Below are 72,089 nucleotides of genomic sequence, written 5' to 3'. Positions count from 1 at the left end.
GCTGCCTAATTGCCAACCCTACAGATTTAGGCAGTAGGCTACTGCTTTTTACAGTGGCAGGTAATGTATGTGACTCTAAGGCAGGCTGCAGGACAAAGCATGCAAAACATTAGTCGGTCTGTCTGTACAGTGGGCTGCTAGGTAATTACTTTCATTGGGCTCAGACCAATCCACTGACCTGACAGCTACTTGACTGTGTCTTGCACTCTTGCCGAGACAGCCCTTAGATGAACCACCAGTGAAGGCAAGTGGCAGAGTGTAAAGCCATCACACAGCATCTGTCTATCACACAGAGTTGAGGGGGTGTCAGCCGCCATGTTATTCAGTGTTCAACTTGCAATAAGTATGTACCGCCTGGGCTGCCGCTACACAGCAGTGGCAAACGTTGCCTACCAGTTCTGTATGATTACCTTCTGTGAACTTAGGTAATTGTTCAGAATTATACATTTTTAAAATGTCAACATTTTTCCATGTTGTGCTGTTTGACGGGTTGTGTAATTTAGAATGGTTCAATGGTGCCAACAATGTATGTTTCAATGTAGGATGTATTTTCTGTGGCCAGCCGATTTTCGTTTTCGTTTGACGCACACATCTGTCCGCTTCTCATATGGCCTAAGGCAACCATTCTTCATGTTGAAACAGGGATTACACATTGCTGCTTTTAAGCAAAAAACAAAGGTATTCATTAAAAATTTACCTACTGTGCGCCGGCGTTCAAAGCACTTAATAGGCTCTGTGAAATCAAGAGGTGAGGTCGGAAACAATACCTTGGCTCGTTCTCCTATGTCATCAATGTGAAGTGTTCGACAAGTTGCCAGGCCTCTCAAAAAACCCTGTTCAAATGCTCTTTTGTTTTAACATATAAATTGCAGTTTCTGTAAACCAAAAAGCGTTCATTTAACAAGAGAAACGCTTTAAACAAATGTCACAAAATGATCTTCTCAGTCAGTGGTTCCAGATATATGAAACATTAGTTGCTTCAGAAAGAGAAAAATAACATCACAAGAATTACAATCTGTACCTTTAGAAGCATTATATTTACATAAAATTAGCATAATATTTAACTCCAAAAAGCACAAAGGCATTCTTAGCGGTATCAGTTAGTAATGTCCCCAAACACACTGCCCCCAAACATAATGATCCCGGGAAAAGCCATTGCCGACATTATATATGGTGACATTATGTATGGGGACGGTTTGCAGGGATGTCTCCTCCACCGATAACATGCATGTGTGCAGAAGACTCTTTAGCATACTCCTAGAAAATATATGTATGGATAAGAAGGTTCAATGTAATAAGGTCTCTGCAAAAAACTGTAACATTTTTGTCAGGAGACATTTTTGCGGGGACATTCCCTGCCACCTCCGAGCACGCCCGACGCGGATCCACAACTTCAGGCCAGAAGGTGTTGTCTGACTTCAACAAAGACAGCATCCTGCTTTTTGCATATGTCTGGTGAGGCTTTATCACCTATATCTTGCCCACCTGATGCCTGCAGCACTCTTAGTTTAGTTTAGTTTTTTATTTGATAATGCGCTCCAAACCCTGGGGTAGCCGGGCGCAGCGGTAGCAAGAATAATTAAGCTTGGTTACATACAGAGGATGCATTACATGTTATTACAGTATATACTGTACAAATAAACAAAATGTGGGTACATCACATCACAAAGGAGGAGGAGAGATAGTTTATAGTACAGGTTTCAGGAAAATCATGATAGTTACATGCAGAAATCCAGGATCTAATGCAGGGGAACAGTTTGATGGACGTCATTTGTCCAGAGCCAACTCTTATTTGGTAATTCAATGTATGGTCACTGCATTCCGATTTTTGTATCCCTACCTGTGACAGATACTGCCATTTTCGTTGTCCCCACGAATGCCTGCAGCGTAGCTGCATACCGTGCCATCTGATCGGCACCATCTTGTCATGCACCGCAGCCTGACGCCAAAATGGCGGGTGCATCGCAGCGCGAGAATGAGGCTGATACTAGTTGCTAAGCAACTAGACCGCCCTTCAGCCAATCAACATTCCCGCAGGCGGAAGCCGTCTCTGCGTAAAAGGCCTGAGGAAAAAGGCCCTGTTCTACCCCTGTTCGGCCCGGGTCGCTGCGGCATTACCGCCACCCACACTCTCCGTTCGAACCATTTCCTACATTTACTTGGCCCCATATTGACTGCTCTCCCCCATGGACTGAACTCCCACTCTTCACTGTCCAACGATCCCGAAACGCTGGTAAGCGGTATATATTATTTTACGGTCTAACATCCACGCGGAAGCATAAGAGATGCCCTCTGCCAGGCCATGCGTACAAACTCCATAAGACTACCAGTGTGCATATACATCCCCAAGAGCACTGCATTTGCCATTATATGACCAGTCACTCACAGTTAGTTAATAATAACTGCACAGATATTCAGTGTTTACTACTATTGACAAATGCACTATATTATTCTAATGTACTCACTGTACTTGCATGCCATAGCATTTTTCACGCATGAAACTGCAAAGATTTGTTTCTGCTTCTATTGCCTACTAGCCTACATCTGAAATCGCCTCTAAAATGCAAATGCCCACATTATTGGGACAAAGCCAACAGTGTTGTATAGCATACTAGACCTAGTTGCTTTCTCCAAAACACAACGACATAGCCTTTCGATGTGCATGTGAACACCTATGCTATCCCATAGTAACTAGACCCTTATCTAGATCAGTAGCAAAGGCCAGCGCCCACCCATATCACCCAACTGCAGTCTACGCTAAGACCTCATCACTATTATCAAGCAACTATACCCCATAGAGCTTGCCTTTATTAAGACATTATGCAGTTACAATCCTACTTAGCCTACTTAGGTATTACTCTCATGCTAATGGCACTATATACAATGTCAACACCAACCAGGATAGCAGCTATGTTGGGCAACTATACTGTGCCTCCTAAACTACCTATCCACAAGTCCAATATACCCCTCCTCACGACCCCTTGCAACAATATGCTCAGAAACTCTAGACTCCGAGCACGATTACCCAGAATATTTGACCCACTCATCAAATATGAGGTCACCTCTAACCGACAGAGCAAAGCACCCCACAAACACCTCTCTAAGTCTAGCTACATTACTAAGCTCTACCCTCAAAAAACTAAGTCCCATGTTAGACTAGCCGCCCCAGACAGCACTATACACATAACACCAGAAAAAACTACCCCTAACCTTAAAGGAGCTTTTATAAACGCTATATCGTTAGTCGCTCATGCCCTAGACATAGCTGTAGTCATCCTAACTGAAGACTATGACTTCATTGCAATCACAGAAACTTGGCTGCACGAGGCAGGAGGCCCCGCTTTATCCCTAGCTGTACCATGGAATTACACCATCCTCAGAGCTGACAGAGGGAAAGCCCGAGGCGGGGGTCTAGCTATTATCACCAAAGATAATCTCTCCATGGGAATTTCACCCTCGCCTAACATCAACTCTTGTGAACTGATGTCAATCAAAATCCCTACTGCTAACTTGAAAGCGTTCAACATCCGCCTTATATACAGACCCCCTGGCCCTATTAATACTTTTATGGAAGACCTCTCCACAATTCTATCTGAAAATCTAAAGCATACATCCCAAACGCTCCTGCTAGGAGACTTGAATGTAGGCTTTAATGATGCTATTGACCAATATGCTGCTGCAGCGGCAGCTTGGATTCACCCAGAGAGTGAATGAACACACCCATAACAAAGGGAGAAGCCTCGACTGGGTTGCCGATCATAACTGCAATGTTTCTATCACCTCTATCACACCCCAAATTTGGACTGACCACCACCTTATATCGTTTAGAATAGAAACTAAAAGACCTACCTTACAGGCACCAGCTGCCCTTCCCACACTAACGAGAAATAAGAAAAACATTACTACAGAAAAAATACTCCCTCATATCCTTCCAGCCCTCAATTCCTTACCGGACAATACAGACCCTAGTATCCTAGTTGAAGAATTCAACAAATCTATGAACATCACTCTTGACAATATCGCCCCTCTATAACTTAGAAGTAGTAAGCCTAAAAACCATCTCAATAATTGGTTTACTCCCCATCTGAAAAACCTAAGACTAGACAAAAGAAAATGCGAAACAGCATGGAAACTTCACCCCACTCTAGAAAACAAACTAAAGCTAACTAAAATGTCCAATTTGCAACCCACAGCCAGTTTCTTCAGGGATGGGTTCCACCACATAGATGGTAAAAAGATTAAAAAAACAAATAATAAACAATAAACAAAAATGACATTGTCTAGCTCTCCTCATCCCATTAGCTCTTCTAATCTCATCAGCTCTTATTCAATCTATCACTTGCACAATTCTCTTTTTAGGCAATATGTGTTTGTAAACGTATATATGCATGTATTTGCGTTTCTTATTGTCTGCTAAATGTCCTTTAGAAAACAATGCCACCAGTGCTTCTCCTATAGTCTGTTTAATCCCTTCATGTAAGCTAATGTCATTCCATTGTATTTACAATAAAACATTTCTACTTATATATTTAATGTTCTTCTTTTCAAGTCATGTTCATTGCTTTTTAATCTTCTAACAATAAGTGTGCAATCTTGTGTGCTCTGTCAAATAACTTAGCAGATATTTACATATAATTATGCTTCTATACTGACAGAGGCTACTATTTTGCAGTTATTTATTTCTTTATTCAAACACACTAAACCCTTGTATCGCTTTCAAACACTGAGGGGGTTATACATCAATCTATTTAGCTCTACCAACCATTGGAGCCACCCTCTAAATCCTAGTACCACGCTCACAAATTGGAGACACTGGGCCTCATTACAAGTATGGCGGTAAGGCAGTAACAGTGCTGGTAGCACTACCGACACTGTTGCTACCGTACCGCCATACTACGAGTTCTGCTTGCTGGTGCTGGCACCCGCGAGCAGAACAGGACTGTAGCACCGGTATCATTATTAACGGTACCAGTGCTACCACCTTCCCCATTCCTATTGAGCCCTGTGGGGCTCAATGGGAATGGGGATATACCGGGCCCGGCACCCACCAAAGGGCAATTACTGGGTCCAGATGAGCCAGAATAGCCCGGTAATTGCCCATTCGCGGTTGCCGGACCCGGATGCTAGGTTGGAGGTAGCCTCGTAATGAGGCCCACTGTCTTAATTAATTTGGATCTAAAATACAAGGAAGCCACTCCCTAAATCGTAGCACCACGCTCACAAACAATAGGTTCTGCATCAATCTATTTGGGTGCACTAACCAGAAGAGCCACTAACTATATTTAATACCACACTCACAAACTGAAGCTCTGGCTCAATCTATGTGGCTCTCTCATCCAAAGGAGAAATTATCTTTGTCCTAGTACCACACTCACAAACTGGAGGTTCTGCCTCCATTTATGTGGCTCTACCCACAAATGGAGCTACTCTTTTAGGTCTTCAAACTCAAAAACGGAAGGTTCTTTCTCAATGTATGTGGCTCAGACTACCAGCAGATCCATTTCTGCATTTTATCTGGACTCCCACAGTTTCTATGGCTCTCTTTTTACTACATTTTTGCCCATTCCCTTATAAGAGGGTAGGGGTGAGCTGGAGGATGTGTTCTTCCATGGCATCCACTACTCGCATAGGATCCTGTTTGTTAGGTTACTGTTCTGCAAAGGTTGAGAAGCATTAAAGAGGACTGCAAAATCCTAGCCTTCGCGTACTCAATAAAATAAAAATGTTCTAGCAATGTCAGGGGAGAACATGAATCGTAAAGAATAAGGCTTTAACAAGTCATCAAGGATTTCCATGCCTGAATTCCATACCTGGAAAATCGCTATCCAATGGTCGTAGTACCTTTTTATGGGCCTAGAACGTTGAGGGCACAAATAATATCCCTAAATGTATTTGATGGGGGTCTTTTATTTTACATAATGCCAAAAAGGCTGCAGATATTATCCATGTGATGTTCTCAGTAGGTTCCTCGTAGTTTTAAAATTGTGGTAGTTTGGGAAGGCTATGTTTTGTTGGCAAATGCAGTTGTTTGCAAATTAATGCACCTGATCTACTCTTCCTGAAAGTGGAAAATGGTTATGGAGGGCTTGTGAGAAACCTGGGGTATTCTCACTCCTACTCCCCTTGGATCCCCTTCTCAGGTGGCCAGGGAAAAGCCATCGCTCTTGGATCGTGACCCTGGGGATGGAGAAGTGAGGGAGGATCACCTGGGTGCAGGATCCTTGTGGATTGGGCGTGTGGTGCCCAAAGGAGCGACATGGTATCCCCCTGTTCCTGTTACGTACCAACCTTACCCTACCCAACCTTTATGTGGTACTATAAAGCTGTTCCCCTAATTTCCTCACATCTGACACTTGACAGTACTGGGACGAGGAAGCGGAAACTAAGAGTGGTGAGCACTACACCATTTTACCACTCTAGTACTGGGATGAAGAATATGCTTATAAAGTGCTGTGAGGGTCAGGCATATCCCTTTGGTTATGGTCAGGCAAGTCTCATTAGGGATCCACACCTGCAGCCTGTCAAGGGGTGCAGATGTATAAAGAGTGGCCAATGGAGCAGAGCACGGAGCAACAGGGAGGCCTGTTTGGGAGAGACCAGCAGGGAACCCTTGTGAAGAGGAGGCAGCCATGGTGGGACCAGAGAAGGAGCCAGGACACCGGCAGATATCCCAGAGGATTTGCGGGACCCAAAACAAGTGGTCCGTTTCCTTGCTTCAGGGCAGGGAACTTCTGTGACAGAGAGCAGGCAGTAGCAGCTGCGAGAAAGCCAGATAAAGAAAGGATGTGGTCCACGTCCATGAGGAAGCATTCAGAGTGCCGGCGTGCAGAGGGAAACACATGCCAATCGAGCAGAACTCACATCGGTGGACTTCCAGGCTTCAGAAACGCAGAGGAAGCAGCGGGAGCCGCCAGGAGGAGACACAGGAAGCCAGTGAGTCTCGTGGAGGGCACTCGAATACCGGAGTGCTCCTATCAGACCACAAATAAGTAACAGTCCTTGAAAATCAATTAAAACAAATGTCTATTGAATACCGAACTGAATATTGAATACCGTACTGAATGGGAACTTAAAATTAAGCAACATGAATGTATATTGCATAACAAATTGACTGAAACCTTGAAATCAAGCATATTAAACACTGAATGGCAAGTTCCCATGTGAAAATGAATTACAGAAAAGGGTGCAAGAGTAACAGAGTGACAAGCCGGTGAAGTGGCACAGGTAGTAGAGCGCTCGCTAGCTTGCTAACGCAGGTTCAAATCCCGGTAGGGCCAAACTCAGCCTTTCATCCTTCCAAGGTCGATAAATGAGCACCACACACCGTGGGTAATAATAAGCAGCACTCAGATACCTGAGGGTTCGTAGCGCTATATAAATGTGATTTTATTTTTTTATACAATGGTGGGGAATGAACAAAAAAAAACAACAAAGTGAACTTTTAATAGTGAATACAGTGTGGCAAGGCCAAAGACTGGCAAGAGGTGTGTGACACGTGATGGCAGAGCCACAAGGCTTACAAAGAGAAGCCAGGGAGTGTAAATCAGCACATAAAAGCCAAGAGACCGATAAAGACAAACCAAGTGAAGGTGATTTTGTGCACAGGAGCAAGTACCAAAGAACCTGTGTGAGCTGAAGAGCCCAGGGTTCCAGGTTGCACAACCTGTGATGGGTGGACAGGTGGACCGTGTGGTCTGACAACTGCGCCTAGACCAGTGATCCCTGAATGATGAAAACCAAGGACATTGTGGTGGTGAAGATAAAGTCTTGGGGAAGGGAATCCTGAGACTTGTTGAACTACATGTGTGGTCTTCAGAACAGAGCCTCAAGACCTTTTGTTTTTGAACTATGTTGCTTGGAGATTTTGGAAAGGGAATCACGAGGATAGTTTTTAATTGTATTCCCTTGAACTTGAGAAAGGTAATTTTGAGACTTTTGTGAAACTTTCTTACACTTGGGGAAGGGGTCTGAGAGAGAGCTGGGAGCTGGAAGAAGCTCAGAACTTGGAGTTAAACACTATTTCCTTTATTATTTACATCCCTACACATTGGGGCTCATTCTGAGCCTGCCGGTCCGGAAACAGCGGTGCCAGTACCAGGAAGTCAGGTGCTGGTAATTCATTACAGGTCCGGACCCGTAATGAGGCCCATTGTTCAGTTTTATTTGTGAGGGTAAGTATAGGTTTTGGACACAGACTCTTTGAGTCAGACTTTCCTTGGTTTCATTCAGGTAGGGAACTCGCACCTTAGCATAGGGCAAGTTAGGCCTTCTACCTACCATCTTGACATTTTATTTAATAAAGTATTTTATTTTGAAAGTTGCCTGTTGTCTGTGTCTTGCTTCATGATGTCTTCAAAGGCTGTAGCCATTTCCCATGAGCGTTGCTTCCTGTCAGTCAGTGTTCCCTGAAATCCCAATTTGCTGGTTATAAAATACCTAATTAGATGTAACATGAAAATTGAAGGGTGAGGTAGACATTAACTGCAGGAAATTGAATTTATAGTATTCCTGTATGGGTATTATAAAATAATTATCATATGCCTAATCTGAACGAATAACCTATTTGTAGATAGTGTATATTTGCTAACAAGTTACCACTGCTTCCACTTTATTTTTATTATTCTATAGATAAAGTATGATGCTGATGATGGCACAGTGCTATATTTCATGTCTTTATTTTAGTGCTGATTTGAATTTTTAATGTATTTTTGTTGTGTCATTTGAACTAAAATTACACAAATAACCAAGGGCTTTGCCCTGAATAGGCGATGACTCAATACATGTATTCTTCACCCAAATTTCTTAAATGCTGATAACTGTCTATTCTAAAGTAGTGAATTCCAACATGTCCATGAACTCCCAATTTATGGCTGTTTCATGTTATTGTGGTGTGTTACTCACGATTCATACTATAAGCAGGGATCTAAATATGGATTTGATGAGCAGGAGTTAAAGGCAGCTCCTTGGTATCAGGCATCAGCCAGTAAGCAAGAGCTCCCTCATGGGAATGAGGAGCTAGTAGCTAGTCTGTCACAAATACAACTTCAACATGAGATCCAAGGCATAACCTTATGTTCATTACATATTACCGATTATCTTATTAATGTAGTCTGCATATGTTGCATTATAAACATTTCCAAAACACAAAGTTAATGTTGCACAGCTATTTGTCTATAACACCAGATGACCCAGGAGTCAAAAGTAGCTCCTAGTAGATGTTGGTGTCAAGCCAATCGAGCCCTTCTATGCTATATCCAGCAGCTAAATAACTTGCAGCTCCCATCAATTTCAAACCATATGTAAGTCTACAATTAAATGGCTCACTATTGTACCCACCTCTGCAATATTGATCAAGTTAGTAACCAACTCCGATTGTTGTCTGTAAACAATGTATTAAACCATTATCAAAGAAATGGAAAATACATCATACATTGATTCAGGTGCTCTTGCCAAATCTACCACTTCATCTCAACATTATTTGTAATACCCTGGCGTTAGAGTATGATTTTATCCATGAAATATAATGTACCAAGTTCTTTTACCCATTTGACCAAACTAGGGTCGTTGTAAATGTGCTAACGATTTCTGACCAGTCCATCAAAGGTGATTGAAATAAAGGCTCTATCTGAAGTAGATTCAACATGGATCCAAAACCAGAGATGATACCCAGGCAGGTCGATTTCAAATCCTTCCATGTAATAGGAGAGATTATAGTCAAATAGTACAATCAAAAATTGGATATTAAACAAGCAAGGGTCTAATGTGCATACTCATACTATTGATTGAGCCGCTGATGAGTATGGCATTTCTTGTGATGGAGTTTTCTTTTTTTTACTTTTATTAGTATATGGTTACAATGAACCTTTACAAAAAGAAATATCAAACAACATTTTAAGAAGAAACATATAAAATTTATCACAACACATTAGTTAACAACTAAAAACATATCCCACAGTTAGATCGAATATCATTTCAGTGAACTCACCAATGACTTAAATCAAACACCAATTACATTGAGGACCCACACTTACACAAAACACTCCAATGCTAACAAGGAAGTTCAATATTAACTCTAGACAAAGATACTGACCCTTTCTAGCACCTGAATTAGTTTTATTGTCAAGCTTGGTTCTAGTCCTGATATCAATCTTTCCCAAAACATATCTGTGAGGATGTCCTCTGGTTTGTACACACATTATTGAAATAGGGCTTCTCTTATAAACATGTTACCCTCATATTCCATTAAAAGATGTTTTACATTTTGCTTCTCAGGATTTATACATACTGTGCACAGTTTTTGGGCAGGGTCCCACTTTCCCCTTTTGGAGAGGACTTCCCCTGTATGCGCCAGATTCAATTTCAATCTTAGGACGTTTTCTCTACTTTTTCCATCAGGGAACTTCTCGAGATATCTTGGAACGCAGCCCAGTTTCTTCTCTCTCAATGTGCATGTCTTCAATTGTAGCGATCCAGTCCATTCGCTCCATCTCTTTCTTTGATTTCAGTTGCTTTACATCTAGAGTTTTAAAATCTGTGTCTACGATCTCACAAACACTTCATTGAGCCTTAAATAAAAATTTGACAACATAAATGACCTATGGAGTACAGGATGTTCTTTAATGTCTGCATACAGAGTATGGGGTTTAGCTCTTTTAATTGAACAAAGCAAGGATATCAACTTCCAGTCTTCTAACAAACCCAAAGATTTTAAACTTAGTTCATATCTAGACATATAATCGAAACACTATTTGGAGGGCCGAGAGCTCTTTTCAATATTACACCCTCCCATTTATGGCAGTTTGTTTTCCACAAATGGGGCTTTTCCTCAAGTCTGTTACAAAACTACAGGAACAACTTTAGCTACACAGAATTTAATTAGAGGGGTTATTGAAAAAGTATAATATTTCAAATAAACTTTTTTCATTTGGGGTATCAATAGCATAATCATCTCCTCCATTTCTGAATTAACCCTATCTAGCACTGGTACTGCATACAAAACGTACCCCAAATAAACTACTTCCTCCACCCTTGGGATTATTTGCTTGTCTCAAGACCATTTTGGGATATGTACCTTTTTCCTTGCCAATCTGAAGACCAGTATTTTTGATTTCACTGCATTGATAGAATGTCCATTGAGTTTTGCATATTCCCCCATTCTGTCTAGCAGGCATTACAGTCCCACTGCAGTCTTGTCCAGTATGACAATGTCGTCAGCATAGGCCAGCGAGCAAATTTTGCTGTCATTGATTTTAGGGCTGGCCAATGCCGACAGTTCCAGTGCTCTGCCCAACTCTGCCAGATACAGATTGAAGAATAAATGGGCCCCCATGCCCACCTGTCTAATGCCTATTTCTACTTTAATGCATTCCAACAAATGACCTTGCTCGTCGAGCCTTACTCCCATTAGAGTATCTTTATGTAGTTCTATCATTATTGCCAGCAGATGCTCTGGAATATCCCAACTTCTGAGCTTACTCCACAGGCAATCTCTGTTAACGTGGTCAAATGCCTTCAAGAGATCGATCCATGCCCCACATAGTGGTAAATCATCCTTACCTCTAGTTTGCTCGCTGATAATATTGAGCGGTAGAGAGTTCCTTCCTAAAACCCATTTAGATAAAATATGTTTCTATTCCACCAATTATTCCAGCTCTTTCAATAACAGCTTCATAAATAATTTACTCTCCATATCAAGGAGGGCGATGGGGCGGTAGTTTGCTGGATTTAACCAATCGCCCCCCTTGAAGAAAGGCACAGCTATAGCTGTTTTCCATGAAACAGGAAAGATATTATTTTTTAGGATATCCATAAACAGGCAGTTAAGTAATCTGGACCAAAGTTGAAAATTATTTTTTAAGACCTGAAAAGTCAGGCCATTTGGTCCGGCTGCCTTAGATGAGGATGATTTATGAGCACTGCAATATCATTCTCATCGAAAATCAATGACCACGAGCCTTCAATGTAACTATTTATGGTTTTACTATAAGGGTTCTCAAAGTGCTGTGACAGGTAGTCTATCCATCTGGATTCTGTGACTAGGTTGCACTGGATATAACTATGCTTTACCACTAGTTGATTAATAATTGCCCAGAAGTTACCCAGATTTTTTTAAAGACTGCGCTTAACATCATCTCACCGTCCCTCTGAAGGCGCAGTAACTTTCACCCTTTCGACCAGTGCTTGAATTAGTTTCTGAGTTGTTTCCTCAGATTCTTCAGTGTTTCTCCATTCTTTGTGGTCTTCCCCGACTTTCCAAGTGCCTGTCTTAAGGATCTCTTTTTCTCCCAGTTTTCCTCGTCGACAACATGATGATGAGGAAGTGGTTTCCCAGTTTTCGCGAAGCTGGTCAGTTAGTAGAACACATGAACTCCATAAATTTGCCTGGTTTGCAATTTTTCTCAAGTACCGTTCCAGACATAGAGGAAAGATTTTCATTTAAACAGAGCCCTTCTTTTCTATATTTTATCAATCAGATTTTCCCTTTTCTGCATATCAAATCTTGCCTTTGTCTATCCATAGATATGGAGATTAAATCCTTGAGGACCAATTCCAATCGGGCATGATCACTGGCTCCCCCCTGCTTGATCTTTAACGAAGAGCAACACAGCAAGAGGGCCGATGATAGAAAAATATAGTCGATAGTGGAGGATGACCCACCTCGCTGACAAATTTTTGCCAGCAGAACATCTTCCACTACCGACCTGTTTGTCATTTCAAAACCCCATTCTTTCAAAAATTCCCACTATCTACGTCCTCTATAAGAGAACTTTTCCACTTTCTTCCCTTCCTCCCTAATTGCATTCCCAATGCAAAAAGGTATTTAAAGCTCCTGCTAAAATTACATGAACTTCTCCATATTCCAGTTTGGGGCCTGATTCATGGATGCATTCTATAATAGTGCAGTCCCATAGGAAAACGCTCCATGAATCGGGCCATTAATCTTTTCCAACAAAGAAGGCAGGGTCATTAAAAAGGCATGGAGCTGGACACAAGATGGGTTCCAATATATATTAATGACTATAATGTTAAGGGCTGGCTCACTTGATCGTAATAACATTTTGAAGACCTGAATGCCCGTTTTATTATTTCAAAATGAGATCTAAGTCTTTACATATGGTGTTTTTAAAGGCCGTCATTAGCCCTCCTGACGGCCTCCCTTTTGCTTTTTGTCGCGCTGCTTGATGAAATATAATAAACCCGTCAATTTCGATTGGGGTTAACCAGCCACGTTTCTTAAAAAAGTATGATATAATTATTACAAAATATCTGTTCCTTCATCTCTCTAGCTCTTAAAGAGCAGGAACCCCACATGTTCCAGCTCACCAGCCTACATTCTCTTTGCTTAAAGAGGTTGAATAACTATTTCTGAAGTACCTGGGACAAAATCTCAAGCAGAAGGGAAATAGCATTTTGCTGAACTTCACCCAGAGTCACTGATTTTCTTGAGACCACCTGAGGTTCTTCCAAGGCCCCTCAGATGTATTGAGTTCCCCCGGCCTCCAAACTTTTCTTGCCATTGAATGTTCTTTAGATCCCACCTCGGTAGAGAGGTGAACGTTTCACGGCCTTGTTTCTCCAATTCTCTTGAGGCTGCCAGAATAGCCAGACTAGCTCATTTTGATTTAAGCCCCACTTCCGCAGGGTACACATTTTTGTCAACAGGCAAACAAACATATTCCATGTCCTCAGATGCAAGGAGGTAAAGATTCAGAACCCTTATAAAGATTTCCAGTATCGCACCTCTATTCAGGGAATTATGTTTTAAGGTTCCTGCTGAGGTCTTAAGCCAGACCCGCAGGATAAAATTTATATTCTGCCGCAATAAAAACACTAGAAGAAATCCTGAAACTATCGTAATTATTGCAATAATTATTGAAACTGCTCCAAATGATATATCACAAGTTAATTCCACCAGCTACTCAGTCTGGGATTCCCCTACCTAATAATAAAGCCTGGAGGAGATTTGTAATATCTAAAAAGGTTTTAATTCCTTGAGCATTCGCAAGATGTTAGTATTACTGTCATTCAAAATTATAAGCCCCACTGTCTAATTTGTGCACTGTTTCAGAGTCAAATGTTAGCACTACTGTCATGCAAAATGTCACTTCTGCCCCACAATCTAATTTGAGCACTGTTTTAGAGTCAAATCTTAGTACAACTACCATGCCAAAAGCTAGCACTGCCCATCATCTAATCTGAGCACGGCCCCAATGCCAAATATCAACACAGTATCCTTGACTGACAGTAGTATTGTGCCAAAAGCCAACAATTTAAGCCTTGCTTGTCCCAGAAACATATCCACACCGGCACATAGTTCACCTTCCACCCTAGCTCACGGCCTTAATCTAGCCCTAATCAACACCCGTTCTCTGACTACGCATGCACTAGACATCCACAACCTCTTAATTATGAACAACCTAGATGCCCTTGCCATCAATGAAACCTGGCTACACGCAACTTCGGGCACTATGCAATCGCTCGTCCTCCCCACAGGCTATACCATTTATAGAAGTAACAGACAAAATTCAAGAGGAGGTGGTGTGGCCTTTATTGCCAAGGACCACCCGATCGTCAGACACGTACCCTGGGCTCTTCATAACCACTGCAACATCTTCTCTCTCAAATGGACCACCTCCCCCACTAACACAATCTCTATTCACCTCGTCTATCACCCACAAGGTCCTACCCTTACCTGTGAAGACTTGCTCCTTCTTCTAATCTTCAGCCTCAAGCCTACATCACAAGTACTCCTTCTAGGGGACATCAACCAGGCCTCAATGACCCCTTTAATTTACCAGCCACCTCACTAGCCACTGCCCTTGCTTCTCTTGGCTTAGACCAAGGCGTTCACAATCCCACTCACAACAAAGGACGCATACTAGACTGGCTGGCTGACACAAACTGTTGCATCGCCATTAAAACGAACTCACCATTCCCTTGGTCTCACCATCATATCATCACCTTCCCACTTCCACAGACCCATCTGCCAAACCCTCCATCAGCCCCACCCCTCCACCTTTGCCCGCAGCTCACCAAAGAAAACCTCACCCCGTACCTTAATGACCTCAATCCCGACAGCCTAGAGACCAGCGACCCACTGTTCCTAGCGCAACACTACTCCACTACCATCACCAACTCCATCAACACCATTGTGCCCTTAGTTGCTAAAAAAGCCAAACCACTGATCCACACTAACGCTTGGTACACCCAAGAACTCGCCACCCTCAGAGTTGAAAAAAGGCTTGCGAAGCGAAGCTGGAAAAACCCTCCCTTAGAATCATACAAATGTGCTTTCTCTTCCCTCGCAAATAAATACAAAAAAGGCACTCTACTTGCCAAGGCCTCCTCCTTCCACACAAGGATGGCCAATGCCAACTCTGATGCCAAGGAATTATTCACCATCCTTAAACAACTGCAAACTCTGGTCCCCCAAGTCTCCATGAACCTACATGGACTCTGCTTGGTGGAACACCATCAAGAACGCCCTTCTAACAAAAATCGACACACTAAAAGAAAAAACAAATCCAGGCCAAAACACACATGTATCATGAAACAATCCCTGTCCACCCATATGCCATTATCCCACTTTCTTGATGCCCCATTGTTCAGCTTCAATAAGGACACCATTCAGCAAACATCTCGTATCCTACGAAGTTGAAAGAACTCAAGATGTAAAGGTGATATCTGCCCAGCTCCACTAATTAAAGACTGTGCCCTCAAACTATCCCCTTCATCAAAGCCTTTATCAACACCTCCTTCAACACGGGTGTAGTACCTTCATGCCTCAAAGAAGCCTGGGACCTCACCTACTAAAGAAACCCATGCTCGACCCCACCATTGCCAACAACTATCAGCCCATTACCACCATCCCGTTCCTCCTCAAAATCCTAGACAGAGCAGGCTACTTACAAATTCAATGCCATCTAGAAGCCAACAAAATTCTAGGCAGCCGCCAATCGGGTTACCGCCCCAGCCACAGCACTGAGTCTGCTCTCCTGGATCTGAAAATCCAGCTAGACACCATCAGAGACAAAGGAAAGCTAGCCATGCTTCTTCTCCTTGATTTGTCTGGGGCCTTCAATCTAGTCGATCACAACCTCCTATGTCACCATCTCATCTCCTTGCAGCCTTCTTGCAGGAAGCTGTCGCTTGGATAGCATCCTTCCTTGAAGGGAGAGTAATTAAAGTCTTTGCTGACAATGCCTGTGCCATGCCACCCCAATCAGTTGTGGGGTCCCACAAGCATCATGTGCCTCGCCCACTCTCCATAACATTTTCACGAAGCCCCTCTTTGTCCACCTGGACTTGCTCGGCATTGCCTACATCAGTGTTCCCCAACGTGTAGCTCGCGAGCAACATGTTGCTCTCCTGATCCTAAAATGTTGCTCGCCCGTTGCTCTGGGTCATTGTGTGAAGGCTAAGAAGAAGGACATTCAGATATGAGACAACAATGGCAGTGTAGGGGGCGTGGCCAGCATGCGAGCAGCAAAGACGTGAGTCCCGTGAGCTCCCTCTGGCCACCCTTGATATCCTGTTTAAATATCCTTTGGACTGACCGAATCCGCCTGGAAAGACACCCAAGCTGACCTAAAGCGGTATAGCACGCCTGGAAGAAATCCTGACTCCCGGACGAAATCCGCTCGCCATCTACTTCGACAAACCCGGAGGCCCCCTGGGCGCGAGGAAATGCCCGCCAAAATGGCCACCGTGGATAACGACTGAGGAAGACACGGTCTGCCGAAGCACTACAAAGAGAGGAGGAGGGACCCAGAGCCAGCTCCTTCGTGCGGGCCTGCGGAACATAAGCGTGACTGACCCGGCGGGACCCTAGATTGCCAGCTGGACCTACGTAGTGCCGGAGACATACGCACGACTGGGTCGAGGGGAGAGACAAGCGCTGGTGCCCCGGACACATCCTGCTGTACCACGGCCTTGTAAGGTGCTTCCCCACCGTGCGAGACGAGCAGGGGGCACCATGGGCAAAGATAAAACAAAACGGGGTACCACGCAAAGCACCATGGACCAATACGCAACTAGCACCCCCACCACTGCAATGTAGGTGGATCCACCGACGGCCTCCCCGTCTGAGCCTGGAGACCTGACATTAAAGGACGTGATGGCTGCCATCGCTACGTCTCGCTCCTCAATGGAGAAAAAAATGGACGGCATCTCAGCAGAGGTCTCATTCCTCCGACACGACCTCCAAAAGCTGTCCTCTCGCACATGGGAAGTAGAACAGAGAGGCTCGAACGTGGAGGATGATCTCGGTGGGGTCCACCTGCAGCTATCACAGGCAATCACATGTCTAAAATCTCTCGAGGCACGAGTGGAGGAGGGAGAGGGCCGATCACGCTGTAACAATATTCGCATTTTGGGACTTCCGGAAGGAGCAGAAGGTCCCAGTATGGAGCTCTTCCTCGAACAATTGCTGGCGGTCCTAGCAGCACCAAAATCCTTCTCCAATTTCTTTTCAACAGAGAGAGCCCACCGAGTACCATCAGGGCGTCCAATACCTGGGACTCCTCCGAGGACCGTCATCACAAAGCTATTGAACTATCGAGACAGAGAGGCGATACTGCAGATGGCCGATCCGGAGGCCCGACTACATACAACGGCTCCAAAATCGCGTTCTTCCCTGACTACACCCGGGAAGTGCAAAGAGCCAGGCAATCCTTTGAACATCGAATGAGGAAACTGCACTCTATGAACGTCAAATATGGGCTGCTTTTCCCGGCACAACTCAAGATCCAGCACAACTGCACCACGGTGCACTTTACGGACCCAAAAGAGGCCTAGAAATGGGCCGAGACACACATCCCCGGGAATTGGGACTCGCGGATCCCAGACCCTGGGGGCAGGCCCAGACTCCCGGGAGACAGAGGGCGACGAGGGCGGCTCCCCCCTCAACTGGAACCGAATGATCCGGCTCAAGAAATAGAAAATTGACGCATTAAACCAGGTATGACAACTGATGTACACCCAGCGAGACTACAACAGGGCACGCACCAGACTCTGATGCAAGGGTACTGTGAAACCCTGTTAACACTTTGCCGTAAATCTGTCAAAGGAACATGATGTAAGCAGCGGGCCCCTAAGAGCCACTACCTACAATCCCGAGCTCCGTGAGAATTGTGAACAATTTGGGTGGTGTGGCAGAACGAGTAGAGAAAAGAACATTAGGTAATAGTTATTAGTTAATGAGTTGACTGTCCTTTTGACAGTGTGTTGAATTTGTTATATTGGGCGACAGATGCTTCAAGTTGGGTGGAGTATGGGGTGGGGGTGGGGAGATCAAAGTTGTAATGTTAAGCACCGCACCAGTTCCAACACACGCATGGCAACAGCTTCCTTACTAAGAAGCCACGCAAAACACAGGAGTACATATGTCTCGACAGATAGCCACCCTACGCACGACCATGACCAATCCCTGAACAGGCTGCTGTATCACGCAGCATCTCTAGATACCCAACACAGCGCCACTATAGTCACACAGCTCAAATGGCAGGGACCTCCAACATGAACAGAAATAGAACCATCCGGCTGATGACATGGAATGTAAACGGGCTTGGTAATAGCATCAAAAGGCGACTGGTCCTGCAGGCATTGAACCGAAACTCCCCAGACATAGCTTTCCTAACGGAGACGGATCTCGCTGGTACAAAGTGCACACTATTTAAACGCTCGAACTATAGATTGGCATTACACGCCGGTTTCACAATGGGATCGCGGGGGGGTATTAATCCTAGTACATAAAAGACTTCCATATATACCCATCACCGTTACACAGGACACGGGAGGCAGATTCGTACATACAACAGGAACTATCTGGGAACGCACTATATCCATGACTGCTGTATATGCACCACCCAATCTGCTAACCTCGCTGACCAATGACATTACCCCCCTACTTGCTACCAACTCTGCAGATCTTACACTAATTGGGGGAGACTTCAATGAAGTAATGAACGTAGACATTGATAGAACACATGTAAGGTCCAGAAACCCAGAAGCACGCACTAAACTCGCCACATTCACTAATGCTCTGGGGCTGCAAGACGTATGGAGATCATTGCATCCCAACGAAAGAGAATACTTGTATCACTCTGGAGCACATGCCTCACTGTCCCAGTTAGATTATTTTTTCCTACCATTAAGCAATATACATGAAGCATGTGAGGCACACCTACTCCCCAGGGGCATATCGGATCACTCTCCACTCACAATAACGATTAAGACCAACAGATCAACTCCCCCACCCAGTTGGAGGTTAAATGGTTACTACCTAGGATTCCCAGAACTGGTAGAACATATTCAAAAGGTCACTGAATCGTACTTTGAATTGAATATTGGCTCTGTAGACAGCCCGATAATACTATGGGAGGCTCTAAAGACGGTATTAAGAGGTGAGATCATTGCCTGGACCTCAGCCCACAAAAAGACACATCTAGAAGCAATACGCAAAGCCGAAATAAAGGTACAGAATGCAGAAGTTGAACATATAACCCACGACCAACCCGCGACGCACCGTACTCTACAATTAGCGCAAAAACAGCTGCAACACATAACTTTAGATGCCGCTAAACAAGCACACGCAGCGATGCGAGCAAGGGTATACGAGACAGGGGACAAGGCCGGGAAAATACTAGCATGGCCAGAACGTAGGGAGCTGGGCCTTACCCAAGTCAGGAAACTGATGACGGAAGGACCAGATCCACTGGTAACAGACCAGGTTGTAGCGGAGGGTTTCGCAAAGTACTACACAGAACTGTACAGAGCACCATCCTCACCGCTATCGATTGACATACTGGACGAAATCACTCTCCCTACTTTAAGTGTGCAACAGCGCAACATATTAGAACAAAAAATCACAGAGGAAGAAATAACCCAGGCAATGTCAGAACTCCAATCAGGGAAAACCCCAGGTCCAAACGGCTTCCCAGTCGAAATATGGAAGAAAATTGGCGCGAATGTAATCTCCCTGCACCTGCTACGCCTTTTTCAACACTCACATTCACTGGGTTGCCTCCCCCCAGACCTTAGAAAAGCCACGATAATAGTTTTACCAAAAGCGGAATAACCACCTGACAAGTGCAGCTCTTACAGACCCATCTCCCTAATAAACTGTGAGGCCAAGATACTTGTAAAGGTACTGGCCAACCAGCTACAGCAAGTTATACACACACTGGTACACTCAGACCAGTGTGGGTTCATGCCGGAGAGATCCACTAGACAAAATATATATAGATTACATACAGCACTGGAAAAATTACCTGGGCTGTAGGGCCCCCTGGCCTTGCTGGCCATAGACTTTGAAAAGGCTTTTGACTCTGTTTATTGGGATGCAATATGGGCGATTGTGCAACGAATGGGCAAAGGACCGTACTTCATGAGCTGGGTCAAGCTGCTATATCACCTTCCTGAAGCGGTAACCAGGGTAAACGGGCATGTCTCAAATCCTTTCCGACTGGGTAAGGGCACAAGACAGGGTTGCCCCCTGTCAGCTTTGATATTCGCATTGGCGATCAAACCTTTAGCAATCCTACTAAGATCCACACAAACATGGAGTGGATTCAGATGGGCAGAAGACTGGGAGGACAAGGTGTCCTTATACACAGATGACCTACTAATATATCTACAGGACCAACGTGACTCTTGCCCTATCGTGACGCAATTGCTAAAAAGATACGGCAGGTTCAGCGGCCTTCGAGTCAACTGGTCTAAATCCATACTGTTCCCAGTGAGGCAGATAGACAACGCAGTACCAGACGAATGCCCACACCGCATTGAAAGGGAGCAATTTAGATACTTAAGCATACAAATTACACATAAACTAACAGATTATGTGGCCAAGAACTTACTCCCTATAACGTTAAGGTTCGAAGAAGACGTCCAACATTGGATGTCCTTACCACACTTTTCAAAATGATGGCTCTCCCCCGCTTTCTTTATACATTGCAAAATGCTCCACTGCCTGTTGCGCTCAGTGAGTTTCATAGAATAGATCAAACACTCAGGAAATTGCAATGGAAAGGGGGACGCCCACGTCTGGCACTCACGACCCTACAAAGATCCATATGGGAAGGCGGAATCAGACTCCCCCGGCTGCAAACATATTACTGGGCCAGTCAAATGGCAGTAATAAATGATAAACTACACAGGGACACCACACTACCACACAATAGAATGCCGTATTCCAACCCACAAGAAAGACCCATCATGAAATACCTCTACTGCCAAAAAGACCGGGCTGCAGCCCCATCCATGCAGACACATATAACTCTAATATGGTCAGATACTCATAAATTCTTAGGCTGGGATGGAAAGCTAACCCCAGCACAACCACTGTGGAATAATAAACACCTCCCGGAAGTGAACAAACTCCCTAAATGGCGCTCCTGGTCCCAACAAGGCATTACGGAAATTGGGGACGTAGTGAGAGAAAACGAAATAATACCATTCGAAGTTTTAGCCACCACTTTTACGCTTCCCCCCAATGAACAGTACCACTATGTGCAACTTAAGCATGCGCTACAGGTCCATCTCCCCGATATGATAGACATGCCAGACTACTCCCCGCTGGAACGCAACCTGTTCCCAGAAATGGTTAGACACAAAGTCACGTCTACTTTATATAGTGCCATAACTTCCTTCGCCACGAAAGAGCTGTCAGGTTTGAAGGCCAAATGGGAAAGGGATGTGGGTGCCATACTTCCTGAGGACTGGGTGGCTGCACTAATGTTCCCCAGAGAGGTGGCTATCTCCTCCAGGTTCAGGTTAATACAACTGAAGATACTGCACGGAATGTATTACCCGAGGGTAGCACTGTTCAACTGGGGGAAAACCACTGAGCCGCACTGCCTGAGATGTAAAAGGGAGGAAGGTTCCTACTATCACATACTGTAGGAATGTGCCGTCATCCAACAATACTGGCAGCAATGCTGCAGCAAACTGTCAAGGGTAATGGGCAAAAGAATTCACATGAGCCACAAACAACTACTGCTGGGAATAGAAGAGGATATTGAGCTAACACGTTATGAAAAAGCGTTTTTATCTACCACCTGTGCAATACTGAAAAGGAATATAGCGCAACTCTGGGGCTCTGCAACAGCACCGACTTATGAGCAATGGATGACAGATGTGGACATTTGTATTACAATGGAAAAAAGAGTGTATACAGCCCGGGGATGTCCTGAGAAAGCTCAGAAAATATGGCAAAAATGGCAAGATGCACACTGAACAGTAACCTGTATGGACAGACTGTGCTAAAACTCAAGGACTCGTAAAGGAACCAGTTTGCGCAATATTAATGTGGTTAAATGTCCGGTTGTACTAAACTCCTCTGTATGTGGAACAAGGTGTCGAACTACGAATGGGCGGGAAAGGGAAGTATTGGTTACCCTGTTGTTCGGGGCTGTATGTTTTCTTTGTGTTAACAAAAAACAATAAAAATGTTATATTAAAAAAATAAAAAAACAATGACAGTGTACCCTGAGCCAGAACTGTGCAGGAAGGCTAGCCAATCAGCCTACTCTATTTGACAGGCATGACATACTGTTAGGTATTGACGCTTTAGCTGTGGAGGCATCAGTAGAGTGGTCTGAGTGGTGGGGCAGGCCAGGTGGGTGCAGGGAGCAAGGGGGATGGTTACAGAAATTAATCTCTTGGGGCTTCAGATGAGACAGTCCCCAGTGATTGAAGAGAACCTGAAGCACAGAAACTAAGCTGGCCTGGCCACCCATGTGAATACCCATGGTACTGCTCTGTAATCAGAAGTAAAAAGGACTCCCCACTGAATCCACCCTTATTCAGACAATTTCTGTCTTAGCACTCTAAAATGTCTATGCCACTTAAACTCTGGTACACTATGAGGTGCATCGCTGGCTGGATCAAGAATACAATCTACGAAGATAATGTTGCCGCCAACTGAGCCTTCCCCCGCTGCACTCAGGTAGACAGCAAAGGGGTTAGTCGTCGAATAGTACGAAAAGAAGTAGGAAAATAAGTGACTTGGATGCCCAACTGTCAAGGAAGTTCCAATAAGATTCTTTTGTACATGTATGATTTGCGTTTGTTTCCAAAATGTAATTTTCTGGTCCGAAATGTTCCACAATAATTGCATAATCTTTGTGAAGACATTTTCATCTTCTGATTCTTCTTTCTAGTACGGAAGTGCATTAATGGGAAAAATAATTGAACCAAATGCCTGTGTTTGTGTTCTGGTGACGATTGCCAGCTTATGTGCCTTTATACAGCTGGTGCCCACATATTGGGCAAATAAGTGTCATGCATGCTCAAACTTTCCTTCTTAAACAATTTGCTTATGCCAGTTTCTTTACATGTGAAGTTTGTGTTTGCGGGCCCTATGCGTCATAATTGGCACAAATGTTACATACTACTTGTATTGCAGTGCCTGGTGGGAACTTTCACATTGTGTGATGCTTTGCTTATCTGGCATTTGACTCATGGATTTCTAAGGGGAATGAGCTCCAAATTGTGCACACTTAATTAGTGTAGCTACCAATTGCAATTCACTTATGTTACTGAATATAATTTCTTAGTGACATAGAAATTATTTTTACTTTAGTATAGTGTTTCTTGCTAGATTCTTCCTGCTTCTAAATTCTTTAAGAACGGATATTACCCAATGTAATGTAATGAATTTATCAACCTCGAGCAATGAATGGCTAAGTCGACCCTGCCACAGGTATGAACATGCGAAGTGCCAGCTGACCCCATGTCAAGGGAGTGCACTTGAGGTATACAACCATAAACATATAATGTGTACAATATGAAGGAAGAATGCCACCCCTTCTGTAAAGTGGTCTTCAAAAGTTCCAGTTTGTGTACAATGTTACTGGCCCACTAGCATGTCTAAGAATGCACCACTTACAACTATATTTCCCAGGGGATTGCTTGGGGAAAGAGTACCCAAATCCATCAGAAATTGTTTTTTTTTATTCCTAATCACTTGTCATCAATGTAGCAGACCTTGAGTGCTTTAAAAAGCACTATTTTTCGCTAGATTTCTTAGGTGGATAACCCTCCCCTCACACAAAGCCTGGTTGAAATGATCTTTAAATTCTACCATATTCTGTCTAGTTTTACTCATCCTGTTCTCCTAAAAATGCCCAATTTGCCCCTAACGATCCTGACAATCCCTTTGGAGGGATAGATGGGGCAGCACCAAAATAAGCCTTTATATTTAGGAGTAAATGCTACTGTTAAAACGTGCTTAAAAAACATTTACCATTAAATCGCTTGAACATTTCCTGGGAGAGAACTCCAAGCACTCAAATATTTTCATACATCCTGCAATGTTTTTGAATAATTTTGCTGGCCCAGTGCCTAGAAATGCATTGTTTATCACTTAATTTACTAAAGATTGTATTTCTATACCAATTTAATGTCAAATGATGTTATGATTTGTTCCAATCATTTTACCACTGAATGCCGATAAATTGCATCAAAGTGCTGAAGTTGATCACCATTTCATCTGACGCTCAAATGTTGCTCATTGCTAACAAAAGGTTGGGGACCCTTGGCCTACACTAACTATGCTGACGACACACAGATTATTCTCCCGCTCTCAAGGTCCTACCATGAAGACTCCTCCACCCTCAGTTCTACCTACGCCACTGTCCAAGTTTGGATAGTGACCCATGGCCTCGTTCTCAGCAATGAGAAGACCGAACTTCTCATTATTGGTCAGGCAGCTGCCTTGAAAACCCTTGATTCTCAATACTCTTTCCTTCAACATTGATGGATCGGTGATTGGTCCATCTCAATGCTACTCTCTCCCTGACTCGGCAAGTAAATGCCATCTCCTCTGCAGCAGCCTATTCAACGAAACTGCTTAATGACACCAGGCCATTCCTATCCAGGGCCAACTGTCTATCAATCAATCGCCCGGGCAGTGATCGGTGATATGGTAGACTACTGCAATGTCCTTTTCATTGGCACATCCACACGTAACATAACAAAACTCCAAACTATCCAGAATAATGCCTTACGCACTGCTCTCAATATCCCACAAACTGGCCGCCCCCGCGGAGCTGTTCACTGGCTACCCATTCATGAAAGAATCTTATTCAAGATGCTATCTATCACCCACAAGTGCATCTCCAATACCGCTCCACCTTACCTATTTCAGAACATTGCCAAAGTACAATCCAGTAGGCCCACTAGAGTCCCATTCTCCCAGAGGCTGGTCCAACCCAAGTTCAAACGGATCAAAACTGGAGGGTGCAGTTTCCCAGTCCTTGCTGCGAAATACTGGAACTCCCTACCACCTGCACTTCGAGCGGAAGAATCCTACTAGATCTTCTGCAAAGCCTCAAAGCCTGGCTGTTTGCTTAACAGTGTCGTTCTAACCGTCTTACCCCTATGAACCATGAATGCTGTATGTCGAGAATTACACTTTGTATATGTTTTGCCATACCTGAAATAATGCCTCTGTACTGATGACTATGCCCAATCCTAGGCCCCAGGTAACTTGTAAAAGCGCCCTGATGCCCACGGGTTTGTGCACAGTCTACAAATGAAAAAAGACAATACATAAATAAGATGAGAAATTCAAACAAATGACAGCCATTTGTTAGTTTTTCCAATAAAGACTTAAAACTGCTAAAACATTGAAAAGTGTAAAACTATTTACTTTTTTTTTCATCATAAAAGCTGCATAATGCTTTCCTGGCAGGAGGACGACAGAGCACATTGGGGCATGGGGAGCCAATGCCTCCCCTAGTTAAGTCACAAAATTGATGAGACAGAAAAAGATTTTCAAAACCAACTGTGTGTTAAAGTTGCACTTATATGCAATCATGTTGTGCTCTGTATTGTTCTGATGAAATCCCCAAAACATGCCCCACCACACTGGATTTTGAATAACACTGATAGTGCAAGTTCTTTCGCACCACTTAATACCTGAACAGAATTTTAATGCTTAAGCAATCAAAATCACATACAATGATAAATATATGACAACCCAATTAGCTAGCAGAAAAGGTCTGTCATATCATAGAAGATTTCTATGAAATTCTAATAAATGTACCTTATTATTAGTAATATAATGTAAATTGGGTTTATATAACACATATCTGCCAATGTTGTGGCCTTGCTGCATGTGCCACTGTCATAACAGAGGACATGGGGTTTTAGTGAGATAGAGCTGAACGAAGATGATGCGTGCTGACCAGAAATACTTGAGATGTCGATGTTGGAATGATTCTGTGAAATCAAAATGAACACAACTGCCAATAGCAACAAACCAACCGTCTGGGTGGCTCGTAGCTTTTGTTTCCACCAATGAGAAAACAACCATTGATGACTAAGAGAGGCCAAGAAGTAGGATTAGACAGGGCCTCTGCTAAAGAGCTGCAGAATCATAAATCTTGCCCAGCCAAGCTAGATTGGCAGACTCAACCTGATCCACCATAGCAGAGATTATAACAATGGCTAGCGATAAGATATTTGGAAACATCTACCGTAATGGTGTGATATGATATGATATGGCATTTGTAACACGCCTATATACATGTGTTTTTCAAGGCGCGAGAATGGAGATCATTGATGACCACCAGGATTATCAGATCCATGCACCCCTGAATGAGGGAGATATGAATGCACACTACGGCAGTCATCGGTTTTAGCAGATTTCAGCCCTTGCAGGGCATGATTCAATACAGGGATATTGCAGACAGGCTGATATAAAAATCAGAAGCGCAAAATGCAGGATAAATTGAAGAATAACTATAAAAACATAAATATCTAGAAATTCAAATACAAACTCCAAAGGAATGGTGCTCATCAAAACCAATCTAAATAATAGTGGTGGGCATGGAATATTAATCATCCCTAGGTATGATTGTCCAATTTTTATACGGATTAAAAGACTTGGAAAATGCTCCGAGATGTACCCTTACAGAGTTTAAATATGTCCAATCTGATTTTGGTTTTCCTGGTATTGCAGCATAAATTATTAACAATCATCCAGTCCTAAATAGATTGCATGCATTTGGTGATGATGATGCACTGGCATTGCTATTCAGGATGAATTTCATTTGGGAATCATCTTCTGGAAATTGGAAAGTGAGTGACGCTAGAGATGCGAGTGAAGATCCATGGGAAAGGATGGAACCTTGTCAACCCCCCATTTTAACTGAAAGGCAGGATGAAAAATCTCTAAATTTAACGTGGAGTGATCGTTCTTTTAGGAATGGCATATACTATTCAAAGGCTAACTACAAATTCTTCATTGTAGATTTGAGTCTTTTTAGCAGGATGCGGTCATCGACCATGTCATGTGCTGTGAAAATGTCTAGCAGGTTTAATACTGCTAAAGTATTAGTATGAACTCCACATGATTCTATTGTTTTGGGTAGATGCAGGCATATCCAGATTAGAGGCTGTCTAAATTAAGAATCATCTTAAATTCTATACCCAATTCTGACATTTAAATATTATGAGCCATGGTGAAGCGCTGTGTTAGCAAAACAAATGTGGGTTGATTCTATTTGTTCCAGAAACACACTGCAAATAAATGTCACTTTTGAAAAGTGACTATTCCTCGTGTCCCAATGACATTAATTAATGTGAGAGTGAAACTGGATCACAATAGCTGGACTTACTTTATCATATCAGTTTATATCAGGAGCAGAGGCAGATGTTCTAAGATCCAGCACCAGTTCAGTCACCAATAAACAGTATACAATCTTTTATTTAAACTCCAGGGTTGTGCAGCATCGCTCATCTACCAGGCACCTGTGACTTTTGATATCCAATAAGTGTCCATCTTTGTGAGTTGTGTTTGTTATCAGTTCTCTATGCCACACTTCTTCAAGTTATTTTTACTCTTTGATGTTTACCCAGAGCTTAAAATCTCCTAAAATCCTAAAATTAAAATTCTACTTGAGATATTAAAACGGTTTGATATGAAATCAGACCATTCTTGCAGTATGTTTTTACTGTAGCCTAGAAGTCTGTAATTTACAGCACATATGATTGGAGTGTTTAGGTCAAGCATGCATTTACAAATGTTTTAAGGTTTTGGTGTGCACTCTTGGTATGGGTGGTGATTTGGTATTGATTGGAGAAGACAGTGGCAACTCCATCCCAGTATTACCTATTCAGTTGTTGGTTGGAATGTTAAAACCATGGGGTCACCAGGGTATGGATGGTGGTGGCTTAGTTGCCACTAATCAAAGTCTCAGCTATGACTAGAAGCTTTGTGTACAATTCTTTGATGGCGTGCTGGGTGTTTGTTGCATGTTTAATAGTCGATCCTGCATTCTAGGTTCCTACTATAATGCACAGTGATTGCGTATTTTGGAGGCAATAATTGTGTTAAGTTTATGTTTGGGTATGGGTCTATGGTCGGTGCAATGGCTGGTTCATTTGTTTTTTCAGCTGTAGTGTTGTTTAGAATATGTCCCAAAGAAGTAAGCCTTAGGTCATGAGATCCCATCAGTGTTCTGGTTAGATTTAGCCAGTGGTCCTGGATTCATTTTGATGTAAGTAGAGCAGGTGGTGTGTGACTTGTTACTGAGCAGTGTATGAGGAGGATTTGTAATGGTATTAATGACAGATGGGGACACAAGGAGAGCAGAAGTGGGAAGCTGAGTTAGTTTTAGATTGAGAGCAGGAAGGGCGGATTGTTTGGATTAAAATATTATGACTCCATTTTGGAAAATGTTTATGGTTAACTTTTTGATGATGGACTAGGATATACAACTGTTGACCTAAGTCCTCTGTTAATCTTGTGTTCTTGCACTATTTTAAAGAATGGCTTCAGGGCAATTCTCCAACTATGTATGCAAGTAGAGAAGGTGAGAATATCAGTAATCCATTCATGGCCATTTCCTGCCCAGTAACTGTCAGTGAAAGGCATTTTAAAATTAGTGGTAAGTGTGAATTATTATTATTAATAATGTTGTTATTAGGGTATTTATTGAGCGTGGACCTAGCTTCTGGAAGCAACCGAGGGCTTTACAAATCATAGCTGGAAGCACAAGCTAATGGAATCCGTTAAAAATGTGAGCAGGGAGCTAACAGCTGGGGATCGGCAATTTGGCAGCAAGTATTCCAAAAGCACATGGGGAGGGAACAGGGAGCACAATCACCTAGTCTTATGTTAGGTGAGTAGTGGAGGGTGTGTGGACCTAGGTAATAGGGAGGATCCATTCCTTGAATTGGAGGGTCTGAGCTCCTTCCTGAAAAGTAAAAGTGAGGGGATGAGTAGGTGTTGACCGGGAGGAGGTTCCAGAGTCTGGCGGTGTAAACAGAGAAGGTCTGTCTTCTGTTTTTTTCCTTCCTGCACTAACAGAGTTCCAGTCTGCACATATCTTTATTTCTGGTGGATGTAGGCCTCAAGAGATACTGACTTTCTCAAGGAGGTAGCTTGGGAACTTGAGGACAACAGTGTTGTAGATGAAGCAGCAGGATTCGAAGATGAGTACGTGCTTGCAGAGGGTGCCAGTGCAGTTCGATAAGGGTCGGGGTAATGTGGTCGAACTTGCAGAGTCCATTGATGAGTCGTACTGAGGTATGTAGGACACATCTCAAGGAGTTATTATAAAAAGCTAAGCAGCCAGGACAAAACATACTTCCTGTATTACCTGACACTATACAACCATGAATTACAGTAATAAACAGGAAGACATCATTACTCACATTCCCATAATATAATTAAATTCTCTTTAATATCATAATACAAAAATGCAAACCATTTGGACATTCATTAACAATCCCACATATCTAGATCCCTTCTATCACAGTGAACCTTCAAGTAAAAATGTAATTATATAGATTATATGGTTCTATGTGATAATTTTGCTTTTTGTAGGTCGCCCAAAAACCCACATTGAAAAAATCAATACAAACAATTAAGTAGTGAAGAGAGCCAGTATAATCAGTTGATTGAACCGTACCAATTCCATATCTGGTTTTTGAAAAAAATCTAACTCGTGAATAGATTCAAGATTACATATATGTCAACATATCAATAGATTAGATCCTGATCAGTAGGATAACAATTTGTACACATTTTAGGGTCCATACAATAACATAACATAACATAACACAACATAACATAACATAACATAACAACAAAGGCAACATCCTAGACTTAGTCTTCACATCATCCCTCTGCATCACCTGTGCAGACCGTATCCAACTTGACTGGTCTGACCATGCCTCCATCCATTATCAGTCACCCACTCGACTATGGCTCAAAAATATCAGGCTAAACGGCAGTCCCTCAACACCGTTCATCCAAAACATTCCCAGACAATGTGTTAGAAGCAAACTTTGCAGACTTCCAAACCACAGGGAATGCCTTAGGCCTCCTGGAATTATTCAGCAACTGTGCTTTGAAACTAGTGGACACTCATGCCCCCTAGTATCCAGTCAGGCTAAGACAACACCATCCGCCTCATGGTACAACAAAGAGCTCGCCTCCAACAAACTCTCAATCAGAGTCCTAGAGAAACTATTGTGCAAAAACCATAATTCGGGAGACCTTACCAACCTCAAATCTCTGCATGCAAAAAGTAAGATTCTGATTACTGAGGCCAAAGCTGCTTACTGCTCCACCACCATTGCGGCAGCCTCTAACAGGAGCAAACCCATCTTTGAAGTAGTAAAACATTGTGCCAAACCCTCACCTGACCCTGAGGTACCAGCAACTCAGGAAAAATTACTCAGAATCAACACATTTTTTGTTGAGAAAATAGACTAAATCCGAGAGACCATCAAATCAAACTCTAACAGTATTAGCATCCCCTGCACACTGGCATGCACACTGCCCCTCTGAACCAAATTCCCACCTCTCTTTCCCCTGGATCTCCTAAAAATGATTGCCTTCCTCAAACGTACTTCTTACTCTGATGATATAATTCCTTCCTCCATAATTAAACAGCTGACAGGCCGGTGCTCAAAGTGCTCCTCAGCATCATCAATGCCTCCCTTTCAGAAGGATCATTCCTGCAAACCCTGAAGAATGATACAATCGCTTTTGAAAAAAACAACCCTACATCCATACCAACTACAGGCCCATTACGAACCTCACGTTTATTGGCAAAATCCTGGAAAAAGTACTTGCTACATAAGTACTCACCAGAATCAAGCAAATCCACCTCCCAAATGACTATCAGTCAGGGTTCCGCCCAAAGTGTAGCACCGAGACTGCCACAATCCAGGTGGTGGACGATGCTTTCCAAATCATGGATAAGGGTGACTCATGCCTCCTTGTCCTCCTTGACTTCTCGGCAGAATTCTACACCGACAACCTCCACATCCTTCTCTCCCTTGACAGGATAGGATTCTCTGGCACTGTCCTGAATTGGTTCACCTCCTACCTCTCAGGCAGACACCAGGATGTCCAGATGAAAGTGTTGCGTTCTAACCGACTCCATGTCTCCTGCAGAGTCCCCCAAGGATCCATCCTCTCACCAATTCTTTTTCACTTTTACATGGAGCCTCTGGGCACTCTCCTCAAGGATCCCAATATAGCCATCCAGCAATACGCAGATGAAACTCAGTTGTACATGAGCGTAAATAGCGTGCAGGACATAATTTGTCTCCATGATTACCTGCCATCATTCAGTCCTCAATGTCGATTGCCTACCATAACCTGAAATTAAACCCATCCAAGACCGAATTCGTCCTCATCAGTCTGCCCACTAAAAAACAACTTTTCCAACAATGGCTCAAAGACAAGCACCTAGAAGGATTTGATCCACAACTCTCAGACTCAGCAAAATCCTTAGGCTTCACCATTGAGAGCAATCTGTCCTTCCAGAAACACATAGCCAAGAAGGCCCAAATAGCCTGACTCAGAATCTCTACCATTCGAAAAATAAAACCCTTCATCCCGCCACAGGACTTCCGGATCATCTGGACCTTAGTGCAGGCCTTTGGGGGTTCATATGTCAGGGCTCTCAACTGCTCACTTGGCTTCCATAAAAGCAGCCCACCACACTGCAGCACATCTTATTACGTGAGCATGGACATTTGGCTGAATTACACCCATCCTATGCAAACTACATTGGCTTCCACTCCAAACCAGGATACTGTTCAAGACTGCATGTGTGATCTACAAAGCAGTCATGAGTAGCAGATTAGCTAAGCTCCAAATATCTGGTGGCGCGCGCTTCTCGTGCAGCAAATGAACCAAGTAGCTTGAACAGCAAGAGAGGACCAGCAAATAATCCATTTGTTGTCATGTACCCACCCTCTAGAACTCAATCCTGTGTCGGCTCAGAATGCCACCACAATTCTCCAATTTCGTAAAATCTTTCAAAACATGGCTCTTTCAGCAATGCCTGACCAAGGTCTAATTCCAATGGATGCACATACCAACGCACAGACCTCACAGTACTGCGCTACTGTCAAAGGTTGCCAGCCCAAATTCCAGCTACCCACACTCTGTACAGCGCTCCGCTGCTCTAGAGCTAGGTCCGTGCTTTAAGCAATAAAATAAAATAAAATAGTGTTTTCATGGTCTGGATTGTGATTGTGTTTCTTGTGTGGGCTCTGGGGCTGTTGTGATATCTGAATCCCCCTATGCTTGCGCAGCTGATGGGGACTCATCTTGATTTAATCTCTACCCTTATGGCGCATACCCTGCGTGTCAGTTTGGCTTCTCTTTGGTTCACTGGAGTAGTCAGTCCTCCTCTGGGGGGCCCTATTTGGTTTTGTGAGTCTCTATGTTGTAGTCTGATGAATCGCTTGGCTGCATACCTTAAGTGGTAATAAGGAAAATGTTATCAGCTTGTGGCTGGAATAGAGGTATATGTTGGATTTCCTTTTAATGAGTTTAGGGCTTCTGGAAGGGGGAAGAGGGAAATGGTAACAAGGGGGGATAAAATAGTACAGCAGACCAATATTTCATACTGGATTTCTTTTGAAGGTCGAAATGTGTAATAGTGAGCCTGTCTGTGTGGATTAAAAAAGTACAATGAATAAATCAAAAAGAAAAACAATAAACGGGACCCAAATATGGTTCTGTTTATGGTTTGATTATAGTTTTATTTATTTTATTTATTTATGCACAGGGAAGAAGAATGCTGCCCCCCTCTAAATTAGGAGGGGGGGTAGCTATAATCTTCAAAAATACCCTACATTTTAGGCCTACACCCGGCCTTTGAGAGGATAATGCAGACATCCTATCAGCCAAATTGTCACTCTCACCTAAAAGCACCATTAACATCCATCTTATTTACCTGCCCCTGGGACTCCCAGCTGATTCCAAGGACACATCACCCACTTACTCAGTGAACATTTTAAAATAACAACTAAAACCCTACTCCTTGGCGACCTCAACCTGGGATTCAACAACCCCAATGATAAAGCCGCCATCTTATTCACCAAGGACCTCACTGACATGGGCTTCTTTCAGAATATTATGGCCGCTACCCACTCCAAAGGCCGAAATTTGGACACCTGCTACTCAGCCAGAACTTCTAAAAAGTTGTAAAAAGTTAACTGCGGTCGACATCCAACCTTATCTTGATATACCATGCCTAGCACCTCCGTTCTCACAAGACCCTAACATCCTAGCGGATATATTCAAGGACACCCTTACCCACGCAATTAATACGATTGCCCCTCTTGGAGACAAGAAAGAAACAAAGTCCTTCCACTCTAACTCCTGGTTCACAGAAGACCTCCAAACCTTACACAATAACAAAAGCCAAGCGCTCATAAATTGGCAGACAAGCCCCTATGATACCGCTTAAGAAAACTTTAAAGCTATGGCCAAAAAATACAAAGACGCCATATTAAACGCCAAATCTAAAGCATATAATCGCCGAATATCGGAAGCCAACACTCAATCTAAAGAACTCTTTACCATCTTCAACAAACTTACAGATCCTCCCATCTCCACTGACAAGATCGTTAAAGATGAAGCATGGTGCACTAGCATTCAAGCTGCCATGCTCAATAAAATAGACCTTGTACAAAGCAAAATTCTAAACCATTACAATACCTTACTGAACCAAAACCAGCCAATACAGACCCAGCACTCCATTAAAAGTATCAATTTCCCTAAATTCACATTCAAAGACATCTCTGAATCAGAAGCCATAGACATCCTCAGACATCTGAAACCATCGCAATGCAAGGGCAATATATGCCCCCCTAAGATCATCAAGAAATGTGCTGAGCCACTTGCTCCACTCCTGACAGCCTTCATCAATTCCTCTTTTAAAACAGGCATTGTCCCTGACAGCCTTAAAGAGGATTGGGTGCGTCCCCTTCTAAAAAAGCCCACCCTAGACCCCTCCCAGCCTAACAACTACCGGCCTATAACAACCGTCCCATTTCTTCTTAAAATACTGGATAAGGCTGCTCACTGCAAGATCCAACTCTACCTAGAAACCAACTCCATCCTAGGCAAAAGACAGTCAGGATTCCGCAAAAGGCATGGAACCGAAACCGCCCTACTGGATCTAAAAAACCAAATCACTAAAATCAGGACAATGGCAAACCCATCCTCCTCCTCCTCCTCCTAGACCTCTGAGCTGCGTTTGATCTTGTGGATCATAAAACTCTCACCACACACCTCATGCAGGCAGCACACTTTTCCGACCAAGCAGCTTCTTTGATCACCTCCTTCTTAGAAGGAAGAGCAATGAATGTCTTCTCTAACACAGCTAATGCAGCTCCCACCATCATTCATTGTGGTGTCCCAGAGGGATCCTGTACGGCTCCTACGCTATACAATCTCTTCACAAAGCCTCTTTTTGACAAACTTGATGCACTTGGGATTGCATACACAAATTATGCTGATGATACCCAAGTGCCTCTTCCATTAACCTGAGAATATCACCAGGACGCTACAGCCCTAAAGCAAATCTACTCCACTATCCAAGCGTGGATGGCCACTAACGACCTATGCCTTAATAGAGACAAGACGGAGATTCTCATTCTTGGTCAAAAGGCCACTCTAGCTAAGTCTTTACTCCAATTTCAACATCGACAACTGCACCATCCCAGTCTTATCCTCAGTTAAATTTGTAGGGGTCCACAACAACGCTACCTTATCTATGAACAAGCAAGTTAGCGATATCGCCTCTGCCTGCGCCCTAAGTACTAAACTCATTAACGCCATAAAAGCCTTCCTAACTAAGGAAAACTGTCTCTCAATAGCCAGAGTCTCTATAGGGGCCAAGCTCGACTACTGCAATGAGCTCCTAGCTGGCACCTCCACAAAAAACCTAAACAGACTCCAAATTGCCAAAAAATAACTCACTAAGATCTGCCTTAAGTATTCCTAAAAGAGACCACATCTCACAAACAAGAAAGTCTGTTCACTGGCTCCCAGTCAAAGACCGCATCACATTCAAAATTCTCACTACGACACACAAATGCATTAACTTCACAGCACCGCTCTATCTTTCAGACACTCTATCCATATCCATCTCTAACAGGCCTACTAGAACAAGCTACACCAACCTACTCACTGTACTGTGCATTAACAGGGCCAAAGCAGTAGGGACAGGCTTCCCATACTTAGCCCCAAAGCTCTGGAATGCGCTCCCCAATGCCCTCAGAGCAGAAGCCTCTCTCCCTGCCTTTCAAAAAAACCTTAAAACTGCTCTCTTTAATTAACTGATCATTACATTCCCACTCCTCACCCTTCCACCCTTTCTACTTGCTTTCTAAACTGTTCCATGCAAAGTGTACCTTAAATATGCCTGTATGTTTCCGATATGTAACTAAGTGATGTTCATTCTCTGTAAGAAGCGCCACGATGCCTGTGGGCTGTTGCGCGCTCTACAAATATGAATAAATAAATAAATTGCTCTTTTGACCGTAAAAGAACATACAAAACTATCAGATTTGACAGGTAGCAGTGCGCTACCTACAATGCAGTGAGTTCAAGTGACATTCTAACCAGATTGTGCAGCAGACATACAGTTCTAGATGTTCGATAAAGTGTGGAGTGCTAGCCATGAGCTGTATTTTTATGTCATCACTCTCCCACAATAGAGTACAGTCAGAAGGATTCACTTTTGTTGTCTCACTTCCTGTCTCGAGGCACATCTTGATACTCAGACTAGATTTTGTTGAGGGTGGCGAACTCTGGACCATAAAAGCCTGTACAGTTTGTGAAATGGGCTGCACCTTGACAAAGACCTCACCCTACCAGTTTGGCCATGAAGGGTTAATTCAGGTGAACTACTCTTAGGTTCTAAAATATTCTAAGTGAGCCGCTCTCCCCCCACAACTTTGTGGGTCATGCAAAGCACAAAAAGTGAGAAATCTGCAGGACACCAGTGCCTTTGTTGGCAGATAATCATTTGTAAATGAATGAATCGAAGAAATTGATACTAGCAGGGGCAAAAGGGTTGTTTTTTCTGTTGTGAGGCTCTAGGACAGGAATGAGGTGAAATTGAGTGGATGGGGGAAGGAGGTGATGGTTGATGACTGCTGAGGGGGAGGTTAGTTAGGTGTATGTGGAGAATGATGTGTAGGTTAGCTGGGGCTTGGATTGGTTAGCTGGCGCTTGGATTAAGGGAAATTGGGATTGGAAATTGGGAGAGAGTGGAGTAGGGGATGAAAAGAGTCGACAAAGGAGATGGGAGACGATGGGAGAAGGGGCTTGATAAAAATGGATGATGAGGAGTGCAGGAAATGAGAGGGAAGAGAAGTTTAACTGAGAGTGAGGTGACCTATGGGTAGTGGGGATGGGTTGAGAGGTGGGTGGAGATTGGATATAAAGGATGATGAGTTGGATAGAAGGGAGTGAGAGAAGAGGAACGTAGGTGGGAGGGATTAAATACAGATGAGGAATAAATTGTGGAAGGAGTGAGGAGGCAGAAGGTGTAAAAAAGAGGATAGATGGGCCACTGAGAGGGAGAAGCAAAGGAAAGGAGATAATGAAGAGAGAGAAGGAGGGGCGAGAGGAGATGGAGAGAAAGGAAGGGTGCAAATGTGAGGAATGAGGACGTGAAGAGGAATACAGGGTAGTTAGGCTTGTGTTCGGTATGGTAGATGTATGAGGGCAGGGAGCACATAGGTTATCCACCCACATCTTCCTTGGGAACCAGCACACCAAGCTCTCTATCCTGTGCAACTACAAGGTGAGGGATATAGCTGAGAAGGTGATGTTGCATGTTTTATTAAACCTAGGGATTCCATGGTTAGCTTAAGAACATGAGTGGATCAAAAGCAAACTTTTAGATTTCTGAAAAGTGTTTCTTTATTAATAGCACCAAATGTCTAAATCTAGTGCAAGGTGGCACTCTTGCCAAGATTATATCATGTGTGTAAGCCACAAATCTAGAATCTCTTCTACCTCCAAACCAGAAAGTTAAGGATCTGGTATTATCTGTGACTCAGAACTAACCTTCTCCATCAAAAAAGATGATATGTTCATGCACAACCAGTTTTCATTCTTCATGTTTGTTAAGAAGTAAGGTAATTTTGGTAATGCAAAACAAAGGGGGGTCTATGAATCTCTCCACCAGCACGAACACAGCCCAATGACCTGTTCTTGGGTGAATAAACCCTGGGAGAGACTCTACCAAGTCTTTAGCTCACTGTCCCTTTCACAGAGAAGAAATGTCCCCGCATATCAGCCTTTGTCCTGCCCAGGGGCATTCCAGCGCCGAAATGCTAGGCAATTCTCCTCTGAACAAGAGTACCATCAGTAACTCCATACACATGTTTCAGCCTTGTTGGGCATCATCAGTGAGGTGAAACTGTTGCCTCTCTGAGAACAGTGAGCAAGGGGTCCACGTCTGGATCGCCCTGTTAATTTAGGGTGAAACCCAAAGTTAATTTATGCAAAACAAAGGGGGGTCTGGTAATCTCTCCACCAGCACGAACACAGCCCAATTACCTGTTCTTGGATGAATAACCCCTGGGAGAGACTCTACCAAGTCTTTAGCTCACTGTTGGTAATGTTGAGCAAGAATCCAATCCTGACTAGAGGTGCCAGATGTGACATGGTTCACTTTGTAGCCTTTAGTAAGGAACTCCGTACAGAGGGGAAACCAGAGCAACTTTTTCTTCTGTCCTATGAAAAGGAAATTATCTGCACAATGAATCTCTTCCACCTACCCACTCCCTGTTCCTAATTGTTTGTGTATGTTACCAACTGAAATCCAACTTGCTTTTATCATTTTATATGGTGTAATAATGAAATGAAGTTGAGTTTTTTGCTGCAACATAAACTTCTGAACTGCACCAAAATGCAAATATTCGCAAACTTAATGCTGTGCTTAAGACAGCTCATTGGATCACCCGGATGACATTACTGCAGGTCAATATGCATGAGTGGTTATGCTTAACAAAACTGACATCATCAGAAAAACATTTTCATTCTTATAAAAACTCACAATGAGACCTGTGGTAGCATGGAATGAGGAGTCTGACCAAACTGTGGTATAGTGGTTGCTATACATTTTTATTTTAAAGTATAAAACAAACCTATGTATCCCTAACTAGAGGTGGTTTCCCTATCTCAAACAAACTAAAACTTAGGCAGTCAGTAAGTCTGTGTAGTCCAAATCAATGGTTCACTGTCCTAGCGCAAACTCCTATTCTATGCCTACCACTTAAACACAAATCCTAATCTAATTAAAAGAGTTATTTTGAAACCCCAGGAGAATGACTCCCTTTTCCTGGGTATGAGTACCTTTATGTGCAACATTCTCAAGCTCAGGAAATGTTCCAAGGTTCACAAATGAAGAAGAAGTTCCCAATTTCAAAAAGAAACAAGGTTCCACTATTTCCAGTTGGGGCTAGTAGAATGGCTCCCTTCTCCTAGCGTGCTCTCCGGTTCTTATCTACAATTTCTTTAGCAAATCGGGCAGTTCCCTCCAAGGGCTTCTTCCGCATTCTACTTTCTCTATTTTCTCTATTTTGTTAAATTTGCCTCCACAGGGATGAGAAAAAGGCTTGTCAGTTACTCTTTCGTCTCCTACGGCCAGTATCTCTCACACCAAGTTGGAACAAAGCCTTTTCAACCTTATCTTTTAGGAAAGAGGTGTAACCTGTTCGGTTCAAAGGGGCACTGACTCTTGGCAGAATCTGGTGTTGATGAAAATGAAAAGAAGACACCCTATTGCACACTGTCATGTATCGCAAAAGGTATCCTCTGGGTCAGAGGCATGTGCCCCGGAGGATGAAATTTTCTGGGCTATACGCCAGGAGAATACTGTTCTCACCAATGATGCCCTCGAAGAACCCTGGGTCCGGGAGTTAATCTCCTCGAGGATGACTTCCAAATGTTTGTGGGCAAATGTTTTAGCACCAGGCCAGCATTCAATGTCAGTCTCCTTTGTCCATGCTTTGACTTTAACTTACATATCCCCGGCTCCATACCAGATTTCTACCATTCCTGCTACTGTTCTGGGCGGGAAATGTTTCACTGGTTCTGCTTGGTGCTAGTATGTGATGTTTCATTTCTTCTTTCTTCTTTCAATGGAGTCTGCTTGGCCTTGCAGCCCTCGGCTTTAGGCAGTTTGAGTGTTCAGTGCTGACCCGACTGCCCAGCCCATCCAGGTATCGTGTTGCTCTCTCTTCTGGCTGTTTCTCATGTAATCTCTGCTGTAGGCTACTGCTAGAGGTTTCAGCATTGTTCCTGAACCGCACGGTCCACCCACCACGTGTCACGCCACCACCACACTTTCTTTTGGTTTCAGTTATGCTGGCCCTCTGTCGCCTATCAAGATACTCTCTGGGTGTCCCACGCTCAGTCTTTTCCACTTCACTTGACCTTTTCTTGATAGATTCACCTTTGTATCACCTGGTCTCCCTCTCCCGGGCTGGTAGGGTGCTGGACTGGTTTTGCCTTTCCTCCGTCTCTCGCTCGCCCTCCGGTTCCCACCTTTGTCTCCTACTACTACTACTACTGTAGATGTCCTGCTGACTTGCAAGATAGTCCCTCCATTTTCTACTACTACTACTGCTACTGCTGACACTCCAATGCGCTTGTGTGTTCCGTCCAACCACACCCTTTACATTGGTCTCCGTCTCTGGACCCTCTCGTCCTATCGTCCTCTCATTCGATTCAAAACCAACTGAAGTCCTTCTTTGCTAACGTGAGTTCCATTGACAACAGCTGGTCGAGAATGTTCCTTACTCGATTGTAACATGTTCTGGATCTTCTTCGTCCCTTTACTCATTACAGCGAGATTGTCTGACAGTTTACAATAAAATATGGTTTCAGACTGGATCATAGATAGAGAAGGTTTGGGTGTTGCTACTACCCTGTGGGATTGGGAGTTAAAGGGGCCATATTCCGGACTCACGTCCTTACACCCAGGCGTGGAGTTCCTCCCCATGAGGTCCTCCTGCGTGCTACCACCCTTAGGGGAACTATTAGTTAGCAGCCGCACCTATCTAGCCTCATGGAAAGGTTCTAATGTCTGGGGATAGATGACACCATTCATAAATCATATCTCCAGACAGTTTTCTTGCTTTTCTCTTGCAGCTTCTCCTGATCGCTAAAACATCCTCCTCATGAATCTGTGTCTATATGCATATGTAATAAGCAACTGCTCCTCCATCTACAACCTTTCCCTCTCAGGCCAAGTAATAGAAACTGATGGTGCCATCCAGCATCAAGAACACAAGGACTGTCACCAATTGCACAGGCATTCTTGCCTATGGCACTCCCTCCTGCAGCATTGAAAGAGGTAGTTGATGATGCTCTTTGACCCATGAACAAAGGACCCCATTTTTTCCTGGTCTTGTCAGCCTCCTTGACTATTGAAGCCCAAGAGTCTCTTCTAGCTTCATTTGTCTCTCGGATTGGCATCTGACACAGAGCAAGGTAATGGTTCACCCCATTCCTATCAGACAGACATCAATTAAGGAAAATCCTCAACATTTCCCATTCCCAGTCACTGGTAGTGCCCCCAAGGTTCCATACTGTCATCGCTGATATTCCTTGTATACATACAAATCTTGGGATCTTTCTCTGCACACATGACATCTATGTATGCCACTACTATGACTACACTCCACTCTCCCTTAAAGTGCTGTAGGATGTTTTTATGGGGCAACATCTAATTCAGGGGAACTTTCCACTCACCCCAACCATGCACACAACATTTTCATTTATTTAAATCAAGTTCATTTTATGAATCTGGGACCCCAATTTTATAACATTGATTAATTATAGCTCCCCTCCCCTTTCAGAACAAGAAACACACAGGGTTGCACAGAAGGTATATTTATTAACCATAAACAAGCAATTGAATCCATTTCAAGAAAGATATGTTACACTTCTATTAAATCCAATTGCAATGATGAAAACAAATCAATTAGCCAGTCACTTCAGTTTCCAATGCTGCAGTTATGGTGATAGAAACATTTGTAGAATACACATCACCAAAGGTATCTATGCATTTAATTCACCCTGAGCATGCATGCACGATTGATTGAATGCATGAGTGTCCAGGACGAATCTTTCATTTGGAAAAAACAACAAATTAGTTAAAGTATCCCTACTTCTCTAATTCTCACTAATTCCCCTTTCTTCAAAATACCACCCACTTACTCAACATACATGTCAGAATTTAAACAGCATTTTAGACTCAATTGCAACAGACTAGTAGACCTTCATGTATGTAGGAGGCTTATAAAAAGTAAAGGAGGGTTAACGTGTCTGTATGCTAGATTCCCTTCTGTGATGTTTCTATTTAATTGTCGTGTAAGAGCGTACCTCTTTCACGTTCAATGGGAAACTTTAAACAGTGAGAGAATGGTAGTGAATAATCACTCTCTCCCTTTGGTCTGGAACACTTAGCATTAACAACAATATTCTACTCGATGGCGTATCCAGGAAGTGACTATAATGACTTCACACAGTGAAATGTCCTATGCTCTTCTGTGTTTGTACATTGCACAGAAAAAGAGTCAAAGGATCTCCCTGTATACAGATCATAGGTACTATTTCATTGATCTATAATTCCAGAAGCACATACACTTATGAAATATTTACTTACTTCCAAGGATGTACAGTCAGTTGTTATACCCCCGCCCCACAATACTTATAAATAACAGGGTCAGGATTTAATATAATTCCCTTTATAGTTCCACACCCATTGTGATAATTTCCTCTTTATATCATAATCACATATGCAACTTGTTTAGATTTATCAAAGACAGATGGCCATCAGTCAGCAAAATGGGATCAGCTTTCCTCCATGGGCTGTCTGCTATTTTCTTCACTGAAGAAAGTCTGGGGCTTTAACTCCTAATAGGCCTCACTTTCAGTCTATGCTTATAATCCAGTAATGGCTCCAGAAGGAAAGCAATATATTTCTTCCCCTTCCTGTTGTTATCAATTCTTCTTTCTATCCATCAGAGAGTGAGTGAGTGAGCCTGTCAGTGCCTCCTTCCGTGAGTGTGTGTTAAATCTTATATAGAACAGTAATTCCACCTTTGTGAGGTGTGCATACTTTCGCCAATCTAAATGGTCAACGTATGTAATTGGGCATGGTTCAAAAAGTGACATCAAAGTTGACATACCCCTCCATAGACATTGAGCATATTAATGAAGGGGTCTGTTTTATAAGAGTAACTTCTGCACTGAAGTTTACCTCCCATTCAATGTGATGTCATCTCAGGGATTTCTTGCATTAAATATTGTAATATCCTCAGATAATTAATTCCACACAGATTACCACTTTCCTAATGTGCTGACCAGATTCCTCACTCTGGCACTAATCAATTGATGCAATTCTCATCATAATATCAAGAATGAGTACTGAATAATAGATTTTTACATTGAACTCACTTCTACATTTATATTCAAATTATTTCCCATCTCAAAGCAACAGGTTCATTCCTGCGGGCAGTATGACATATGACACACTAGCCTGCACCATTTCTTTGCAACAAAATGCAAATGTGCCTCATTTACATACTGAAAATTACCTCACACACATTCAGATTTTCCTGCTAAGAGAGCATTTCAAGCTGAGCATTGCAAAAGAAAAATTAACTTTCTACAAGTTTCTGTTCAAGAATTATGTGCTAAATAGTGAATCCCGCTGTGCAAAAATTCATTTTTCAAATGCAAAGTATTAAATAGTATTTACAGTTGGGTCTCTGTCAACAACAGAGCATCTCAAGTCTTCAGTTGTTTAGCTGTTAGTTCAGGGCTAATATGATCCAGAGTCCTGGCAGTGATAAAGTCTTTAAAGTTTTAAAAACCTCAGGTCTGTATATTTTCAGATAACCTTAGTTTTTCCAAGATATTTCATTTTTCTGCCTCCATTATGGCTCCAGGTCAAATACCATATTACTCTGAAAATCCTCACCACCACTCACAGATGCAACAACAAAACCGCTCCAGCATACCTATCTGAAGCAATATCAAGGACCACATCCACTCGCCTCACCAGAGCTCAGTAAACCAACTAGCTACACATACCACACATAAAGAGAGCTACAGCGGGAGGTCTGGGATTCTCCTATATTGCACCGAAACTCTGGAACTTACTCCCTGCCACCCTTAGAGCTGAAACTTCCATCCCTGTCTTCCGCAACAACCTCAAGGCCACTCTCCTCAACAAGCAAGTGGAGGACTGCCTCCTCCACTTCTGCCATGTATATTGTAATATAACACAAATGTAATATAACTATATTGTAACCTGTATATATACTGCTAATGACTATGTAACTATATTGCAACCTGTATATATATTGCTAATGACCATGTAACTAAGTAACTAAGCGTTGTACTGTAACAAGTGCCACGATGTCCTCGGGCTGTTGTGCGCTATATAAATATGAATAAAACAAAACAAAACAAACAAAAGAGAGGTTCCCAGGAATGCCCCTCCTTGCCCCCAGGAGCATGACAGGCCGACAGGCCAGAAACACTCGAAGCTTCTCATCCTTTTTTGGACAAGCCCCAAGTGCACCACTGGCTGAACCGTACACATAAAGGTACCCCCTCAGACAGCCATTCAGACCTAATCCAGTACACATCCTTTCAGAAACAGGGGACTCAACACAGATTGTGGATGGAAATACCCTGATGGACAGCCTCGATTAAGCACCAAGAAGCCACGATGCTGACGCCATTAGTGACAACACCACATAGCATCGTTAGTCATGAAGCACTCTTACAGCCCTGCACCACACGACACAAACACACATTTGCATACATGAAGAACATGCTTACACAGTTCTGAAGGTAGAGGACAGATAACATATATATACTGTCAAAGCATTTATTGTTTTTCTCATTAGCCCAATGCAGTAATGCAGAAACACAAGAGACAAGAAATCCTAAGCAAGCTTGCAGATGCTTATGGCAAATAACTATATGGAACTACAGGAGAATATATGGAGCTTGGTAGGACCATGTGTGACTAATTTATAGGTTTCTTAGCACAATAGGAGCATGTACAAATCATATTATAAGTCTAAGGAAAATGACAGAAGACCTTAAGCCACAGAACATGATACGAGAGGAGCTGATGCAGCTGCATGAATCACAGATTGAGTCCGCAGCCAAGGTCAGAGATAAACAGTCACAGGCAAAACTGTAGACTGTAGACTGCAAAACTGTAGACGACAAGAGTACCAACTGCAGGAAAATGTAATAAATCCTCATAAATTCAACCCAAGAGCTCTATTTTGTGGTCTACAAACTTGTGATGCATCCGCGCTAGACAATGGGCTTTCACCCGTGGTGGAAACGAGAGCCGATCACAGCAAACCAGACAAACAGGGAAACAAGTGTTGTAACGCAAACTCTCAAAGGTGGTACAATTAAAGATACAATTCAGACACATAGACGTTTCACATCACCTTGAAGAGGTACACATGGTGCTGAGAAACAAGTCCAGTCCCAGGCCTGGGGAGACCAGCTCCAGCCAATCACAGAATATAAAATCATGGGTGGATGGCAAGGGGCAAGCCCACTGCTCTGCAACAATGTAATAGATAGTTTCTTAGGGACAGTACAGGTCAGCAACCTGACATGCGAGGACCACTAGAATAACTTCTATAGGGTATGTCTATATGGGTTACCACTCTCAGCACCCAATCCACAACGGGGATAGGTTTTTTGGGAAGGCTCCAGGTGATGACGACAAACCACAACAAAACTGGGGAACACGCTTTGTGGAGCTGAGAAGTACTGGAGAATTTTGGTTGTCTTGTATGATTCCTATTGCTTTTTGTTGTTGTAATAAACCACAGTTCTAATTTGCCGCTGGCTGAGTCCTCCATTTATTCTGGGGAAGGGTGGGTGTTGGGCCCTTGGGAGTCTGACGGACCCCCAGATGAACTCTGGAATTCACGCGAACTAACCTAACAAGCAGATAGCAGAATCGATGGTTGGACTATGTTAATCCGGCACAAAGCCGACTCTCTTACTGCAAAGCCTGGAGGGCTGAGGGGTGACTCGTGGGTTTCGAGACAGTGGGGAACGCGTGCCCCATGTAAAGGCCATCAGGAGCCAGTCTGGGAAATATCCTGCCCGATGTCCGTGAGGAGTCCACAAGACAGGAAGGGCGGAGTGGCAGCTTTGGGGGACGCGGCAGCCGAGCCGTGTCAGCAGACCACGGAGTGTAAGTATTGACCCAGCCACATAGCAACTAATGGGAGAGGGCAAGTAACGTGGCTGTGAGGGTGGTATCGAGTATTGTTGAGTAACTTTGGAGTATTGTAGAGTATCGTTTAGTAGTGTTTAGCATTGTCAAGTATTAGTAGGGACAGGAGCAGAGGTATGCATCATTTTTCCGTGGTTAGGGTACATTCCGTTTCGAGGTAAAAGGTTCTGGTGGACAATCTAGACTATTGACTTGATGGCACGGATGACAGAGTTATGTAAATAGTGGATTTCCTAAGGGTTGGGTATTTCAGCTCAGGTCATAGATGATGTAATTCCCTTAAGGTTTAGCAAAGGGAGCTGGCCTAGATTGTGCAAGGTGATTCGACTGGTTAAGTCTCAAGGAGGCAGTTACTTACAAGTTGACGCTGTAGAAACACTTGTGTTTAGGCACGTTATAAATGTCATATCATATTATATCTTGTAAGTACAGTTCGAGCACAATCAAATATTGGTATACTCTGCCAGGAGGCAGGAAGATAGCTGTGGAGTTTGTGTTGCGGTGTGTATTTTTGGGTAACAGGATTTTGGCATTGTGCGTTCTGTAAGTGATTCTTAGCAATACCTTGTTTAGTGAATTGGTGACGTCACCCATAGGGTTGAACATATAACTTGGTGAACACAAGGGGGTGAGGAATCAGTGCTGAGAAACGTGAGATTGACAGAGGAGGTTATCCAGTGGCAGTGTGCCGGAGGAAGGAGCATGCGCAAGAGTTGGGGGTGTGCCTGAGGAGGCAGAGATTTGTGGAGGGGCGGTCCATGGAGCACAAATGACAGGTGGTTGTGGACCCAGAGAGGCTCAGAGACAATTGAAAGAATTGCTATTGTACTGTTTTTTTTCCCTAACAGCGGAATATTGATATCCTCCATTTGAGGTCAAGTAAGAGCAAAAGCAATGTATCAAGGGAAGTGTGGGGGTGACATGTCCCTACAGCACCTGTGTAAGATCCTCCCACCTTATAAGGATAATATTTGTAAATATAGCATAGAATGGACTAAAAGCACTGAGGGTAAATTGACCAAAACATGGCCACCATGCAGAGGTTTCTCCAAGGATGTGCAGCAATCACTACTGACACACTTACAGGGTAGCTTTAAAGGAATAGTGGGCTCAAAAATATTATTGTCCCAAAAGATGGGCAATAATCAAAGACATGCATTAAACATCATTTTAAAGAAAGTTCCTATGTAAACTTTTGAGCAAACAAGGCTCAAAGCGTTTATGTGGGAGCATCCATTTTGCCAGTTCAGGCAGCCTCCTCAGATCATGTTAAGCTCTGCCCTTGCAGCACTAAAAAAGCAGCAAAAGCCCCCTACTGGGAGCATTTGCTTACTGCAGCCAGAGCAGAGCTGTACATGGAGGAGGCTGCCTTCACTTTCATTTTTTCCATTTTCGGTGCTCCCCAAGACCAGGGAAGCACAGAGAACGTAAAATGAAAGGGAAAAAGCAAAGGTGCAGCAATCCTAAATAAAACGTTGTTGTATTTGTGATTGCCGTGGTTAGAAAACCACAGAAATCAGAAATACAACAATGTTGTATTTCTGACTGCAGCAGCTTTTGCTTTGAGTCTCCTGGGCTCCCCCAGGTCGGGAGCCCAGGAGACCCAAAGAGAAATCTGCCGCAGTCAGATATACAACGTTGTTGTATTTGTAAATATTATTTACAAATACAACAACGTTGTGTTTCTGACTGCGGCGGCTCTCCCGACCCGGGGCAGCCCAGGAGACTCAAAGTGAAAGCCGCCGCAGTCAGAAATACAACATTGTTGTATTTATGATTTCTGTGGTTTTCTAACCACGACAATCACAAATACAACAATGTTGTATTTAGAAATGCTGAGCCCAGGAGACTCAAAGCTGAAGCCACCGCAAACATAAATACAACGTTATAAATGCTGCGATTTTCTTTCTAAGTTAGTAAGAAAATCGCAGCATTTATTTTGCAGTGCTTTCAAAAAAGAATGAAATTTAAAGCACTTACCAGCAGCAGCTTGTGTCAATCTCTGCTCTCCGGCAATAATGAAGCAAAAGCCACCTGATGGTAGATTTTGTTTATTACAGCTGGCTGGCTTTTGCTACATTAGTGCCGCAAGGGCAGGGATTAACACAAGCACAGGAGGCTCATCCATTTTACAAAATGGATGCCTCCTAGTGCTTGACATTTGTGACTTTGTGCCTCATTTTCTCAAAAGTTTATATAGGAACTTTCTTAATAAATATTTTTGATATATATTTTTTGTCATGGCCCATCTTTTGAGCCAATACAATTTTTGAGTGAACTCTTCCTTTAAGGGTTAGAGGTTAGCAAGCACATGGCAATATTCGAGTTGTGGGGGATATTTCAGGAGGGCGAGGGGGACACAGCAAGGCATCAATGGATGCTGAGCCAGCTGGAGGCATTAGGGACAGCGTCTTCAGCCTCCGTGCCCCCATCCTCTCCTGCAAGTGAAGTCTCAGAAGACACAGACGATGAGCAGGGGATGTACTCACTATGGGAGCTGAAAGCTGCAGAGGGGTATTCAAACCCAAAACTGATCAACGAAAAGGGAGGGAGCATTGAGGTGAAGAGGGGCACGAAGGAGGGGCTACAGGGCATAGATACAAATGAGTGGCTAGGGGGACAGGAGGGGAAGATGACTGGAGAGGCAGCAGGAGTCACCAAGGAAGTGGAGGATCTTAAGGGAAGCAGTGAAGAAAAGGACTGGAGGAAGTCGACAGGTGGGAGAGGGAAAGAGAAGAAACATTTGAGAGGGAGTGCAGAGAAAGATAAAGGGAGGAAGAAAAATAAAAGGAGCAGTGAGAGAGGAGTAGGAAGGAGATTGAGAAATGAAGGAAAGCAGATGAGAAGAAAAAGCGAATGTTGGTGGTTAAGGAAGTGGCAGATAGAGTGGATTTTGAGTGAGCGCAAGCAGAAGGAGGAGGAGCATGCGGTCAGAGACATAAGGGGGCAATGGGCATGGGAGATAATCAAAGGGGAGGACGCAGGAGAGCAGAGCCAGACACTACAACCCTGCCAAGCAGGGCCACCACAGTATCAAAAGGCATGGGCATGGCATCCTATGTAGATAAGGATGGCATTGACTTGATTGATTCCAGAGGGAAGTCTGGGGAACACACAACCTCTAGGAGACTGAGTACAGAAAGGATTGTGACATGGGAAGAGGGAAGAACTGCGGGGATGACTAAGGAAGATAGGGATGATCAGACGCCACGGACCAGAGCCACATCACACAACCCTGACAGCAAGCTCCTATATGTTGAGAGACAAAGTGATTGCCTGGTACAAAGGATGGGGGAGACAGCCATAACATGCTTTGGCAGTAGGGACATGGGGGATCTGACAACTGTGCCCAGGGCACTAGGGGAGTGCCAGCAAAAGCATACACCAACCCCAGAGATGCAGACAAGTACATTAGGCTGACTCGAGGAGCGAATGGGGATGTAGGGTTCACACAACTGCCCCTACTGGAAAAGGGAGGCAACCTCAATACGTACCATGGAAACACATCGATAAAGAAAATGTGAGATTTAGGCTACCTTCATTTACCGCGAGTGCAGGGAAATGGATATACAAAATTGAAAGAATGACAGCGGGACAGAGATTAGCCGTGGGAAACGTAAAGGGACTATTAGTGGCGATCCTCTTGGATGCTGCTGATGATGTATGGCAAAGGGCGGGGTTTCCAGGAGTGATCATCCGGGACACGGCACATGATGGTTCGCTGTTTGCAAACTGCTGAGCTGCTGTATGGCAGGCTCTAAGAACACAATACCCATATAGGTCACACATAAGTACGATTATGGCTCACAAGATGGGGGAAGTTGAAGACCCCTTGCACTATATTCAGGCGATTCAAGAGCTTTGGCGCATTGAAACATGAGAACCGTGGGACAAAACAGTAGCATTATTCTACCACATATTGTGGTAAGGGTTGCCAGAACGGTACAAAAGCAGTTTAAGAAATAAGTAGGCATGGAAGCAAAATCTTGGCCAGAAATACAGCTCATGATAGTACACCATTGCAGTCTACAGCAAGAAAAGATGAGGAAAAGAACGAGGAAAGGAAGCAAGAGGACGCAAAGTCAGTGCAGAAGAAATTATCCAAGTACACCTTGGAAGGGGCAGTACTAACAAGCGCAGGAGCACAGTGGACACCACAACAGTAGGCACCACTGCCCACGGGGGAGGATTCATTGGGTGGGGGAACATTGAGCACAGGTTTCGAGGAAGAGGGGGGCCACCCAGGGGACACGGGTATGTGCCCCAGATACATCACATTCAAGGATGGTTTCCAGGAGGGTTTCGGGATATGGGCAGGAGGTGCAGCAAGGCCCAGGGGAATAGCCTCTGGGTTTCCAGGGGCAAAGGAGGGAGCCACCACATTGCTGGTAATACAGACAGATGGGGACATCTCATGAGTGTCCAGGAGCAGGGGGTGCAACAGAATGGGGTGATGCAATACTAGCCAGCATACCAAGGGGAACAAGATGAGTATTACGCACAAGACCAAGCCCAACCACGGGGACCGACACAGAATGCATACCCATAGCAACACCAGCCCATGACACAGATACCACAGATGCAAGCTCCTATACCGCAGTATTTGCAGGCACCACAGATGCCCCAGACCAAAGGTAACACACAGCACGCATACACAACACAGCAGACATTGCAGATACAGCAGAGCATGCAACCAAACAATGGGACAGTGGCACACACAGACTCCATGGCAATGACCCCCATTAGAAACCTGGCAGTGGTCACCATGGTGGAGAACAATCAATTTTCTGGGAATGGGATGTCCTTATACCCTCTATGGGACAGCTCTCAGATGGACTTGATATGCTCCATCCTGTCAATTACACCCGACCCTGCAGAGAAACCACGCATAGTGGTATTGGTTGGTGACAAGACTTTTTCCTTTCTTGTAGACACCGGGGCGACTAAATCCTGCATTCGGGAAGGAAGCTATAGGTTGTCAGGCGATGCCATGAATACTCAAATATTCTCTGGGGCTACAGAAGTGGTTCCTTTCACAGACAATGGGGGTCATTACGAGTGCGTCAGTAAGGGGTTAACGGCACCGGTAAGGATGCCGGTGCCGTTAACCCTTTACCGCCGCATTCCGAGGTCCCTTAGCCGATCCCACTAAGGCCGGCTGGTAAAACCAGCCGTCTTTAGCGGGAGCCGCTAAGGGACCAGGGAGCTAAGCACGGGCCTGTAATTTAAGGGCCTGTTATTAGCTCCCTCCCCATTCCCATTCAGCCCTGTGGGGGCTCGAATAGGAATGGGGAAGGGTTTTTTGAATGGGGACTTACCGGGTCCTCCAAGGTTGGAATGACCCGGTAAGTCCTCATTCAGAGAACCCGGACATGACTTTGGAGGCAGCCATGGTGCAATGTCTGGATTGCAGATACTGTAAGTATCTTCCTTCACATGCCGGACCTTTACTACTTTATCTGTGTTACCATAAAGCTGATGAAGAAAGAAAAAAAAACTCTCTACACCTTGTCGCCGTTACCTTACCCACATGCTTCTTAGACCCACAGGACAAAATACTTCTTCCAGTGCAGGGTTTTAAATACAAAAAACAGCTCATGATGCAGCTCGTCAAGCTCAACTTTGCTCATCCTCTTGCTTCTCCTAACATTATGGCAAAATCCATGGCACCCCTTCCATGTGTCCTGACATCTATTGCGCACACATTTACTGCAGGCAACCACATGGAACATAAACGCCTGTACTCACTACACCAATTTCTTCAGTTCCAACCGTTGGCTTAGTCCATGGCAGTCCGCTGGCCCTTCCCATTCCTTGCTCCTATTTGACGGTGCCTACGTCAACTTACGTGCACTTATGGGCACTTGAGAGCTGAAGGGTTCTTTACTCTGCTTTACTTTGCCATGAGCGCACAGGATTCCAACGGTCGCCATCACCTCAAATACAGAGGCCACATCATCACGCAAGTGTCTGATGGTAAGGCTGGCGGAGCTCACTGCCACAATCAGCCTCTCCTGCCCTCACTGGCCTTAATACTGGCATTGAAGCACAGCAGGATAAAGATGGTGACAATGTACTCAGACTCAGTTTACGTGACATCTACAGTACACTCAGGACTATAGAGATGGATGAGGAGGGGCTTAAGGAGGGCCAACAGGTCACCAGTACAGCCTGCACTCTTATTGGGAAGGCTAGTAGAAGTCGTACATTACCCTGAGCAACTAGCTATAGTGAAGTGCCAAGCATGCACACAATGGGAAGACCCTGTCTCAAGGGGAAATTAAGCAGCAGACGTGGAAGCAAAGTGTGCTGCATATTTTGGAGAGCTCCTAGAAATGGAGGCCTTGTCACATGCCCGTGACTATGCAAGGACAATGATACTAAAGGAGGGATACAATGGGCCTCATTACAAGTGAGGCAGAATGGGTTAACGGGACCCACTAAAGGAGGCGGACCCGTTATACCCGTTCCGCCTCATTACAAGCTCCTCTCGCAGGACCCGGTAAGTAACACCTGGTCAAACCAGGGGTCCCTATGGGGGCTGAAATGGGAATGGGGAAGGTCTGGGCCGGGGTTCCTGGAGGGAGGAATTACCAGGCCCTCTGAACTCAGAATGGTCCGGTAATTCCCCATTCTGGGAACCCGGACCGCCAAAATCATAATGAGGCCCAATGTGTTGCCAGCAACACAAATAATGGAGCTGCAGAAGGCTGCACCCAGGGAGGAAAAGGACCTGTGTACTAGGAGGGGATGTATAGTATCTCCAACAGATGCCCTATGGTGGCAGAGTACCACAGGGAAAGTGGTCATGCCACTCGCATTGTTGCACAGAGCACTGACACAGTTACACTATCCAACACATACAGGGAAGCAGGTGTTTGCCGCCCATTTTGGAGAAACATGGTTTTGCCCCAATTTAGCAGAACAAGTGGCTGTATTTATGACCAAATGCCTAGTTTGCAAGCAGTTTACTGCAGGACATACATTGAGAGTTGTGAGAGGAGCCATACCTCGCCCATTTGGGCCATTTCAACACCTCCACGTCGACTACTTAAGACATGATCCAAGTCTGCCAAGGATACCGCTATATGATAGTGGTTGTGTGCCCATTCTCTCGGTAGATTGAGGCAGGCCCCTGCTTTCATCCCGACATCCTCAGGGCAGTATAATTTATGGTCAGGGAAGTGGTCCCACAATGGGGTGTGTGTGTGTGAGGTCCTGTGGTCTCACAATGGCTCTCACTTCACCAACAAAATATTCAAGCACATTACAATGTTGCTGGTCATTCAAAACAGACTTTCCTGAGCTTATCACCTGCAAGCAAATAGGTTGGGTGAACGCCTCAACGGCCCTCCGAAGGAGTGCATCGCAAAAAACAAAAAGGAGTTCCAGAGAAAACTGGCTCCACTGGTTAGCATTGTTTACATTGTGCAATAAGCCCGGGTCTGATCATCATTTAACTCTACATGAGGTGGTGACAGGACGGTGCATGCAACTTCCCCTGGCTCCTCCCACTAGGGTACTAAAAGATGCAGAGAGAAGTGCAACTGTTTTAGTCCAGAAAATGTATGATTATGTTACTTCCTTGATTGCTAGCGCCTCTTTTATCTATCTCTCATGAGATACAACATCATCAGGGAGGCCCTAAAACCAACAGAGAACACAGCAGTGTCAACGACCCAGAGAACTTGTTAAAGCAACCACCTGTTTTTCTTGGGGGCCAATGTCCTCCTATGTAATTTTGTCTGCCACTGGGATGCACCCAGATTCACGGCCCTTGTGCCGTCGAAACTGTGATTGAAAGAGCGGTGAGACTAAAGTGAAGGTCGGTCTGGAATCACCTCACAGACATCAAGCCCTACAAAGCTGTGGCCTCACCTGGCAATGAGATCGACAGGGCTAATGATCACCAGCAAGAAGAGCAACGAGAGAATTCAGAATCAGCACTGCCGAGTGGAGGACACCCAATGGTTACTGCCTCACGGGCCACAGAGTTAGGGCAAGGACTTCCTACACATCCAGAGTGAGGATACACTGTCTGTTTGTTGTTTTATTCTCTACATACACTCTTCGAGAAAGTGCAACTGTGATATTTCAGGACTGTTCATGTTTCCCAATGATTTACAATCTGATACTTTTTCAGGCCGTTTGTCCACTTTATTAGAAGGTCCAACATATTTCGAGCACGTCATCCTGGTATATATTACCACATTTTCTTAGCATATTTGGCCCAAGCTTACACACAACTTGAATGATGAAACCCATCAGTCGTCCTCTCAGTACTCCAAGACCTTAGAATTAGAACTGTGTGGGAACAGCTATTTGTATTTGCTATAAGCGATTACATGATTCGCAGGGCTTAAAACGAACACAACTCCAATACATTCACGCACCATCTTTGCGCATTTCAGGCAGGCAACTGGTATCTTCAAGCTGCACAAATATCCAGCAGCACAGTTAAATGGGTGAACTAATACAAAATGTGCTTATTTTATTGTGTCTCTTATTCCCAAGTGCGGTCTTTGCATTCATCTTTTGGCGAATATCTCTGGCGACATTCCCATATGAAGACAGTTACATAAAGACTCTTGATATGATGAACAATTATTGGCAGTTAGACCAAGCTATAGAATATATAACTGATGGGCCGAAGAAGGGTGACACAAAATCGATAACACTGAAAGAGCTGCCCTGCCCAAAGAGGGGGGTGAAAGAAATAGAACCATGATGCTGGGAAAGACCACAGATGTTTGTGTATGGCCAAGTATACACCGAAGAGGGATGGAAATACGGAGTAGTAGGAAGCAGAGCACACACCCTAGTACAATCACCAGTGAATACAGTAAAAGTAGAGACTGACAAGTGCCTGAAGGAATGGCATGCAAGTGCCAAGCTGCTCACTTGGATGGACAATGATGTTGGACCGATGCCTATAACAGCTCTGAAAAAGCTAGCATTGTGCTACAAGAATGAAGGAACAGTGAGAGTTGGATATAACACAGAATGTTGGTATGCAGAAAAATATCCAGCCATGAAGATTGGCACTGCAGTACTGATGGGCCATTATTGGGCATGCAGGTCCAAGGCATCCGAGAAGCTGCCACCCGACTGTGTAGGAGTTTGCTCCCTGGTACACATCAATATGCCATCGCTGGCAAAGCCCCAGAAGAATATATAAAGTTTGATAACTTCCCAAAGATGGACACTAACACAAGAAAGAAAGGTTCAGTGGGAGTAGGAGAAAAGGGAAGAAGGAAGCGTTCAGTAGAAGTGAGTAGAGTGAAGAGCCAACTATTTCTCATCAGAATCCGAAACAGCACTAGATGATGTACCACCTGAACATTATTTAGGGAAACAGAAATGTTCTTCGCTTCAGTGGTTCCAGCAGTACAGATGTATACAAACACAAAATGTTTACAAATCACTGGGCGGGAGCTGATGCCAACAATAAACTCTAGCGTGAATGGCTTCAACTCAATAAAAAGAGCTCAGAGCAATGAGGTTGATGGCGCTCCAGAACAGATATGTTCTAGATCTCCTCACAGTAATGGACGGAGGAATTTTTTCAAAAATTGGGAGTTCTTGTTGCACATTTGAACGTGCCAATGATGGAGAGAATGGCACACTGACAGAAGCAGTGACACAATTGTCCAAGATACATGCCAAAATGGAGGAAGAAGCCAAGGGGACTGGAAAAGACCAAAGCTGGATAGCATACCTCTGGTCATGAATGCCTTCATGGCTACCAGACAGACTGAAAGTATTATTAGGGGCACTAATATTGGTACTAGTGGGACTATGTGTGATAAAGATCTGCATTACTCAATGCCACAAGACTACAGAGAAATCGATAGGGATGAGGGTGATAATGGATGTGAATGTAGGAGTTGAGAAGGACAAGATAGTGGAAGAAAGAGACGGCGAGCAAGAATTGAGGAGTGTCCACTATTCCCACATAAGACGATGAAGTTAGACAGTCCATACGACAACAAGAATTACGGAGGAAGATGGGTATGGTGCAGCCCAGAAGGAGAGTGCAAATACATGACATGGAATTTTGATGATCATGTAAATTACTACAGACACCTTGGAGGACTAACCAAGACATGGCTGCCCAGGAAGGATAAAGGTAGTAACATATAGTGGGGTGGTCGACAAGTCGACAAAAGGGGGACTGAAGAGAGGGTCTCAGGAATGCTCCCTCCTTGCCCCCAGGAGCATGACAGGTCGATGGGCCAGAAACACTCAGAGCTACTCCTCCTTTTTCGGACAAGCCCTATGTGCGCCACTGGCTGACCCGTACACAGAAAGGTACACCCTCTGTCAGTCATTCAGACCTAATCCAGTACATATCCTTTCAGGAACAGGGGACTAAACGGATATGGTGGATGTAAATACCCTGATACATCCTCGATTAAGCACCAAGAAGCCACGATTCTGAAGTCATAAGTGATACCACGACATAGCAGCGTTAGTCATGAAGCACACTTGCAGCCCTGCACCGCACTACATGAACACACATTCGCATAAATGAAGAACATGCTTACACAGTTCTGTAGGTAGAGAACAGATAAATAGACAAAGATTTTGTTGTGTTTCTCATTATCCCAATGCAGCAATGCAGAGATGCAAGAGACAAGAGATCCTGAGCAATCTTGCAGATGCTTATGCTGAATAACTATACGGAACTACAGGAGTATATATGGAGTATGGTAGGAACATGTGTGACTAACGTATAGGTTACTTAGCACAATAGGAGCATGGGGAAATCATATTATAAGTCTAAGGAATAATTACAGAAGGCCTTAAGCCAAAGAAAACAAGATGAGAGGAGCAGACTCAGGCTGCGCGAAGCGCAGATCGAGTCCACAGCCAAGGTCAGAGATAAACAGTCACATTCCAAACTCTAGATGACAAGGGGACCAGCTGCAGGAAAATTGAATAGATCCTCATAAATTCAGATGCAAAAGCTTGATTTTGTGGTCCACAAACTCCTGATGCAGCCGCACTAGACAATGGGCATTCACACGTGGTGGGAAGGAGAGCCAATCCGAGCAACCTAGACAGACAGTGAAACAAGGATTGCAACGTGGAGAAGCACTCTCATAGGCAAAGGTGGTACACTATCAGATGCAATTCAGACACATTGGGCCTCATTACGACCCAGGCGGTAAGTTACCGCCTGGGCCGTGACTTTACCACCATGGCGTAAACTACGTTTACGCCATGGTGGTTGGCAGACTTACCGCCCCATTCCGACCTTGGCGGGGCGGTAAGTCCCCAATCCCCATTTACCCTTCCCCATTCCCATTTTTGCCCCATAGGGCATAATGGGAGTGGGGAAGGCGTTAATTACGCCACCGTAAATTACGGTGGCGTAATTAACTCCATGGTCCCTTAGCGCCATGGATTTTAACACCTGCTAAAAGCAGGTGTTAAAAGCGCCATGGCGCTAAGGGACCTCGTACTCAGGCGGTAAGGGTCGGCGCTGTTAACGCTGCCGTAAACCCCTTACCGCCTGGGTCGTAATGAGGCCCATAGACGTTTCACATAACCTTGAAGAGGTACACAGGGAGCTGAGAACCAAGTCGGGTTCCAGGCCTGGGACGACCAGCTCCAGCCAATCATGAGATAGAAAATCAGGGGTAGATGGCAAGGGGCAACAACCAATGGCAAGCCCACTACTATGTAACAATGTAATAGATAGTTTCTTGGGGACAGGCCAGGTCAGCCACCTGACATACGAGGACCAGTAGAATAACCTTTATAGGGTACGTCTATATGGGTTACCATTCTCAGCACCCAATCCACAACAGGGATAGGTTTTTTAGGAAGGGCTCAGGTGATGGCGACAAACCACAACAAAACTGGCGAACACACTTTGTGGAGCTGAGAAGTACTGTAGAATCTTGATTGTCTTGTATGATCCATGTTGTTTTTTTTCTTAATAAACCACAGTTCTAACTTGCCATTGACTAAGTCTTCCGTTTATTCTGGGGAAGGGTGTTGAGCCCTTGGGAGTCAGATGGACCACCAGATGACCTCTGGCATACCTGGGAACTACCCCAAAAATGAGGTCTCATGGGATACTTTTTTTCTTGGAGTCCCTTTTCCTGGTTCACATGTCCTGGAAATAATTATTTGTTAGTTGTCTAAAGAGAGGGGTAGAAAGGCTAGTTTAGTGACACATAGCAAAATATATTTTTACAAACACAATACATTTTATCATGGAATTTTTACATTACTAATTAATTAATAGTAATATTTTCATTCATTCATTCTCTCACACTCTAAGTCGATTACTTACCCGTAACTTTTCCTGAGTACTCCTTTTCCTTTTTCTGGTCATTCGATTTCAGTCTTCATCATTTTCTTCAGGCCTAACTTCAGATGGCTCCTCAATCATTCACAAAGCTGGACGAGGGTGACAGCTTGTCAATTGAATGATATGGACCAATTTTTCCTCTACCAGACATCCTTTTGGGATTTGGATCTTAATGGAAACAGGAGAAATTGCATCGATAATCACAAAATCACCTTGCTGAAAATGCAAAAACAACTTCTCAGGCTTGGTTTCTCCATAAATTATATAGATAAACTCTGTCACCTACCTGATTCTCACTTGTGTTGTTTTGAGGTCATAACACATCCTCATCCCTTCACCAAACTTCTCAAGATTGCGTTTGGCATATGCAAAAGCATGCTCAAGTTCTCAAAACACTCCTGAGTAGTTGAGGCATATATCAACGTCTGCTCCTGAGTTCTTTAAAGCAGATGTTGAGGTAATCCATTTTTCCGTCCTGTAATTAATTCAAATGGAGCTGTCTTGTTGGCAGAAGAAGGGATAGATTGAATGGCCATCAGGACAAGCGACAATTGGATGTGCCAACTAGGTACAGAGTCAAACACAAACTTCTTCAAGATAATCACAATTGTTTTGTTGTATCTCTCCACTCCCCTACCCGAGGCTCGGCGGTAGGTGATGTGGGTTTTTTTTCACTCCTTAAACTTCCCACATCTTTGTCATCGCCTCACTGGTAAAAATACTGCATCTATCTGACTGAATCCTCTGTGGAAGACCAAATCGAGAAAAGATGTGGTTAATCATCAAAGTGGCGGCTATCTCTGCCTTACAATTTGGGGCACATTTGGGTATGATTCAGCATCAGACTTTGGAAAGAGGGAGGTACAGCCCACTGCTCATACCCAGATTGGTGTTTCCTCACCAACAGCCATTCCTGAATCTTACACATGTTCTGAAATTTCATCAGAATACCAAGATCTTCCTGTTCTTTGTAGTCTGATTCTGCCAGAGGAAAGCTGACTGTATAGTCTAAGTATTTACAGAATTTCACAATGATGAGATCCTGTTTTTGACCCTGCATCAGAAGCCTCTCTATGTCAACCTCTTCCCCTTCTTCCTCTGAGTCAATGGCAGAACACTCCTCCTCACCTGAAGAACTGCCACTGTTGGAAGGTTCCTTCCGTCGTCCTTGTCAGTAATAGCCCTTTTTGTAATGAAGATAGGACCTGCCTTGGAGAGAAGCCACTATGCCTGAGAAGTATACCGCTAGGCAAGTGGCTTCCTGACCGGAGCAGCCAAAATGTGGAAAAAGCCAGGCTTGGCACAAAAAACCTTAATTGGAACGACAAAGGTCCGATTTACCGGAATAGCCGGTTAGGACAGGCAAGTTGTGCTGATGGGAAGAGCTGAGTTCCAAGGAGGAGTTCTACGTGCAGTCTGGAGGATGAAATAAGCCCCAGATAGAAAATAGGGCTCCATGGGCGAGCGAGAGACCAAAGAAATGCCAGGAGAACAGGACAGAATGAAAGCGTGAGGTGAAGCAGCTACTCAAGGGAAGCGGAGTAGAAATGCCACGGGGAGATCAAAAGGAGAGAGTTAAACCTCCAGAGAGAAGGGAGCAGAAGAGCAGCAGGCAAAGGCACCGGCAGGGTCCAGAGAAGCAAAGGGAAAGAGAGAGAGAGTGACCGGAGCTAAGCGGGAGTCCGCTCCTAGTGAGATGCTGAAAAGAGAAAGCGGGGCGAGACCTGTAGCGGACAGGAGAAAGGCACAGAAGGCGTTCGGAGTAGCCGAACAGCAAGCAAGGAAAACAGCATCCAGGCAAACCAACAGGCTAACTGGGTTGCAACGCAAACGGCTGCCGGAAGGGGAATAATATGTAGTAACCGGCATCCCTGAGGAAAACAGAAAAAGTAGACCACTACATTCCGTAATGACAGAACGTAGCAGCCCATTAATTGTGGAACCAACCCCACCTCCTCCATAAGCGCCAACACGGGTGTGTGACACTCTACTCCATTAAACAGCCGTTCAGAGTTTGTGATCTGATCACTGCCGTGACCTGGATTTCCCCCAGGAGGTGTTCCTTATTTATGAATTCCTATTTTCAGTTTTATCAGGACCCTCTTTCTTGGAATGACCTTTGATCTTTCATTAGATATCACCAGATCATAGTCTGGATCAATCTACCATGTTTAACTGTTTATTATTTGCACAAAGTATGCCTCTGTTTTTCCAATTCACCAGGTGTTCCACAAACCCATTTCACACATAATCAGAATCCGTGATAATCACCAGTTCTATGAGTTGGTGGTTTACTGCAGTATGGACATCTTGATAAATGAGCATCAGCTCTGCCACAGGACTACTTCGGGGACTGATTTTGTAACCAGCAGAGGGCTCAAAAAGATAATTTACTCAGGTGTTCCCAATACTAGGAACCAATTATTTTTCTCCATCATTTGTAATATGATAGGAACACCCATCCACATAAACTGTGGGTATCCTCTGTTCCCTATTACGGGTGTCTTTTTGGATGATGAAATGAACATTAACAGGATTTACCTTCTCATCCAGAGTTGGATGTGCTCCAATGGACTGGCTCTGAACACAAATAAAACTGAGCTTATGCTTGTGGATACTGACACTAAAATCCACAAACTGGAAGACCAGTACTCCCAACTTGTGATTGATGACTGTGCCATAAAAGTCAAGAGAAAGGTCAAGACACTATGGGCCTCATTACACGGATGGCGGAGAACCATGGCGCTATTAGCGCCATGGTTCATGCCGGTAAAATACCGGCACCGCCTTGGCGGAAAGGGGAATTAACGCCCCATTCCAAGGTTGGCGGGGCGGTAATTCCCCCTTCCACCATTGCCCTTCCCCATTCCCATTTTTGGCCCATAGGGCTCAATGGGAATGGGGAAGGCGCTAATTACGGCACCGCAAATTGCGGTACCGTAATTAGCTCCCTGGGTCCCTTTGCGGGTTGGTTTTTAACGCCTGCAAAAAGTAGGCGTTAAATCCCCCAACCCGCGAAGGGACCTCGTAGTAATGCGGTAAGGATTTACCGGTACCGGTGTTTTACCGGTACCGGTAAATCCTTACCGCCATCCGTTTAATGAGGCCCTAAATCTTGACTGCAATCTTAACATGTAGGCGCAGGTCAGCAGTCTGGTGGCTTCAACTGCCTACTATATTAAACTGCTTTCTGCTGTAGTCTCCTGATCGGCCTTCCCAATTGCAAACTGAAGAGACTGTAAGTGGTGTAGAACAACGCTGGTAGGGTTGTTGAAGGGATCAGACCATATATCTAAGGCGAGAAGGGAGCTACATTGGCTCCCCATTAAGGAAAGAATTATCTTTCGGCTCCTGTCCATCTCATTCAATTGTATGAAAAACTCTGGACCTATCTATCTCAAAGAGGAACTGAGGCTTAAGACGAGTAAATACAGTCTTATATCAAATAGTCATTCCCAGATTACTGTCCCGGCCTGTTGATTGTCGCAGGCCAAGGTTGGTGCCTTCTACTCTGTGGCACCTACGGCTTGGAACAATCTCTCAAGTCAGTTGAGAGATGAAAGCGCCCTCAGAGTTTTTAGAAAAGGCCTGAAAACCTACTTGTTTAATTAAATTAAACATTGTTATGGCCCTACCGTTTAGCTCTCCACCTCCGGATTTTCGCCCTTGTGGCCTCTTAGCTTCTGTTTTTTTGTTGTATGTTAGTGCCCTTAAGCCCCAGTGTCAGTGGTTTTGCGCTATACAAATCTTAAATAAAATAAAAATAATAAAGTGTTTTTCTCATATACCATGTGCAGGGACACCAGGTATGCCTCCACATTACTATTGATGATTAGACTCTCGTCCTTGAGACAGTGTTTTTCAGCACAATCTTTCAAGTCTGCCAATCTTTGAGCTCGAGGGCTCTTCTTATTTTGGCCGTACCTGACCTCCACACGAAAACACCCTTGATTGACAAAATCCAAGAAGAGATTCTTCAATTAAAGACATTCCCAAGAAAGGTTGTTGGGAGGTCAATACCATTATGTGCTCCCCCTGGATAAATGGCCAGTAGTTTTTCAACACCCACACCATTGTCAGAAGTGCTTTTTTGCAATCATTGAATTTTCTTTCTAGGAAGGATAATGTTTTGCTCGTGTAGGAAATTACCTTGTTGACTTTATCATGTTTTTTGTATAACGCCACCGTCAATCAGTTATTTGGGAAACCAGCCTCTAACACAATCTTCTTATTCTTGATGGGGTAAGCCAAACAACAAGCTTGTGACAGGCTTCTTTTCAATTTTTTCACTGCCTCGGATTGGGCTTCACCCCACCTCCACTGTATCCCGGCCTTGAATAAGTGGACCAAAGGTTAAGTGATCTTGCATAATCCTAAATTAATTTTTGACTATAATTAGTCAGTCTAAGAAGGCTTAGCAATTCATACAGAGTTGTGGGGTTCTTTAGTTTGAGTAATGCCTCAACCTTCTTTTACTGGAGTTTGAAACCCAGTGGTGTAATTTCATGTTGCAAATCGTTCCCTCTGGTTCTACACCCTTATGCTTTCTGAAAAGATCATTTTGCACCAGCTTTTTGCAACTGCCTATCTGATTTATGCCAATGTTCTTCCACAATTTAACTTTTATCAACAGATCGTCCATATAGGCCAGGTGTCCTCTTTCACTTCGAACAGGCTTGACCTTGTGAAGGAAAATGTTGAACTAATTTCATGCACTGATCTATCCAAAGGCATGTGGGTCCAAGTATGTTGTTGCTCCCCGAAGGTAAATGCAAGCCTAAACTGATCTTCCCTATTCATGGGTACTGTCCAGTAACCATGTGTCAAGTGAAGGGCTGAGTACACTTGTGATCCATGGATCTGTGCCAGTCCTTGATCATATTAGGGAAGAGGCCACCTTGATATTTAGATCTGCGTATTTAACTACCTCCGGTCAACACAAATTCTCCATTGTCCGTTAGGTATTAGGATCCCTAGTACTGTATTGTTAAAGATACTGTGGAAAGGACAGATTATGCCACAGATTCCAGATGTATTTTAAAAAAAATATTTATTTGTATTGGTTATAACATTAACCTTACAACAACAACTGCACAGTGTCACCTTTCTTCAGGCAGTAGTACCACCAAACAGTTAGAGTCTCACTGGATTCCAGTCACGCCCCCACCTGTAACATCCCCCTTCACAATGAGCCAAATTGCACAATACAGTTAAAATCAACTCTATCACGGATTGTTGGATCCTTACCCCCTTTATGCCTAGGGCTCCATTACATATTTGGGGCTATTGCAATGCACATTCACAGTGAGATCCCTGATGTTAACCACCCACTAACCTCCTCTCTTCACCCTCTCTATGATATATGGCCCTGTACTTGTATTGACCTTCATTGATCCGACACTCTAGATGCTTTGTTGAGTTCAGGGCTGCTTCTTTATCCAGAGACCTTCTCAGTGGGACCCAAATATCTACTGGTCTACTTCTAGTTGGCAAAATCATGGAAAACAGGTTCTCATGCACTTCACTGTTAGTCAAGGCAGACAGACACATTTTAAGATTGGTAGAGGGCCCTTTAAGCCAATATCTGACTATTAGAGATCCCTCCATCACAGATGCCAGTCCTAAGAATCTGCCTGTATATTTACTCTCCCCTATGAATACCCCAAGAAGTCAGTTCAAAGGGGACTTCTGGGACACAATCACCTACCATTTACATTATGGCTTCTATTTTTTGTTCCCAGAATTGTTTTACCCCAGGACAGAACCATGCCAGGTGTATGAAATGTGCTACTTGTTCATGGCATTTACTGCATTTGGCTAATCTCTTTGGGTAGTAGGAGTGGAGTCTGAGAGGGGTGTAGTACATTTGATAAAGGTACTATGTCTGTTGCTCATTGCTATTTTCCCGGTTTGCATACAGGACCATTTTCACTGATGATCTGGGATAGCCTCACCCAAAGCCTTCTCCCATTTTTCCTGTGATTTATCCTGAGCCTCCACCCTGTGAGTTTTGATCAATTTGTAGATGGATGATACCAGTTTGGTATATATTGGTGGTTCCATGATCTATAGAGCAATGGGTGATGGTAATGGTTCCCGCAAGGTGCTCAGAATATATGTCTGCAATGCGTGTTTGAACCTGTAGTATAGAAATATTGTGATGTCATTCCATGTCCCCCGTTGTTTAAGTTGTTCCACCAAGAGCATGTTCCCCTCCACTAATATGTCCTGTAATGTATCTATATTAAGTCTATTGAAGTGGGACTTAATTAAACATTCAAATGTTACATCCAACTATCTCACTATACATATGGAGAATTTTGGAGAATAAAGATGTTCCTCTCCCACCACTTTTGCGATCATATCCCACCCATGGCATGTTGTGTCTACCGGCTATACTTCCTTTCCCCTGCATTTACTTTTGCCCCAAAGTAGAGCCTTCAGGCTGTCCAGGTATCTTGTCGTTCTCTCGATTCCCACATGGTGGTATTCTAGCATTATGGTGTACCATCAAGCAGCATATTATGCTTGTGCTGCTAGGTAATACACATAAAGGTGTGAATAGTCTAGGCCACTCTCGTATGGTTTTGTTAGTATGTCATAGGCTATCTCTGAAGAGTGGATCACTCACCGCTTCATTTTTAAACCTCCCCCTGGGTGTGCTAGGTCTGGGCCTAGCCCTGTCGAATGTGAGGAGCACGGGGGAGTGATCGGACAGCATTCATGGGAGAATCTCACATTCTCTGGAAAACCTTCACATATCTTAGGAGACCATGATATGTGTGGGTTGTATCAAGCCACTCATCCAAGCCCTGCAACATCACTGTGCATTGCTGGCAGCAGAAACATCATAATGGCCGCTGGAAAGCATGCTGCTCGCTAGAAATCACCAGAAAGTGCGCAGTGAAAACCTGAAAAATAGGCCACCATCCACGTTTGCCTATCTTGGTGAGCACAGGAGATCAATGCCAAAAACCACCATTGGGCTACCCACAAAGTAGCCTGAAACCACTTGGAAATAGCAATGCTGATTGAAAAAGAAACACAGAGCTGTTTGAAAATCTGTTTTCTTGATTGTCAAAAATTGCTAAAATCACGGCTCACAAAGCACCTAAAAGATGCAACCTCTTTGTTGGGTGTTCCACATCATTACTGCAAGCATCCACATCACTACAATGTCAGCAAAAATCATATGTTCTCAGAACAAAATCCTATTTGAACAAAATCCCATTTTAAAGATACTTGATGGAAAGACAGCTGTCAAAATGGGTGTAATACCGTTGCTCCCCTCCACCAGAAGCCGGCGTTTCAAAACCATTTGTGTAAAGTTGAACAATTGAACCCAAACTATGCCAAAGAAGAGAATTCTATCAAAATGCCATATAGTGTGCCACACAGTGATTCATGTTGAAAAAAACTTGAGATATGTTGCTTATTTTAAGTTTATAAATGTCATTTTTTTCACAAGGAACTACGTTACAATTGATCAGAAAGTAACCTGATGCAGTTAAAACTCCTAAAGGTTTGCTTCCCCTGAGAACCCTTCACACCTTGGGCCTTCCCACCAAAAGGGAGGATGTCGCATGGACATGTTAATCAGATGGGGAGGGGATTCCTCTGCTGGCAGGAGAAATAGACAATAGAGTCTTTCAACTGAATAGGAATATGCTAAATTCGGGTGCAACTGTCAACAAAGTGTTGGCAGGAAACAAGACATGTGACCCTCTGAGTCAGCCTAGTTTTAGGGGGCGGACCAGACTGAGATGTGAATTGAATTGAAAGCAAATGTATGTTTTATAAAAATGCTTAGCACAAATTGTACCAAGCTGACAAAAATATGAAACTTTGAGGTTCTTAAAATGAAAAATTCACTCACAATTTAAGACTAAGCTGAAATCTGTGCGATGTTCTAAGACTAAACCACGGAATGTATTCATCTTGTAGTTGCTATGTTTATGCTAGGGACAAGAAAAATTACAGAGATGTGATCAGATGGAGTGTGTATGCCTGTGTAAAATTTGGTGCAGAACCAATATTGGAAAACCCACCAAAAGCGTGAATAACTGGTAATTTCTGAACCCAAGCTCGTAGGAACATGGGACTTGAACAGAGACATGCCTTAATTAATCTGTGATGTGTATATATATTATGAACAATTTGTGTATCTGGGAAATATGTTTTTGGGGAAAAATAGAGTTGCTATGAAAAAGCAAAGGGGAGGGATTTCAGTTAAGCCATAAAACACAGCATCACTCTGACACATATGACACACTGCTTCTGTCTCAAATCAGGGCACAGGAAATTCTCTGACCTATCAGGATCCTTAGAGGGTTGGGCATAGGGAGTCAGCCTCCCCACCCCCTTTGGAAATACATAAATAGGGACTGCTGAGACCCAGAGACACACTTTTTCCACTCATCATCCGATTTCTTGGCGAAGCACCCTGCAGGACTCCAGAACTTAGACTCCAGACTTCAGACTCCAGATAGATCCAAACTCTAGAACACAAACTCTAGAACCTTGAAGCAGAGAAGCCTAACCCACAAGCTGAACCCCTTTCAGCAGGCTTCAGAATCTTTTGCAAACCTGGTTCAAACCCCTAAACTTCCACAGGGCTTAACCAAACCATTCAACAGCCTGGCTGAGCTGTGTTGCTTCTAGCTACGAACCCTGTGCTAGAACCAAGATCCAGACCCAGAGAGAGCAGTGCTGTATCCAGAACCCATCAGACCCAGACCAGAGGCCGTGCTGTGAGCAGACACCAGTGCCTGAGACCGTCCGGTGGCAAGAGTGAAGCCAAACCCTTGACCAGATCTTTGACGAGGCCCACTCCATTCTAAAGCCTAGGAGTGAGTATCTAGTCTAGAACTGTGCATAGTCATCTCTTAGTCTAAAGTAATCTCATCCCATCCATTTCAACCTGTCCAGAACTGCATTATAGAATTGCACAGAAATTGCTGCAAATTGCCATTTAGCTCCATTTCAACACATGCCAAAATAGCTGTTTTTTGTTTGCAACTGCTGAGATTCGTTTTCATTCTGACAATCATTCATGAATTATTGCTAGTGTTGACATGAACCAATCCAAAGTAATTCTCACTTATCCTGAATCTCTTTTAGTGAATTAAAATCATTTTAGCATATTTTCCCTTTCATGACAATCACATTCAAAAGTATTTTTGCCTGTTTTAAAATCATTCCTGTGTCTCTCTAAGCTTGATGGGGTGGAACTGGAATTGAACTGCATTATTGATCGTATTCCTGAAACCTGTGTGCCCTTATTTCCATCTCTCATATTGCATAGTGGGGGGAGTGAGTAGTCACAGGGGAAAAGTTATCATATTATCTTTGGATTGAAATCATATCAAGTGTATTTCTGTGTTGCACTCTTTCCCATCTTGCATTTCCTTGAATCATATAAAGTATTCTCTGCTACCTTATCCTTTCTATTCCTACTCCTAACTGATTAAAGAGATTGTTGATATTGTAATATTACCCATTACTGATTATTGTTCATATTCATAAGTGTGCCATTCAGATATTATTTTATTCATAAAAGTGTGATATATATATTGTTCCATTCTTCAAATAAACCTTTTAATTTGCAAAACAAACCTACTTCTTGGCTCAGTGAGATTGGGGAGATCCAAAGAGAGGGGTGTTATATAAGGGTTCATCATCCAGATTTAAAGAACTTTGACATAAAAATATATAAATGAGGACTTTCATTGGGCATCCCAGAATAGGCATTGACTTAGTTGGAGTGCTGGATTGAAGTCTCTTACATATAATCAATGCGAGATGAAGAATCATGCACACTCGAGTAGTAGATACATTCTCTCTTCGAGGGGTGTCTCTGTCTCCAGGAGCCATGACATTGCACTATTTCCCCCAGACCTTAGCTGACTTCAGTACGTTTCTCTGTATGGATTTTGACCTATCTAGGTTCAACGTAGGTGCAAGGTTGAAATCACCCCCATATTATCCCTCATACTTGTGTAGGTGACTTGCACACTTCTGAAAGTATTCGGGCGAGCCAACATTCAGAGCACATATATTGATTAGCACCACTCTTATCCCGTGGATTTCACCCACTAATACAAGATAAGGTCCTTCCCCATCTATTATCTTATTGTGTAGTTTATATTGAAATGACGAAGGTATATATGTAGCGACCCCTCTGAAGTTTATAGAGTGGGGTGAACAATATCTTTGTCCCCCCTAGCCTTGCACAGCCGTTACTCTATTCTCCAACCCAAGATGTGTCTCCTACAGCATAAGCACCCACACCCGGTGCCTCTGCACATATCTCATTATTTGCCTAAACTTCTTGTTTTTCATCCCCCTTATGTTCCATGTCATTACAGTGATATTATATTGCATCACCCCTGTGCGATTAAGTCTCTGACGATGCGTGTTCCCTTGCCAACCGATGACTCAGGGGAACATGCTTTCGTAGTGTGTGGATTACTTATAATTGAATACATGATTCTATCCCCACCTCCTACATTTGGAAATTGACACTGTGCTTGAACATGTAACAAACCATTGAACCATTCCTCCCCTGCCAGACCCTTTAACATACTGGCTGTGTTCCCTCCCATACCCAAACACTTCTTCAACTCTCTGTAACTGCAGTTACTGCTCTGGGTGGCTGTGCACTAGCGCAGCCTCTTCCCTTGGTTTCTGCCAGTCCCAGTCTTATATGAAATCCAGCGGCTCAGCGATTGTCTGTGGATCATTAAATATGTTCAGGGGAGATGTGTGAGCATTGTATCCTTGTTGTCTGGATGTTACAGTGGGGCTAGCCATACTACATCAGCGTGGGGAGGATTGTGCATTACGGAACATTGCCATCATCTCCTTGGCATATGTCTCTGCTGCTCCTGGGTCTGTGAAAAATAGGAATTTTCCATCTAGTAGCACTTACATGTTTGCGGGGTACAACATAGCGTATCACACTCCAAGCTTGCAAATAATGTTTTGGGCTTCCTGAACGGTTTTCCTGGCCTTCTACACTTGTGGGCTGAAATCTGGAAAGATATGTATGACAGCAGATCTGTATTTCAACTCCCCCTTCTCTCTGGCAGCCTTTAGAAGGGCATCCCAATCCCAGCAGTTGAATATACAAACTATGATGGGTCTCTCCAGAGCCCCCGGAGAAGGTTTCAGGGGTGGCAAATGATACGCTCTCTCAACCATGAATAGGTGAGAGACCTCAGGGTTCTCCAGAATCACCAGTAGTAAGCGCTCTATAAAAGGTTCTATCTTGTCTATTGCTGTTGACACCAGAAGGTCTAGGATGCACAAGTAATTATGACTGGGGCGTTTCTCTAAATCATCATTCTTCACCACCACCTTCTTCATGCTTTCTTGGAGTTTCGTGACCTCACTTTGTAGCTTCGTTATTTTGTCTTCACCATCGCTGATGCACTGTTCTGTCTATGGGTTACCAGTCATTTGGTCGAAAACCAAAGGATCGAATGCCATTTGATCGACAGTCAAATGTTCGAAAAAAATTGTCGATTTTATTTTTTATTTTTTTTAGGGGGGCTCCCCTCTAGCCCCCCGTTTTCTTTATTAAAAATATTTTTTAACCAACCAAAACTAAAAAAAATATATAAATAAATAAATAAAAAAATCGACCTTTTTTTTCAATCATTTGACTGTAGATCAAATGGTCATTCGATCTTTTATTTTCACCATTTGACTGGACACCCTGTCTATGCCATTCTAACACATAGCTTTTCTATTTGCACTGCAAACATTTCTACTTTACTAATCAGGCTGTCTATTTTCTGGCCCAGAATATCTGAACCGTCCTTCAGTGTCAACAGGGTTTGATTCAGCGTTGTCATGTCTGGGGCTGCCAGAATTGTGGTTTGTCCTGAATTGGCCACTGGAGCGGTGCCTGTCCTGGTGTAGTGATCCATTTTGGCCTGCTCCTTGGGATTCACCATGAATAACCATCACTTCAGCCCTTGCCATGCAAAGGTGATCGTTCCATGGTTCTTCATACCTGCTCCTGCAGTGGATGCTATCCCTGCTCCTTTCTCCCTAGACCAGTAGGCCTTACTGGGATGTCAAATGCTTAAGGAGGTGAGGTATCCCTGAGTCACCAGGGTTCCCTGGGTCCTTCAGTATAATGTGTGAATTGTGTGTTTGTTGCCCTGCCGCCCGTAACAGGCTTGACCTACACTACAGTGTGTACGCGGGAGATTCCTCCCTTTGGGCATTATGACCACTTCTGACCTTAGACGAGGCTGTGCTTTTGGCTCAATATGGCCCCAGCATACCACTTACCACTGGGCTGCAGCCTATCGAGTGCTGGGAGGGCAAGACCATGCTTGTACCCCTGAGGAGGCTGCAATCTGCTGCATTGCAGGCTGTCGGAGAGGTGATGGTTAAGAGCCTGCACTGGAGCTGCACCAAAGCAAGCACCAGTAAGCCTTATGTTGTGGCCCCTCCCCCTCCGGCCCTCATCAGTGTGGCCTTTCCTGCTCACTCGTCTCGCAATTCCTGCTGTTCTGCACACTTTTGACCGCGTTGCAGGTACAATGAGGGTCACTATCAGAATCTGCTTTGTCTCTGTCTCGCGCTACTGCACACTAGGATATTTTTATTAGGATGCTCGGACCGGCAACTGGAGCTTTCTCAAGATGTAGCCATCTTGCTGCGTGTTCAACAGCGCCTCCACCCCCTCCGGATTTCCAATTTTTGATGATCTCCGTGAGTGATTCATGGACACAAGAGGCAGCCAGTATTATTTTACAAACAGCTGAGCCATTTCAGAGTCCATTGGTATTGTCATAGAATGGATAGTTGTATGCCCACAATCATAGGATACAACTGAGTTATACCTGTCTGAGTTGTTGTCGCTGTTCATCAGTCTCACAGGCATCAGCCAGATTGATCTGTTCCTCAACCATCTGCCGGAAACACAGAAATACCTCTGTTTTTGATATTTCAGAAGTAACCACCAGTTGGGTGGAGAGATCTCTTTTAATGGTGTTTACCTGGATAGGGGTTTCCATGGATTTGAGATAGTTATTGTGACTCTAAATACTACCTCATCTTCCAAGATGTCACAGGTAACATTTTCTAACCCATAAGGGCATCAAGAATACACCAAAAAGGACCCCCCTGCCGGGTGTTGATCTTTTCTGGTGGGATACTGTCTGACTTGTGGTGCGAATCTTACAGAATTGGGCCTGCAATTTCATTTTCTAAATCCATCGAATAGTATTGGGAATTGGCTGCCATTCCAATAGAAGTGTCTGTGCCCAAGGTGACACTTTGAGGGTTGTTGTTATTCACCAATATTCGAATGGTGTCATCTTTTAGATCGAGCAGTGGTGTTGGATGTAGGGACAATCCTTGTTGTTGGAGGGCATGTCTCAAATGTATGCATGCTTCCTTATTTTTCATGGTCCGCTAATTGTTTTGGGCAATTGAAATTTTAACATGCGCCTGCTAGGTAGTACATGTTTTGAAGTTTTCCAGATCAACTTCCCATTTCTCTGTCAAATTAAAGCAGGGAGTTGTCTGATCTTTTTGGACAGTGCTTTGCTTATGAAGCTTTTACCATTGTTTAGACAGTCTCTGGGAAGCACAGAATCTTTACCTCTGTTTATCCGAATGGGGAAGAATGTGTGCTCGCCTTTTTCTGGATGTTGGTCAAATTATAACTATGTTTTTCTGAACTGTTTTCAGGAGCACTTTGACATTCTTTGGGGTCTTCCTGAATATTGAACTTCAAGGTATCTCCTTGCAATGTGGAAAAACATTTGTTGCTAGGAGGGAGATTCATTTTAAGGAGTTTAGATGAGGTCCCCTCACTGCTCGGTTCTCCCATTGAGGGAATAGTGATCTCGGAAAACTGGTCTGCCGTTCAAACAAGTGACAAGAGCATTCAGACTGACATAATTGGTGCTTCTCTTGAGCTTGATGGGGCAATTTGTTTGGGTCCAGGGAACCTGGTAAATGCAATCAATCAGAGAGAACAGCCTCTGAAGAAAATAATTTTCCAGTAAACAGGGTGTGCCCTCTGGAGTCACGACGATCACCAGATGTTTCAGACGGTGTCACGCAATTTTGATTTCCAGATACGCATTGACAGAAATAACCTAAAAGTGGTTGGAGAAGAATTGTATGACTCTCTCCCCTTGATAGGT

This window comes from Ambystoma mexicanum, chromosome 6p, assembly GCF_040938575.1.
Source record: "Ambystoma mexicanum isolate Mex_15411 chromosome 6p, UKY_AmexF1_1, whole genome shotgun sequence".
NCBI lineage: Eukaryota > Metazoa > Chordata > Amphibia > Caudata > Ambystomatidae > Ambystoma > Ambystoma mexicanum.
This window is presented reverse-complemented; position numbering follows the sequence as displayed.